Genomic DNA, 63,652 nt, shown 5'->3' with positions numbered 1-63,652 from the left:
CGCTGGTTGATCTGCAGGTGACAGCAGTGAAGTGACAGCAATACGCTGGAAAATGTAGTGCTTTAAGCAACCGGAAAGAGAGGCACCAATTCCAGATTTTAAGGCAATTATGACCAAAAATTTTGGATGGAATGATCTGCCAATACTAGTTGTTGGCAGTAATGAATTTCTATTAAAAAACTATAAATAGTAGCATGCAGAAAACAGAGAACACCTGTTTTTCTTTGAAGAACAGGATTGTCATTATAATATTCATCTTAATATAATTCACTTGAAGTTTTTTTTTTTTTCTCACAAACTGAAATTAACAAGTTAAGACATTTTTAAAATGTGAAACTATCAGAATGCTTCTAATTTATTATTTGTTGTGTTGGTATGTAGGTATGTTGATGCTTTTGTTTATCTATTTAAATACCTAAAACAAGGTCATTGTCATCAAAATCAAACTCATCATTCCTGATCTTGTTCTCTTTTAAATTAAACATTGAAGTCCCATAGTTGTCACACCTGAATGTGTGAAAATTGTTCACCACACTTGACCCATCCCATGGGGGTGAGCTGCACTTAAGAACCATTTTGGTGGTTTCACCCCCCAATCCCCTTAATGCTAGGTGTCAAACAGGGAGGCAATGGGTTCCATTTTTAGAGTCTTCCGTATGACTCAGCTGGGATTTGAACTCGTGATCCTCCAGTCTGAGGGTGGACACTCTTCAACTAGCCCACTGAGTTGGTTTGTTGTTTTTTGACAGGTTATTTTGACTGGTTATTTTCAATAAAATGCATTCATTTGGTGTATTCAGACTGCTCACATTTGGTTTGCCTAAAGTATAGGTCCCCAGCTCTTTAGCTTTTTCAGCTATTAAAATATTCAGCTCTTTTTTTATGCTTTTTCAACTGTTTTGGCAGTTACTAAGAATTTCCAGACTATTTTGGGATTAAGATAATATTTTAACCTCAGGCTAGCTGTTTTGGCTAATTTACACATTTTATCAGTTTTTTTAGGCTAATTTGGCATTTAGCTTATATTTCAGCTACATGCTAGCTGTTTTGGCTCATTTACATTTTTTTTCAGTTTTTCAGGCTAATTTGGTGCTTAGCTAATATTTTTGTTTTATGCTAGCTGTTTTGGCTAAATTACACATTTTTTAGGCTAATTTTGCATTTAGCTAATATTTCAGCTACATGCTTGCTGTTTTGGCTAATTTAGAATTTAGTTCAGTTTTTTTAGGCTATTCTGGCATTTCTAATATTTTAGCTAGCTATCAGCTTCAGCGTGTTCAGGTATTAGCTTCAGCCATTTCAGCTATCAACTTCAGCGTTTTCAGTTATCAGCCTCAGCGTTTTAAGCGATTGTTACACTTTTTCTGTTAGCTTACAAACCGGCCCGGCCCCACATCAGAGAAGAAAGCAGTCATGTGGCCATCATTAGAAAAAGTTTGGGGACCCCTGCCTTAAAGTGAACCAGAGTTAATTTCCCTGATAATCTGGAACAAATTTTCAGTCTCGATGCAAGCATGTGGACCCTGGTCCAGGACCAGGAACCGCTCGTAGACTCATCTTTCGAAATGGTGTTGCTTCATTTCCAATTGGACTGAGCTTCTGTTCACTGTGAGATTCCTCAGTCTGAATACAATCTCGTAGCCCAATAACTGGACCAAAATGGCCACCGTAGCTGGTAGTGGAGTGATGTAGACAAAGTAGGAATGTAGCAACAGGACAAATGTAAAGCAACGATTCTCGTGTTATCAAAAAGGGGAAAAACTGCCCAACTGCTGACTTGTTAAAAAGTGCTTTTTAACACAGCTGAAAATGCTTATCGTACGCTTTTATGTGTGTCATTGCGCAGCATGCGGCTTGTCGCTGCTGTGAAGTCATCCTAAAAGCCTTTTAACAGAATTCTCTTAAAAACAATGCCATAACGCCACAACAATGAGAATCAAAAACTAATTAAAATGTAGTCGGATGGATGCAGGCTTATTAAAACAAAGTTTAACGATATACAGATTGTTTCTCACTGTTTTTCAGACAGAAACACTTATTAGCAGACTTCTTAGTCATCGTCAGTGGTCTTGCAGCATGTCTCCACCGTGCCAAAGTCAAAAGTGTTGTACCTGATTGTTGATATAGATGTTCAAAATTGGCCAGCAAAATATAAAGTTTGGATAAGTGACTGACAAGGGTTCCAAAGCACATGACTCCTGTTATTCTTTCTCTTGTTGCTTCTGAATTCCTGGCCAATGACTAAAGAAATCCTTAGTCATGGAGTTTTGTTTAAAAGCTTTGGATCAAAACAGAAATGCCCAACTGATGTCAGTCTAAATACAGACCAAATGTAAGGTTCAGGACTCGATCCAGACCAAACGATTTTTCCAGTCTGAATAATCCCTCAGATTTACATAATTCTTAAATCAGAATCAGCGAATGGTAACAACCTGCAAAAACGGTTTCAAGAGACTGGACATGGAGTGGCAAACGTCTGACTCCAGCTGAGAGGTTCTGCAGCATGAAGACGATGGAGATTTGTCTCCCTTAAAACTCTCAAAGGATGGCAGGTGTAAAAATGACCCCTCTATAGAGGAATAAGAGTAAAGTCAAAGTTTTCAAAAACAAAGTTGTAGCATTTGCCACTTTTTGTCGTTTCAAACCAAACATTGATTTTAGATCTGAAAAGAGACAGTTTTGGTTGGCAGCTTTATCATTGATGGTTTATTTTAGTTGGTTTTGTCAGAATTTAAGTGACCTCCTCGTCTGTCTTTGTACAACTTTATTTAAACAGAGTACAAACAATTTTTAAAATGGCTCAACACATAGTAATAATTACAAACAATAAGGAAATGTTCAAACTAGAAATGTTTGGACACTAATTACTGGTCTATTGATTGAATAATAAACCCCAAATCTAATTGAAAGCAGAAGCCTAGGGGACAGAAACACTGTCCACTTGGGTTGTAAGCTGCACTTCAAACTCATGAACTTTTTTTGAACTTTAATGGTTTGAGGCACTTCCAGGTGTGGAAACGACAAAAGAAGTAGAATTACCTGTGTGCCAGTGGATGTAAAGTAAATGTGGACAAAAGGCAATTCATAAAATAAGGAAAGTAAAAGAACTAGCAAAAGGAACATTTTTATGACATATTAATCAAGGGACTTTAGGGGTTTAATCAAATGAAATTTTAATAAAATCATTCACGTCAAATCACTGAAGAATATAATGAGGTGGAAACATTAATAATGTTGTTTAATCAGCATCTCTTTTACAGATAATGGCAGTGTTGCTCGAAAAAAAGGCTCCCAAGGACGTCGAGAAAGAAAAAAATGTAAGATTGGGAAATAAAATCTGGTTATTTCCGACTTCCTTCATACACAGCATCACATAAATGACATGAAAAATGATTTGGTTGTGCGCTCAATCATTTTTTGTTCCAATGACAAAGCTGACTCTTCTATAATTCATTTGAATAGAACAGGCTAATGAAGAGGAAAAAATTAAGTAGAAGGACCACCGCTAGCTCAGAGTATCAATTTGTTCCCATGCATAATTGAACTGATTTCCCATGGAGAACACTGAGTGGAAACACAGGCGGGAAGATATGATTGGGAAAAAATATGATCAATTAACTGGAGCAAGGAGAATCAGGATGAGAGACGAGTTCAGGTGTCGAGTCGTGTGTCTCCAAACAAGAAAAGATTACAGCTAAATGGAAATAACTTGATCAGAAAAGGGTCAAAACTGTGTATTAAATGTTAATGTATATAGTAATAGCAGAAAATATAAAAATATTTTGTTGCAAACATTCCAAAATAACTTTATTTATAGATTTTGAGATTGAAAAAAAAACATTAAAAATACTAACACTAAATGTGAGCTTTTTAAATAGACTGAAAATACAAAGTTCGCTAAATCTGGCAAAAATGAATGTTATCATAGCCACAATTAGTGCAGACATGTCAGTTTAAATGCACTAATATGAGCATAAGCAAATGTAACATGTAAATGACAGAAAAATAGCAGCTATGTCATGTTAACATTGCATCCCTGATGTGTGCTATTTGGACAATTTGTTGACTATAAGTTGCCGATGTACCTATTTAACCGTCTAACACCGAAAACACCTTGTGATCCCTCCCATGACGAAGGTGGAGAGGTTTTTATGTCTGCCACAGACAACAATGAAGATAAAAAAAAATCCTTAAAAATAATGTAAATGCACTGTCTTGTGGGGTCCAGATGACCCCACTTTTAATGTCAACACAAGGGTTACACCTAAATGTTCTGCCCCCAAAGTTAGTGTCTTTTCAAAGGTTGCATCAGACTCTTGTGGATTAACGTTAATCAAAGCTGATATTCACACTGGGCTCTGCGACGCGCGTTCAAGCGACCACTTCCACTGAGACATCTATGTAAACGTGCATAAATGTACATTTCGAACTTCTGTGTTCAAAACAAGTTCTTAAGTCAAGTTTTGGGCTCTACGTACAAAATGTGCATCCATTGTACGCCCTTTAAAAGCTAAAACAGTAAAACTTTGACCAATTGGATTTGGTAGTGATGCATGGATGGCGTCCCTTTAAATTCACTGGACAGCTAACAGTTTAAAAATTAATAATGAGGAAGAAATTAACAATTGTGGTTTGTATACGACTGGAATTCTATGACACCAAGTCTTTCAAATATTGGAATAGAGCTGAGAAAGAAAAAATCTGGATGAAGATTCACCAGTTTGGCTTTGACATTTTGTACTAAGCCTCTTCCAACTGTAAGTTCCGTATTTCTCAGACTAACAGCCGCTACTTCTTTCTCGTCCTTTGAACTCTGGGGCTTAAACAATAATTTATAGATTTTTGTAGGTTAAAAACACTGTTCAGAGTTTATATACCCAATTTTATAACATGTGTGGCTTGAGGCAGAAGTGCAGCCAATAATCATGGGTGACCAAAGTGGCCACATTTGGCCCGCCAAAGGTCGCAAAGTCATAGCTGCAGAAGCCGTGGAATCTTTAGTTGAAACCTTACCCATTTCCAATTGTTTCTCTACGATGATCCAAAACTCTACAGCTGTAATATACTTTTGGCCTCCGGGTGGCGCTGTTAGCACTTTCTTTGCCAGTGGCTATGGTTGAAACAACCCCCACTGTAACTTCCGAATATTCTTTATTTTCCCCTTTTGTTTCATGACATGAAAAAAAATACTGTATTTGGCACACGGGATCTCATTTAGATTTTGGTCTTTTTAACGAAAAAGTTTGGGCATCCCTGTAATATATTTACATTTTTTAAATCTATTTAGTGGGTGCAACTTATATTCAGGTGTACTCTATAGTCCAGAAATTACAATACATTGGGTAGCAACAGTCCAGTGTAAACACAGCATGCAAAAACTCTTTTAGAACAAAATAAAACCCATTTTTCCCACATTTCCAGATACCATCTCTGACCATCACCACACCCCTCACACTGATCCAATGTGGTTGTGTTACAGTTTATCCTAATTTTGTGACACATTTCAGGAATGAAAGTCTGCTCCACCCTTCAAATGCCTGATATCCAGCTGTTAGCCTGACAGCGAGAACGTTCAGGCATCAAAGAGTCATTTAAAAACCCGGTGCAGCTGCTCTGCTCATGAGCAGTATCAGCGTTCAGGGCTGTGCAGCAGGACAGCAGTTCATTCACCTCATCCTCCTTCAATCTGGACGCTCACGGAGCTTCAACAATGTGAGCCTGAGTTCAAAAGACCTTTTTTTCTGCTTTATCTACAGCTGACAGTTAAGAAGACGGACACTTCCAAACTTTGACATTCAGCTCTTGACCTTCTTCCAGCTCTTTGTTGGTGAACCCTGTAGCCCCAGACTTCTACTCACAGAGTTTACAAATGGCAGCCAAAGGTCGACCCAGAAGTTCATGCTCATCATCTGCAGGCATGATAAAGGTTAATAAATAAACCGGCAAACTCATGTGGAGGTCCCTCTCTACTTTGCATTCCAATTAATCAATTTGATTTTGAGAGACATTTAGTAGCACGAGCTTCTCATCCCCTTAAAAAAAAGACAAACTGCAGTAAAAACAGAAAATTTTAGGAATAACCTGCATAAATCTGTGATCACTATAAAGAAACGCCGCTGGCGTTATCGATGTTGGGAAATGGGAAGGTCAAAGATGCTAGAAGAAATTGAAGAAGCATCATCATGCCGGAAAGCTTTCTCTACGCACTGACAGCTACTTGGATCTTCACCTGATACAGCCCTCGGGATGAGCTGGACGTGTTTTTGCATCCTTCTCCCTTCTGTCCATCAAACTACTTTAGAAAGCATCAAAGCTTTTTACCCTCGAGGAACATAATGAGGCGTGAACATCCGAATTAGATATCTTGGGTTCTAACTAAAGAAATGGAGAAGTGCAGTTACATGAGCCACTGAAAAGCTGAAGGTGTTCAGGGAGACGAGTCAAACCATACTCTTCTCCAAATGGCACTTTAAAGACGGAGTGAGATGGAGGCTACAATGCATTAGGGGTCACAGGGCTGTCAACTGTCAGGCCGGAAGGCAGAGCAGCCTCACACAGTCATTAACTGACAAAGATGAAGAGAAGCAGGTCTGGAGAAAGACGTCTAATACTGAAGTCCTGACTTACTTCTAATCCAAATTTACAGCAGCTCCTGCCGGCTTTTGTCCACACACTGATAGGCTTATCGCCCGCAGCCAGGAAATGCAGTTAAGACGTTTTTAGTTTTGCACAAAGGTTTTTATAAAGAACCAATCTAAACCCAGTTCTGATCTCTGTTTGTTCTGACTAAAACAAAATGGGTGGAACGAAGAAGTCTTTAGCTTCTCTGTTAAGAAGGAAACTACAGATCGTTCTCTCCCAGATGGTCTTTATGCCGACAATCCTATCCTAAAATCGAATAACAATTTAATCCCAACATATATGTCTCTATCTCCAACAAAATAAGACATTTTCAAAAACTGCACGTCTAAAATCAAAGTACTATATTGTATGGACAAAAATCCTAAAAATCCTTTCACAAAAATCAACTTGTTGTGTTTACTGACCTGAAACTGATTGTCTGTTGTACACAGCACTTAAAATTGCTTTTTAAATTCGAAATGTTTTAGTAAGATTTTAATATACTATGAAACTGCACCACTTGATGGATTATTGCACGGTAAAAAGTGAAACATTGGATCAATTAACAAAAGTTTCGTAGTTTGTTACATTTAAAAATATACTTTATTTTCAAATTACATTTTTGAGTTGCTGGTTTTTGCAACTCAACAATAATTTGATGAGAAATAATCATCAAATTTCAGAGCTTTTGCTAATTTATCCAGTGTTTGACTTTTTTCAATGTAGAGCATTATGGGTATTGTAGTCAGCAGCCTGATAGCTTGATAAACTCTGCACGTTAGCATAATATCATGATGTGGCTATAAGGAATAGCACCAGGGGTTTGAAATGTTTGAAACAGTTGCACGAACTATTCCCAAAAACATGAAATCATTTGTCAAACTAAAGGTGGCAATGATCTACAACTGCTTTGCTCTTATTTTTTAATTTGTTTCTAAATACAGACTTTTAAACGTGTTACTAAGTGCAGATTGAGTCACTTTTGAAAGGATTTACTTTTCCTTTACCATTGCAGAAGCACGTTACCCTTTCAGCCACAGCTTCAGTCTTAACTGTTAACTGTGAAGAAATTAAACAAAAGAGAAAAATAACAGGCAAGTAGAAAAGCGGTAATACCCCCTTGGGTTTAATTGTTACCTACATTAGCCAACTTGCCTGTGCTCTTTTTCTGCAGCTAAAATAGCAACTTTTGTTCATCACAGCTGTTTTAAAAAGCCACTCAGTTGTCAGTTCACTCATTCGTTTAACTGTGCTGCAGTCTGGTAAAGCAAAGCCTGCTGAGAAACAATCGTTGCCTTCGTCATCAACATGGCATGCAGACTTAGCATTACTTCAACTTAGCAGCATTAGCATTTTAAAAATTCTAATGCTAAAAATATTAATACTAAATAAGGTCCTGCATTTTGCCAGGCCACAATTGAAAATAAGATTTTTTTCTTAATCTGTGTTGCCTGGATAAATAAATATTAAAGTAAAAATGTGCCCTGGCCCCTTAAGCCTTAAGGTACTTTCCCTGTTCTCCCAATTGAATTACATAAAGCGATGAAAAGCCAGAAAAGGAAAACTATTGCATATTATTTAAATGTAGTTATTTTCTAAGATAACTTTCATTGTTTTTGGTTTAATAATAATACAATAGTGGCTCAAAGTAAAAAATGCTTAAGAATCTAATAAAAAATTGAGAAATGTATTGAATTTCTGTTTTACTGAACATCATGTCATTGATTCTATCAGCTGACTTAAAGACCCATTCCAATGAATATTGTGTTTTTGGTGTCTTAACATGTTCTTGTAGTATTTTTCTCATGATATAGCACATATATAAACAAAATTAGGAATAAAACTGTGTTTTTGAGTATCTCTTTTTATTCAAATCATGATGGATCAGGAGCAGATGAAAACTGGATTTTGAAAAAGCTCAGGTTTGTGACGCAGCAGCTGCAGTGGGCGGGGCAAAGTCTTTCTTCTCCATTTCAAATCATCCACTTGCAAACAAATACATCCAATAATGTCTTTGTTTTCCTCATCTGAGATGGAATCTGGATCAAAACTGTGCGGCTGGATGGCTGCGATATTTCTTGCCGTTTTTTTTGCAATGCTAATGTTAGCTTGAGCTTGTGAGGTGTTTGTTGGTAGTGGTAGAAAGTGTAAACAAAGGCATGCTGGTAAATTAGCAAGGCTTCTGCGCCGAGGGTCCAGCCCACAACCTAAAAGTATTTCTAATGAGCTTCTGAAATTCTGCAGAAAATATCCTTTAAAAACAACACTGGCTTTTTGATTTTAGCTAAAAGCGGCATAATCATAATTAAACTATACTATATTATACTATACAAAATCTCTATGGGGGCGCTGTATTGATTCATCAACCTCCATCTATCTCTCTTCTCTAAGTCTTTTGGCCAACACATCAAGCTTTCAAATAGTACAATCTTGTTTTTTTTTTTCTTTTTACTTTGAAGTTTTGTCTCATTTTGTCAAGATGAACAGGATGTTTTATGACTTTGTAAAATGTTCACAGCACCAATGATCTGAATTTGCTTGGTTTCTATGGTAACTTTATGCAAGAGGCCAAATTTCAAGAGTTTTATGGAAGTCACTTCCTGAAATCACTACGTTCTTGAAGGTACACAAAAAAGAAAATGAACTTTAATACATTCATAATTTATTGTCCTAATAAACCTTGTTTTTGGGGTGGACTTAGCATCTACCAAGAACCTTGATAGATTCATGTTTTTTGCATCGCCTGATCTCAATCTGAATGTTGAAGACCTGTTTTCTTTTTGAGCATTGACTCAGTCACTTTTCACAGTGAGCTTTTGTGATTGCTCACTGCAGGGCACATGAAGGACTTTGTGTCTTCCTTCCATCCTTTGTCCACATTTAACCAATTTGGCTCAGAGTCTGTAGTAAAAAAAAAAAAAAAAAAAAACTGTCTTCAGACAGTTCCTGCTGGATTGATTCATGCGCCTGTGCTTCTCATTTCTCAACCAGCAGACAGCAGGAGGGAAACAGAAATTACAGACAATGGTGGAAATTAACTTTTTCTACATCATTCAGAGTCTTTAAAGGAGTCATTTTCATTTGGGTAAACCGAACTCTACATTCTCAATTTTTGTAAAATAGTCAGAAAACTGAAAAAAATGGTGCCGAACTGCTGTTATTTTTCATAAAGTATGTTTTTTTTTAAATGTTCTCCATTTTGTTGAGCCGACAGTTAAAGACAGAACTTGCATTAAGAAGTACAAGTGAAAATGTCATAGAAACCATTACATTAATACCAAAGAAACATCAACCAAAAGGGAATTTTATTTTCTCCATCAAATGAACAAAGGTTGTTTTTTTATTGTTTAAAAATGTTAGGACTGGTAGTGATTTAGAGCATCCATCCTTTTAGAGCAAACAGGCAGATAATGGACAGCTTGACACAACATGATTTACATGTTAAGGTTTGTTGTAGGTCAATTTGTGGTCATTAGTGGCCATAAAGTCAAGCCAACGAAAGCGAAAGCTCCTTCACTGTGCTGACCCCTGAAGGGATAAACTGAAAGCTGAACATTTTCTAAATCAATTTACATTTTCCAAAGTGAGCAAAGTTTCTTATTGTAGCACCAACACTGAAAATCTCCTTAAAAATAACAGATAGCTTGTGTCTTGCACGCCAATGAGATTTAGGGGTTTAATTTTTAGCAGCAAAACTGCATTTTAGCAAAAGTTCTATAAATAAAACTGAATAGCAAACATAACTGTATTTTATACATTTAAAAGCTCACATCAGGTATCTCTGTTAATGTAAAATTCGTCTTTTTCAATTCAATGAATCACCAGTGGTTGTGTAAACACATCCACTAGTCTTGTATGGATGTAAATCCAGTATTAGAGCTATCATTCACTAAATAACTCGACAGTGTTTTGGCATTCATCTCTGCAACTGATGCATTAACAGTTCTATTTTTACATCGCGCTCCAAGCTGCATCAACGAGCAGAACATCCGGGCCAGAACAGACACAAAACATCAGGAACGATTAGCTCAGTAAGCATTGGTAGATGCAATTTAACCACAACACCTAAGGATCATTTTATTGGTAAATAATGTTATTGACAAAGACAAATTACAAAACAGTAAAACAAACGTCAAGTTCTTTTGGTTTTCTTTTATTTTATGCGTGAATGTCTTTAATTTATGCCATGTTTTTACCTCAGCCTGGTAACAAGCACACCTCTGCTAAGATTCTCACACAGATGTTGCAGTATTTTACAACAACACTTCGCAGTTGCTAAGCTACTTTCAAATGAATCTGTGTACATCTTTTCTAAGAAGGTCAAGGAGCTCCTCTGCATCTCAAAGCCACTAGAACACTCCAACAAAGATCACTGCGAAGAGCATGTGAGTAAGCTAGCAAAACAAGACCAGTTATTGGCCGTTTTGCTTCCAAGGATTGGGGTCTGAATTGAGTCAACCATTACTTAGAAAATACAATATTGATTCATCCAGCTCTCTGTTTGATACTTCAGACCAAAACAGGATGTTCAGATTCAATAAATACATGAATCTGATAGAAAACTATGATAAACTAAATGATAAACTACTATTCTATGTAATCAAATGGGGAGCTTGTGAAACAAAATTGAAATTATTGAGCAGTTTGGCTTTAAAGACCAGTCTTCAGTTTCAGATTTGCATATATTTTTTTATGTTTTACTTGTTTTGGAACAACTTATTCTCAGCTGATTTTTATTATTTGTTTTTGTAGTAACTGAACACAATGAACTACATTAAGGACTTTCAAAAACAACTGCATCTAAAATCATTTTCAGGCTTTTCACTAATTAGTTTGGCCTCATAGTAGCATGAAGTGATTTATTATTTAATTACTTAAGTTTTTTTGACTTTCTTGCTAATTACATCAAGACTTCCAGCTTGTAATTTAGTTAAAGACCAAAATGTTGCGGCATTACAAACTGTTAGATATTTAAAAAGATCACACATCTTTAAACCTATTAAATTATTTTATATTTGCTAAAAATCATCAGATGAGAAGTTGACTTTACAGCACCTTTTATCTTCATCTTTATGTTCTTAGTTAATATAAGTAGTATGGATGTTTGAACCAGCTTTAAATAAGATGAGATGGAAGAAAAAAAAGACAGAAGTCTGTAAGGAATCAACATATTTTCTATTTCTAATATGCACACAAATATCTTTCCACTGACTTAAATTTTCCGGAGGAAACTGGGAGGGCGAGGATGTGTGGCGAACAAACAGCTGACGCTCGTATGTAAATGTATGCAGTGAGCACGTGTCTGTGGAGACTGTCCATCATTTCCACACATCGACTTCCAGGAGTGATATGCAGAGTGCAAACATAATTACAGTCCTCGTGCTTAAACTCCAGCACTTTCCCAGCGTTTGGAGACTGCAGCTAATCCAATGAGGGGGTCCATTGTCATGCAGCTTATCTTTGCACATTTCTTGTCCTTCTCCTAGTTTTCTGTTGAGACTGTTGCATAACTATGCAAATGGGCGGTGTCACTCCCACTGATGGTTGAGGCTGTGCCGAGAAACAGATTATTATTATTCCACCTCTGTTAGGAGAGGAACCCTTGATGTTAATGCTGAGACCCTCCGTTCTGAATGGTAAGACACAATTTAAAATGTATTTTAGTTTGATCAAATATTAATTAGAGTGGATTTTGTTTTGTTTTACCAAAATAATAATAAAACTATGTACATATAATTTGAATGAATTTAGCATTAGAGAGTTTCCGGTTTTATATTTTATGTCTCTGGGATCAAATCCCAACACAAATTGATTTTTTAAATAAAAAGGATGGAGGTGATATAAATCAATACTGTAGAGTAAATAGACAGGAACCTTCTTAAATTATTGCCTGACATTTAAAAGGTTTGAGTGGCTTTAAATGTTAATACATTCATTCCTGTAAGCTGTAAGGATGGAGGATTTTTTTTCCCTCCCGTCATTTCTGAAATCTTGGAGAGGCCATACTCTACTGTTTTAAAGATGTCTACCATTAACTACGGATTAGGGATGTCACAATTCAAAGATTCTACATCATTGAACCGACTCGTTGGAAATTGAATCGTTGCATCCCTACTGAAAACCAGTATGTTTTCGTTGAAAGTTTCAAAGACATGCTGTGCTAAATTGAAAAAAAATTTTGTTATTTATTGTTTTCTTACATAACAGTGGGCTAGTATAAGACAACTGAGAGTTTTTTCTTTATTGCTACTTGCTAATTAGCGTATCAAAAATATTTTCTCTTTCTTTTTAGTAGTTTGCTGCTGTTTTGTAAATTATATATTGAACCGAAACATCTAAAAATCGAATTTGAACTGAATGGGTAGAGTGTAGAGATAGACCGATATGTTTTTTTTCAAGGCTGATACGATACAGGTATTTCTTAAAATCTGATTGGCCGATAGCCGATATTTACGCTGATAATCATTTGCAATATTCATTTAGAAAAAAATACAAATAAAATGGGCAACATGCTGTCAATGTGCTAAACTTGTGCTATTTTTAGCATTCTGCGAGCCTGTAGTTGATATAATTGTTATTTTTCTAATGACCTCAATCAAGACAACTTCTGCACATGTAATATTTTATTTTTCCAATTCCACTACAGCAGTTTCAAATATTCAATCAATTAAAGGCCAATACCGATAGGTGTCAAAATAGCCAATATCAGCACCAATGCCGATATTGATATTGGCATCGGTCGACCTCTAGTAAAGTGACCCATTTCCTTCCTAATATGTGTGTATTCTGTATGTTCGCAGTGACTCTGAACTTGTCTGTAAGAAGCATTAGCCACGCTAATGTATTCACAATACTCCCAACTTTTCTTGCAAAACATAGAAAAATAGATGGCTATTGCAAAAGTCAAACGTTACTGAGACTGCAGTAACTTCCAACCTTGTTTGTAACAGGTAAAAAAAAAAAAAAAAAACACTGCTGCATGCTAGCCACATCAACGTATTTGCAATAACACCAAGTGCCATAAAACCTCACAAAATCATTTCAACATCAGCCAGAATTATTCCAAATATAAATTTCTTGAGAATAAATTAAGCCTTTTAAATGCTCTAAGGTGGAAGAGTGGTACCTTAGATTACTTTAACCATCGTTTCATGTTTCCTATTCGTTTCTGGAAGAGGTCAAGAACCATCACTAGTCGACATTTGAGCAGCTCTACTGAAGCAAATGGAGGAAAATGCCTTGCTAAAGGGCTCTACAGAGGGTCAGCTGGCCATCTGCCTGAGAGCTTATCATACCCGTGTCCCAAACCACCAGACCTCCAGGGCCCCCAATATTTCTAATCTAAAGTAAATAAAGAACTGCATTAAAACGGAGACCGCTTCTCTCCATCTTAAAGGTCAGCTGCTTTTCAAAAACCAGATTGAATGATTCCTAAAAGGAAAACCTGTTCAGGTTCCTCCAACAGCTGCTTTAGTGTGTGCAGTGATCCTTTTCCTCTTCTTTTTTTTAAACATTTACATATGATTTTCATTTGAGTTTACCACTTCCAACTTTCACTCAGTACGGAATGTTTGTGCCAAACATCAACAGTGATCCAGGTTTCAGTTGGACCTCGTGACGCTCAGGCTGCCCAACTTTTGCAGCAAATTTGAACAGATGTGTTCCGGTTTGATCTCACAGGACAAAGGCAAACACATTTGCATAAGCATTCAAGTGATGAATTATTCACCGTCTGAACATTTGACCTTGCTGTTCTGGACCGTGGAGACCCCCCCTCCAGCCTGCTGCAGTACGTCTGACTGTATTCATACAGTCTTCTGCTGAGGTGAACAACAAAGTCTTCTGAGTCGGCTGGCTTTGTGGGGAATTCTCCGATGACGACACGGACCTTTAAAGCCTGATGAAGGTTTGATGCTTCACAGATCAAACCTGTGCCAGCTCTGTCAGCTACACGGCAGTGCACCCCCTCTCATCTTTCTAAAAAAAACAACTGAGCAGTAATTGAAGCAAAAATAGGTTTCTCTCAGTGTGCTCCACTAGTCTCTTCTTCATTTCACCAGCTACGCAAAGAAAAAAAAAAACTGCAGAGGCGGTCAGAATAATCCAATCAGCTTCTTTCTACGGTTTTCATTTGCTCTTAATTGCCTCGCCAGCTTTTTAGAGGTCACTCACCACATTGCAGATCACGGTAGGCCAGTGGCACTGCTTTCTCCATAATGGGCCCAATTCTCTGCAGGATTACCGGCAGCCGCGCCTCCACGTTCTGTGAGCTGCTGAAGCCATTACCCTGCATCCACCAGCCGAGCCCTGCAGCATGTTGATGATGCTCCTGTGAAGAACCACAGCAGCACTTATGCTTGTTGTCTGGTGCTTAAGCATGGATCTATGTTTGTTAGGTTTGTTTTTTTTTTTCATTTTTAGCCCTTCGCCTCCGAACTACATCAAACCTGAACTGTTTACTTGATTCTAATCGGAGGTGCAAACTGCTTTATCTTTTCTTTGCTTTCTGACAGAATAGTCTTCTTTTCTCTTAATCTAAGAGTCGTCTTTCCATCCTGAACATATATGCAGCGTTCAGCGCTCCAGCTGCTTTTACATCTTGAGCTGAGCAGATGAAAGACGTGACTGAAAGCTGTAGTGTTGTGAGGTCTGCTGCCTGCTCTGAATGTAGATGAAAGAGATTGTGTTTTTTTTTTTTTTTTTGGGAGGATGCATTCATGAGCAAACAATGAATGAAAAGCTATCTAAACAAAGAGAAAGAGATAGGAGCCGCTGCATACATCTACACACAAACAACATTTACTGCAGGACTCCTGCATGAATGCACATCTAACCGTTTCTTTGATGAAAGCTTCCGTTTGTGGGGAAAACATCCTTCTAAATGCAGGTGTCATAGGTTTGATTGTCACAGCACATGTGATGCCATCTTCCACTGTATTGCTGGTATCAGAAATTAGTGGTGTTACAGCCCCAATAGGCACACCAGCCTCAGTCTAGGGGAAAGACCAAAAAGGGGACCATAATATAGGAAATAGGACACCAAGAAGATGAGGAACACCGTTTATTGACAAAAAGAAACTGTGTCCTGTAAAGCAAAAAGACGTTATTGTGCTGGTTAAAAAAATAAAAATGCATAACAAAGGGATTGGAACCTCGGCCAAACAGAAAATAAGTCAGGGAGACTACGGACTCAGCCACGTTGACCGGAGTCATCTGCTTAATTGGATCTAACTAGCAAAAAGGAACAAAGCAAGCCCGCAAATAAAGACTGCCAAGGAACTAAAATAACAAAACCCAACAGCGTAAAACTGCTGAGGACATAAAGAGGAAAAAGAGAACCAAACACACCAGCACAACTCAAACTCAAAGACCTGCTGCTCCTCAGCCTCCTCTGCTCTGCCTCCCTGCCTCCTGGTTGAGGACCACCTCTGTCTAAATTACCTGGCAGGTGCGGATCAAGAACATTAGGCTCACCAGCCAGGTGAGCAGAATGACAGGGCCAGGGATGCAGCACAGCAGCAGCAAGACATAACAATAGATCAGATTCAAACAACATGATTTAATTTTAAAATTTCAATTAAAAAACAGCATTTTTTTAATTAAAATAATACTTTTCATATAACTAGTGGAATAAAGTAAAAATAAGTACCACTTTCATTAGTGAAATGATGGAATAGGACATTAAAAAATAAACAAAAAACATTATTACCAATAAATTAGCAAAGATATTTTAAGGAAAATGCCACTTAAGTGGACAGAATGGATGTGTATTATCTGGACTCCAAACAGCACAAATTCTGCTGTTGCATTGAGTTAAATAATCAGGAGTCAACAGGCTCCACGCTGTGCTTTTATTTTCATGCAACTGGCTCCAGATGCATTACGTAAGACACAAGCCTGATAGATGGTTGATGATAAATACATAAAGAACAAAACGGCTCATTATCACAGACAAAAGACCAAAGGCAGTGAGTTTACACCAGCAAACACACACACAGAGTTAATTATTATATTTCCTCAGAACTGGAACACAGTCTCCTGCACATGTTGCTGTGTTTTTTGCCAAAGCAATATCACACATTCTGAGGATAAGTCTGTTCAACGATGAGGGATCAACTGCAAAGCTTCTGATTTCTCAGGAGACTTCGGCGGAGAGCTGATGGATTGCTTGTTGGGATGTTGTTGAGAACCGTTGCTGATGATGGATTGGACGGGTCCAAATGCACATGTTTATTTACGTGTGCACAGTTTATTTATCACACTGGATGGATAGTAGTTTCCAATGTCGTACTACTGGTAACTGCATCCATTAAAAAAACTGAATGAGGGAAAACTTGAACCCCTGATGACCCAAACAACTGATGATATGTTAACGTAAGAGTTTTTTTTAATTACTAGTAGTCCAGTAAAATAATTACTAAATAGGCTTATCAAAAATGTATGCATGCTAATTATAATGCATTATTAACCTTACTCCTTAGTTTAGATTTTTAACTTGGGGCAGAAACCTGCGACGCCAGATCTGTACCTCCTTTCAGCCAGATCATCTGATCTTTATCCCAAGATTCTGAACAGTATTACACCTTATTCCAAGCGAAGAAGAAAGTATGAGCAAAAAACTATGTTTAGAACCACAACTGGATACTTTAAAAAAATGTTTCCTCAAAAGAGTTTGAGAAATTCATGCCTGAGCGCATATAGAGTTAGCATTAGCCGTGCTATGGGAAATTCCATTAAACGTTAGTTAGCATCAAGCTAGCGGACTCTGTGTTAATCTATTAAGCTTAGATCAATTCAAATTGGTTAATCGATTTCATAAACCCAGCCCTAGGAACTGCAACATTTGACACCGGTTGATTTTCAGAGTCAGGTCAAGGAAAAGCCAAATTCCTGAAAAAAGATCAACATTAATGGTGCCTTCTTTCATTTTCTGTCTTAGAAATGGCTTCATGAATGCCTATTCATGCATATAAATTCATTTCCAGATGTTAAAATTATCTAGACACAAACTCAGAGCAACATAATACAAAAATCACTCTTCCAAGTTATTGTTTATTAAGTCAAAGTCAAGCCGAATCCCTTTTCTGTTCAGACTAAAGGAAACACCTTTAAGTTTTACCCCCATTGATTTAGAGCCCTGCCCATACGCAGCACCGGACCGTATCAGATGGCAAAAGCAGCCTTGAAAAGTTTGTTTGATTTAAAGCCTCCAGTTCGTTATCCGTGTTGGTATAAGGACTCTAATGATTTGGCAGGTTAATAAACAAACCAGCAGCAGTGTAAGCCCTAGAAAGCGGGTCAGATCCTGAAGGAAGCTGGATTCATAAATAAATATCTTTCTGCACCCGTTCTTCATGCCTGCTTTACCACAGGGGAGTTTCTGTCATCTGTTAACGGGACCGTGGATCTGTCTCCACAAGGTTCCTATTTCATGCTCAGAGTCCAGTCTAATCCGTCAGACTGGACTCCTGACAGCTTAGATAAGCAGGGAAGTTTCAACACCCCCCCACCACACGTTTTCTGAGGCTGAAGTCTCTCAGGGGGGTGACTTGACGACAGTAAACATACCAACACAAGTCTGGCTTCCTTTGGGGAATTCTCAGAGCCCCACAGCTTTACCTTCAAGGATGATGGAGATGATGGACCTCTGATGGGGTGGGACGGGTAGTGGTGGTGGGGGGGTGTTACTCTACAAATAAAGAACAGGTGCTCCAACATTTATGTCTCACATGTTCAGGTGAAGCTATGAAAGAACATCTGAACAGTTGTAAAGTTGATGTCTGGCACTAAAACAAACATCTTCAGAGGATCATAAAGATTTACGACAAACTGCTGCTCTGCCTTAAAACCTGTTTTTACATAGAAAGATACATTTACAAAATAAAATAAAAATCCAGGAGCGATGGAGGAGTTGGATTGAGTTTCTATTAGCTGTCAGAACAGAGTTTGTTTAGAACAGATTACATGTGTCTGGTTATAGAATTGAAGTCTCCAATTTAAAAACTTGTTTTTTATTTTTGTAATAATAGATAGAAGGCACACTCCCTTCTACTCCCTAATGAAGCAGATTTTTTTTTTATTTATTGTTTATTTTAAAGAGAATAAATTTATAAGGAAATAATTATTTGAAAAAAGGAACATTTATAAAGACTTTCCAGGGATTAAAGAAAACAAAACATCTAGAATAAATGTGAGAGAGAAAGTCTGTACTTTCTCTACATAAACTGGATCTGTTGGGACTTGAAATAGGTCATTGAAATGGTAAATGGTGTATGATTATTTAGCAATTTACTACTTTCTTAGAAGTACTTTACACTGACTGACTCACCCATGCAAAAACACACTTGCGCTGAAGAAACACGAAAAAATTAAACTAAAACAGTTTTAATTAAGCTGACAAGTTAAAATTTTGAAGAAAAAATTTCAGGCAAATTTTTCTTTTTTTTAATTAAACTTTTATTGTAAAAAATAAAAACAGAAATTTGGACTGTAGTCATTGAGAAATAATTGAATACCAGTTTGGTAAATTAATTTAAAAACTAAAAAATTTTAGTTGATTTTGTAACTGAACATAAAAAGTTAAGAATAAACTCACATGACAAATAAAGTTCATTCTCTTTAAATAAAATTTAGTGTGTTATAATAAAAAATAAAACACATGATTATATTGACATTTTAAGAATGTAGTTAAACATTTTAAGACCAAACACATTTTACATAAATAGTTTCAAAGGGTGAAATCAGCAGATCACATCTGAATCGCCTTTTTCCCAGGAACTCTAATCAACTCCAATCATTTATGCTTTTTTAACTTTTTGTTGTTCACCAAAGAGACCAAGAAAGTATAAAAGCAGATTCCTTAACAAAACTCTGACAGAAGGAACAAACGTTTGCTGTCTAAAACCCTAACCGAGCCACAAAGCAGCTGTTTTCCTCTGACACATGTGCTCTTCACGGCATGGCGCTCCGAGCTGCCAAGTCTTTGTCATCGTGTTTATGTAAATACCACCTTTAGTTAAGCTGCAGGACATGAGACGGCCAGCACAAACACAAAAGCCTGGCATTTCTGCCTCGCCTGTGACATTTGCAGAGGAGCAGCTGAGGCTGGGAGGACCGTCAGCGCTCCAGAAAACGGTTCTGATTTAACTGTCTTCATTCCCTCTGCAGACACTTACTCCAACAAACATCTCCGGGATGGAGAGCCGTGTCTGAGGAGGGGGATGCTACCGCTCACAGCATGATGAAGACATAAATGCGCTAGATTCTGAGTCATTCAGACAAAACTCCACCTTCGAGGAGAAACTTTTTTCACTGATATTTCATCTGTAGATGAAAGTGAACAAAAACTTCCAGAGAGAGGAAGAAGCCAGGATTCTGTCAGTCCATTTAATATGAATAACCTTTTCTTACGGAGCTGCAGGTTTATGAAAAGTGAAATATCAGTGCAAAATTGAATATTGATTGTTTTTCAGTCACGTTCACACTGGACGTGTGTTAAGCCCATGATGTTCTCACTGGATGGTCACTAGCTGATACTAGCACATGTCACCACCTGCAGTTGGAAGAGGCTTCATGGAAAATGTCAAAGCGGTGCAAACATTACAACTCTTGTTCCAGACGTTTTATTTCACAGCTCTATTCCGATGTATGAAAGACTGGGTGTCATACAATTCCAGGCGGGCACAAACCGCATTTATTAATTTCTCCTTTATGATCAATTTTTAAATGGTTGGTACTTCCGGGAATTGAAAGGGACACCATCTATACCTCACTATCAATGTTGAGTCCCTGATTATTCAGGCTTTGACTTGGTTTCACTTTCAATGCGCGTTTAACCACATTTGTTCGTAGAGCCTGAAAATGATCTTAGAAACGTCTCTACCGCCGCATAATCACAAGAGTTTTGAATCCGGAAGCCAAAAACATACATCTTCTCATGTTGCATAAACCTGTGAAAGGTTTCTTATACTAAATGAAGACTTTTTATACAATGTTACTCTTTTGTACTTAGTAATTAACACATTGATGAAGGCATTTTTAAATTAGCCCACATGGAGCTCCAGACCAGTTGAAACCAGTTCAGTTTTTTGGCCAATTTGTTCCTCATGAACAAACAGTATAGCTTAGCGGGTGTGACTCACATTTGTCATTGGAAGTGTTCACTTACATACGTGCTGGTGAAGGTGGTGTCAACATCGCCTGCAAAACTTAAAAAGGACATCCATATAAAAGTTTCTGAAAATTTGACAAGCAAGACGTAAAAAAATAAAAATAAAAAACTATGTGAATGCATAAGTGAGAAGGGAAACATTAAAATAGTTTTCAAGCTTGGTTTGTCTTCAAAAATATATTCTTCTGTAAATGATGTTATGGGGAAAAGAGAATACAGTACGTCTTTTATTTAGAACTGTCCAGTTACTTCACGAGATATTATCAGAGCTTGTTTGATAATTTATTCTAATAGTTTCAACACTTTGTAAAATAAATGTTTGTATTGAAAATCCCCCATGATACACTGTGCGGACATTTATTAACATTTTGCATTATTACAGACAAATTGGTTATATTAACGAATTTAATTTGCTTTTTTTTGTTTAAAAATTTTAAATTAAAATGTAAAAATAAATTTTTTTTTAAGGAAGCAGATTTGGTGCAGATTTTTTGAGTTTCTTGAAAAAAAGTGTTTCTGTTGTTTGCCTGAAAGCATAAATACTGAGTAGCTTTTCAGTATTAAATTAAATCTTTGGGAACATGGCTTAAGTGAGGTTTCAAAGTTGAGTGTTTTCATTGGAAGAGGTTCCTCCCTAATGAGGAAAATGATCCGGCCATTCTGAGATTGCTTTGAGTTCACTACAAAAAAAGAACCCTCTCCTTCAGCATTTGGTGCTTCTGTTGCTGTAAAACAGCTTATGTGAACCTTCCTACCAACCCTAAACATCTAAATCTAACAAACCTAATTTCTATCATTTTATTTAACATGAAAAATCAGAGTGGAAAAGACCTACATGCCTAAAAAATTCAAAACAAGCTCAGAAAGTTTTGCTTGAAGTTGTTAAGAGACTTCTCAACAGTTTTACGGTTGGTAGAGCTGGAATGAATGCCTGATCCAATTAGCATCAGTGTGTGGGTTTCATGCCAGAAGCCCAGATGTTTTTTTTTCTAAATAAGGAAACCTGCAAATGAACTCACGTGGAGAGGTGAGGAGGAGTCTCTTCAGTGTTTTACATGCCAACCCGCAGAGTCGAACAGATCTGGCGCTGCGCGGCTCAACGTCTGCATGAGCACACTTCAAACTTTAACTTTGACTTAAATTTATAGTTTTTTAGAGACTTATAGTCAGAAATCAAATTCTTATCTCTTAAAATTAAACTGTTTTTTTATTTGCAGTCGATTCAGGATCATTTGAAGTAAAAGAGGAAGAAGTTCAGATGAATATTTTTGTTGCTTTATTTTCCCGAAACGTTGCGTTTCAAGCAGGGACGCACTGGGTCGCACGCTGAGATGACTCCATGTTTTTCATTACAGATTCATTCTAGTGAAGGTTAAGTGTGTGGAGCAGAAACACTACAGTAATGAATATATTTTTATTTCAAACCCACATAAATGTAACAGTGAGTTTAATTTAACACCACCCACCTCTGCTCTACACCAACAGCTCAAAATACACAAATTCTGAAACTGCAATCCAATCCTAGATGCTACACAAGGTGGCTGTGGCGAAGAGGTACAGCCATTGACTGTAAAATCACTGGACATATCAACCCCTCCTCTCTCGTGTTCTAAACAGGAAGTACCCGCTGGTTCCAAGAAGTCAAAATCCCATAGACTTCTATTGAGAAAGAGACAGTTATTTCTCAGCCATTTTGCTAAAACTGCATCCAGTTGAAGGAGTGTGGACTTGGACAGTAGTTCCTTTAAAAACGTGACTCAGACCATCTCGGACCAATCGCTGTCGAGGGATTTTAAAATGCCAGCAGCCATATCAAGAAGTCACGGTGACGGCTTTGGCCTGACTTCACGAAGGCCGAGTCCTGAGGGTTTTTTAAAAGTATTTACATGGTTTTAAATTTGTTGCATCTTTCTGAGTGCTCTGGTTCCCTGGGTAAAGTCTCCATGTCCCAGGAATGACTGGACCAAAGGTCAAGTCTCCAGTATCAATATTTTTTTTTCTAGGAATTTTTTGTTCTCAAATTCCTAATTTTTCAGTCATTTCCAAGCATGCTTTTAGTAGTTAATAAAATTGATTTGAATCAATTCAAGCACAACAAATCAATATACGACTCATAAAAATATAAATCCATTTAGTACATAAAGCTAAAGTCTGCTAGCTTGATGCTAAGGTTTAATGGAATTTACCATAGGTAAACTAGAATAAAGATACATTGTTGACTCAATGAACATCTTTATAAACTCACAGGCTTTCCAAACTCTTTTAAGGAAATATTTTTTTAAAGTAACCATATGTGGTCTATAGCACAATTTTTTGCACATACTTTCTTCTTTTGGAATAAGGTGTAATGCTCTAGCTCGATCGCCACCTAGTGGCCAAACTAAAACGCCCTCTGGGAGAAGCAGAACAATGTTTACAATCTTAATGATCTGAACATTTTTGTTAGAACTTCTCCTTTAGAGAATCCATGTAACTCTGTATGATATTAACTATCTCATTATTTCACTAATACATTTTACAGTGTGTGAACTTTATCACATTAATATAATGTATTTCTAAACAAATGTGTATCAGTGTGTAAACTAAAAATTTAATTGAATTAAAGAATCGAAAAAAAAAATCTAAATCGAATTGATCCAGGTTTTGGTGAACCGTTTCTGAAAATTATTATTAACACTTTTTGGGATCCTCCTATATTTTTATTTTCCATTTTGTTACATATGCCACAAATTGAAATACAAGAAAACTACTCTAATTCTATCATGTGTTGTCATAATTTGATCTATTTTTTTTTTTATGAAAAATACTTTATATTGGGAATATTTTATCGGGTAAAATTTACCTGAAAAAAGTGATGGTGTAGCTCTTTATAGCAAAAGTGTTCTAGTGTCTTGCAATCGTGCGTGTGGTGAGTGTATCGTGAAGTACTCAGAAGGATATTGGAAGTTGCATGCACTTATACAGGTGATGTTGTCCTATGGTGTCCTTGCCGTTAGTAAGATGTAAATATTTTCTGTCCTTAAATGTATTTTGTAAAATATTTCAGCTACTATTTATGCACCAATATTAAGAATATTTTCAACCACATTTCTGAAAGTTCTGCTGCTTTTCAGAGCTTGGCCTTGAAAACTTTGCTGTCTGTCTGTCTTTTTTTTTTTTTTTGAGATTGTCATTTTAAAAGACAAATCCTTAAGTCAATTTTTCCTCATATCACCAGCTGCTGTGACTTCCAGTGAATGTGCAGCAGAGCACTAAGAAAACAAGCCAAAGCGTGAACCCACATCCATCATGTGCTCCCAACTCTGATGTAAACTAATGACATTGGTTTCTTAATCATAATGAAACTGGCTTGAATTCACAAGTTTCCTGACACAGCGATGGATCATGCTTTGGGAGCTTAGTTCCACTTGACAGGTTCATTCTCTTTCATTTACTCTCCTCAAGCAGAATAATATTCTTAAGCAGAAGCATCTCCTGAAGTGTTCTCCTCCTCAGAGGGCTTCTTTCATCTGGACATCCATCCACCTGCTGCTGCTTTAAACTCTAAAACTCATTTCCATTAGTTTATTTGCATATTTTCAAATTTTTGTTCAAATGTTCATCCATGAAAGCTTCAAAAGCTACAGAAATGATCTGCTTTGCAGCTGGGTTAGTTTCAAATCAGGTGAAAACAGTTTTCTTGAGTTGCCTTCACCTAAAACTGAAAACATCCTGTCTCATATTAACGCAGACAGACTTGTGACTTTTTATTTTCAGACTGTTCCAAAGCTTATCTGCAAAATTTCCAGCTGATCCAAAACGCTGCTGCCAGAGCTCTGAGCAGAATGAGATGAAGACACATTTCTATAATTCAGCTTCTCTTCATGTGCTGCTTGTTAAGCCAAGAATTGGATTTTTAAATTGTGTTCTTGCATGTTAAATTTCCATAAAATCTTCAATGAGGTCCCTATTTTTCAGACAAAATACTTTCATCTACCAGACTGTTTTTGCAGCTTTGGTTTTAGAGCTGGGTTTGTTTTAGTCTTTCATTTATAAACCTCTTTTAAACGAGTGTCTTCGCCGTCTCTCTCACACTTGACTGGGAGACCTCAGCCAGGCCTTTAACTGCTACAGAGTCTCCGCCTGATGTTGCTGGATGTTGAACTTAAGCATCTTTCCTTCGTCTCTAAGTAAACCTGTGATTGCTGTGGTCACTAACCTGTTTCAGTCTCTGCTTTATGTTCTAGTGTATTTATGTCTCTTTTCTGTTTGTGCTGACAGTAAAAGCAGAGAAATCCATACCGAGTCTGTTTCTGCAAGAGCTTCTAACTACATTTAAGGTACAACAGTCTAAGTAGTTTCTACTTTCTGTATTTTCATCTGTGCCTGACCTGAAAAATACCTCGCCTGTGAATCGTTGCAACATTAAAATGTATGTTAAATGATATTTAACATACATTTGACATGGTTTTCTAAGCTCTGTGTGGTCCAACTGGGATGTCTATAAAAATGCAACACGTTTCCTAAGAAACAAACATGTTTATCATTTAAAACTAGGGATGTGTATCGTTACTTGGGTGCTGATCTGATTTGATTCAAGAATCAAGCTCAGCAATTCACAGATGGAACCACAATTCTTACTTTTTATTATGTTTGTTGCTACACATTTCCTTTTTTACTGAAAGTTAAAATTATTTGTATTAAATCCCCAGCATTTGTACCTTTACTTAAAAGAGTAGATCAGAAGAACAAAACTGATAAAAGCACAAAGATTTAGAGAAAAAGAAATGAAGTTTGTCACTTTTATTGACAACCATCTGGTTAAGTTTAACAATAACATAAACAACAGAAAATCCTAAACATGACTGTTGTTTTGGAGCATTTAACAACAAATCCGAAAAGTATTTTCCAAAGTATTTCCATTTACTGCATGTCGGAGCAAAGCCGGAATAAAAAGTCGCTTTTTTCTGCAGCAGAATCAGCTGATTAACGTCGATTACATACTTCACTAATGTGCAGTGCTGCATATCTGTGCAAGGCTGCCTCTCTCCACTTTAGAATCTGCTGGAATTACGTTATTTCATTCAACGGTTGAAAAGTTACCATCACCAGAAGAATGTTAACACTTGAGCTAAAGCTCAGGTATTAAAGCAAATTCGATTTTTCAGAACTTATGTCCGTAATCTAAACTTCAATCTCATTTTTTTTACAGAAAAAAAAAACAATAATAAATACTAACACTTTATTTGAAAAATGTGTTAATTTCCGGTACACATTCGGGTTTTTTTGGTTTAAAATTTAGTATTTTTCTGCATTTCAGGGCAATAAATATATCGTTAAAAATTGTATTTTTATTACACTCTATTTATAAAGATGGCGAATCAGTGATCTTGGGCGTCCCAAATATTTATACTCTCAAATTTTTGGGAGCAGATCGTGAGTCTCCGAGCTCTATTCAAAACTAATATTAGAAATGTCTCAGAAATAAAATAAAACTTGCATGTTTTTACCCTTTAAAAGTGAATTCTCGTGTGCTCCAACATCCTATTGGGACATCATTAGGCAGTGATAACAACAGTAACCGCGGAAACGGAGGGGGCGTCAGTGAATATGACCTTCACACATGTTTTTATTCCTTTTTTAATAATGATGGTAACAGACTCACATGCAGACAAAAACTAAAGGTGGAGGATTTCACCTGTAAGGGCAAACTTGTGACAAACAGGTTGGCAGCTCAGTGGGGTGGGGTGGGGTGGGGTGGGGGGCTTCTGATTGCCTCCATTATTTCCTCTCAAATCCAAATATCAACCAGCATGAGGGAAACTTTGCCCACTAGGTCCTCACATAATTGGAGCATCATTTTCTTGTTTTTTGCATGACTGGAGTTTTATCAAAGCACAAAACATTGTTTCTCACTTTGTGTGTTTTTTTCATTCATCATTCTAGAAAAGGCTGTAATGAGACTAACTCTGTGGTATTTGGCAGTTGAACATTTTTGTTGGCCGTTCTTTAGGTTTTTGTCAGGAACTCTTGTGGCTCCAACGACGTGGGCAAAGATGGGATTTTTCCAACTGATTTTGTTTAAACGTTATTTTTACATCCACACGGAAACTTTAAAACTCAGAGTTTGAGTCTCTTTTTCTTCTTTTTTCACTGTTTGTTAGATGTTTGTGCACAATCCTGTTTGTGTCGACTGTAAAGTGACATTTAGCAAACATGGAATTTATGAATTTAGTACAGGTCTTTATTCAGAAACAACTTTATAGTTTTATTAACCAATAAAGAAGGTTATAAAATACTAAATAATAATTTTTTACTCTTCAGAAATCTGTCAGACAGCAAAGCAAAAAAGCTTTTGGTCACAGAAATGATACAATAAAAGGAGACTTCTTTCACCTTATGTATTTATAAAGGATTATTAAAAACATTTTTTGGTTTAAAACATCAACAAAAAATGTCAACAGTTACAGCTTATATAATACCGATTTAAAATTAAAAATTGCACTATTAGTTTAAGCCAATGACCTGAATGAAAAAGGATCAGCAGCACACAGATGAAAATTATACTATTACATTAATCATGGAAATAGTTAAAAGTATTATTTAGGAAAGGGATCTAGTAATACAACAAAAAATGGTGACAGATAAAAACAGCAGACAAACAAAAATAAAAACATTTCAAATAAAAGTAATTCCAGGACAAAAACATGGTCATCAACTGTGAGCTAAACTGTTGGTACGGGCCTGTGGTTGCAGAATAAATGCAGATTGGGATTATTTTTCTTAAATCAATGGTAGTTCATGATTCTTGTGAGATAAATTAACATGACGCTTTAATCTGGCTTCTCCTATTTTTTGAAGTGGTCAGATTAAGTAGACAAATCAAGTTAGTTTTAACATGAAGACGACATAAATTCATTTTACTTTTATCTTTGCACAGTTCTACACAATAACTGAACAAATAACAAAAATATCCGATTTCCTTCTCCGTTTTTGGTGCAGAAGAGTGGCAACTTTGAGAAAAACAGGTGAAATACGTTTGAATTTTAAAAATGACCAAGACACGTCAAGGTGTAAGGATTTTAAATACCTTTCATGTCATAAAGGACAGTTAACATTTTTCTCTTACTGTTTTGGACCAATCAGAATGGCGTTTTGGCAGTCAAATAATTTCAAATGTTTATGTTTTTTAATGTCTTACGTTTTTGAGGCAGAAGTTTCATCTTTGGTTCTAAAAATAATTTAAAACCTCAAACTTTACAACCTAAAAGTTGTATTTAGAGTGTAATACTGAATAATTGACCGACTACAGACGGCTAACAAGAACCAAAAGGATTTACTAATAAACTCTGGTTAAAACAGCAGCGGTTTGAAGGAGCTTTAAAACTTTTAAGCTTGTAACAAAGAAGAACAGAGAATTAAGAAAGAAAAAAAGAATCAGAATAGAAAGTGAATAGTTGAAACTATAGTCTTAAAATTTGAGAAAAATATATTTAAAAAGAAAAATGCAATAGTGAAAGTAGGTCAACAGGTGAAAACAATTAAGCCTGCATTACCGCACCTGCACATGCGTGGTGACTGGGGTGTCATGTGAAAGCTGAGCGCTGGTCTGACACGCCAGCAGACAGAAACAGACGTTGGACCAAAAAAACCTTCAGAGGCATCTGTAAATGTGAAGAGGCAGCCAGTAAGAGGCAAAAGTAAATGGGGAGTTGATCACTTTTGGATTTGAATTGTTTGTAAATCTACACTTGAATTTTCTATTTCTAATTTATTCAGTGATAGTAACTGATCATGGTGCATTATTGTTATGTGAAATTTAATCATTTATTATTTGAAATGTAATTATTTATAGTTAAGTTCATGAGTGAAGTTCAATGTGGCCCCTTCCCCTTCAAGTGGGACAAGAAAACTTGACAATGCTCGTAGAAAAAATGCACATGAACATTTTCGCTCTATGGACTCGCACAGCGGTCTACGACCTTGATATTTCCTGTGAGTACTGCTTTGCTCAGCACCCGTAAGGGCAGTTGTGACTAAGCCTTAAGGGTTCAGTGTCTCACACAATGTGACTCAGAAAAGGTGACAGAAGAAGATAACTAACATCCAATACTCGAAGGGCGATATGTGAATGTAGGTCAAGTAAAGATTAAAAAGAAACGAGAGAATCAAAAGTCTTTCATAGTTCATCTTCAGGGCAAAGCCGGGAGCACAGTGAGACTTTAGAGTCAACAGAAGCAGAAGAAGAAGTCCTTCAATTCACTGAAAATGAGGTGAAAAGCTTCTAACAGCAGGTTTCAGGAAATCCAAGAATTCAGGGAAAGAGGTCAAAGACAAAAATAGAGGGTCAAAATACTAGAACAAGTTCTAACAGGCTTGAGGACAACAAACTATCAAGACAAAAGTTCAGACAATGCTTGGAGAATTCAGGTATCATGACTCACATCTTGCCACATGTATAAGAAGTGATGAAAAATGGTACAAAGCAGCATGGTCTCTGGCTCTTATTCTGAAAACTCCAGCTATGCCATCTCTTTTTGCCTTAAAGTTCTAGTCTTAAAGGATTCAGCAGCGAGAATTCCTCCACAGGTGATGTAGAAATCAGGAGCTCCCCTGTTTGTTCAGACACACGGCGATAATAAAAGGACTAATATTTTTCCTGTGAGAGAAAACCAATTTGGCTTCTCTCCCTGAATCATAAACATGCAGTGAGAACTTGATTATGACAGCACATTAGAGCTCTAGGGGCTGTGCCCAAAACCCATTATATTCAATTAGTGAGGTGTGTTGGAACTGATCAACAAGTGAATGTGTCGAGTAGTTTGTTTTGAAGCAGATGTCTTTAACACCGATCATGAGGTTCATGCATTTGTTCCAATGAAGCTGCCGGATCCAGAGTCTGCAGCAGACAGACGCCAGGGGACTTCATTTGTGCTGCTATAACTGTAGGTGTGTTTTATTCTGATGGAGAGCCTAAAAATAATGAGGGTTTCACAAATATATCATCCTGACAGTCTGCAAAGTTTGATTAATTACATTTTTGGTGTTATTGTTTGCTAAAAAATATCAAGGAAATGTACATTTTTGAAAGAAATTATTTTTATAAATGTTCACAATCATTTATTATAATCATATGTAAAGATTATTATTTGTAGGAGTTCTGGTAGTGAAATAATTAATTCCTGGAGATGTTTTTAATCAAGGTTGGAATACTCTATCCTTGCTTTTTTGTTTTGTTTTGTTTTGTAGATTTATTCCTGATGCTATTTTAGAGCTATAACTGAATCAAGTATTAAGACAAAATATTTATGACTTATTTGTTTAATTCTTCAGGGTTTAGAGCTGAGAAACAAATAAAGAATGATCTTTGGCTACAGCTATTAACGTCACTGTCTTAAGCTACTACAACAAATTAAAAACACAACATGGCAAAAAAAGTCTCACTAAAATGGATGCATGATGTCACAACACAAGAACAAATGTAACAAGTGACTGTAATGACATATATATGCTATTAATGTAGGTTTGAGAGACTGTTAAGAAATTTAACATTTTTCTGCTTATCTAAAGAGATTTTATTAGAATTTAGTTGGTAGAATGACAAAGAAAGTCTTTTGTTTGCCAAAACATGAACCTGAGAAGAAATAAACTCTAAACTAAAAGTTTATTAAAAAATGTGTCTGATATTTGGTTGTTGATGACTTGAGCATAAAAGAAGATAAACAGGTCAACAGAAAACATTTATAGATTTAAGAAAAATGTTAAAAAAGCAAAGAAAAACAGAAACTAAGGAGAACAAACATAAAAGGGAACAAAAGGCGGTGGTGATTCCAGCTGTGGACAAAAGACACACACAAAAAAAAAAAATAAGGAATAAAAAAGACCAAACAAAAAATTGAACTAAATGCAGAAAGTTGGAGATCCAGGGAGATCAAATAAAATATAGATAAAACAGAACTTAAATATCAGATTCATACATAGATCATCAAATGGCCTCAACAATTCTGTATTTATTTAGAATCAATAAAAAATAATGTTTCTCAAATTAATTTTATTTTTCACATTTCTTTTTTAGGGAGAAATAAAATGACGGCTAATTAGAAGTAAATGAAATCACTGAATGCAATAACTGTCCCAAAGCTCAGTGTTTTTGGCTTTGTATTTAGTAGGGATGTATCAAAAAACAATCTAGTACTAAGAATAACAACAGAGTTAGTAGGAAACTACAATATAAACAAGATCATGATGGTAAAATGGTATAAAAACAGGAAAGAAATCATCCGTTTCTGAATAACTTTTTCTCTTCCTTTTATGTTTCTGCTGTCTTTGTCTTTTCATGTGCATTTGATGCAAACAAAAAGACGTAAAATCACAAACTTGTTTCTAACAAGTCAGGCAAATTAAAATGAGCTCAATGTGTGCTGCGTTCTCAAAACATGATCACAGGACTTCAAACAATACCTGAATAAATCAAAATGACACTTTATTTAACCACAAAGAACAAAACAGTCTAAAAGACCCAAAATTCAGGTTTTTGTTTGTTTTTGTTGCTTAAGATAAAAAGTGACAGTAAAAAAGAAAGTTCCTCTGTTAAAAAGTATTTTCATTGATGGTTTTAAATGCTAAAATAATAATATTTAGCTTATATCCATGTACGTAAAAGTATTTGACTGTTGCGCATCGCTACAAAGTCTCGATTAGTGGACAATGTACAGTATATCTTTAAAGTGTGTTTTCTGCTCTTCTTTCTGGAACAGAAGCTTCAGGTTTACATTTTCCATGCATGCAGCTGAATTTCTGTCACAATCCTCTTTGTAATAAAGTCATTTTTTATGCTGGATGGGTTTTTTTTTTTGTCTATTTTTTAAGTTCTCTCTTTTTTGCTTCTTTGTGTCCTTCACCTTCATCCCCAACCGTCCAATTTTTTTTCAAATCAAATCAAATCACACTTTATAAAATAAGATGTAAAAAAAGTTATTTTCATACTTTGAAGCCCATTTTACCGTGGTGTCAAAAGTACTAATACTAAGTGTGTACTCAGACTGGAAAAAGTCAGTTGGACTGGACCAAGTCCGATCAATTTGGTCCCAATCGAGTCCAGAACCTTGCTTTTGGTCTGTATTCAGACGCCAAACTTGTTTCAAACCAAAGCTTATAAACAAAACCACATGACTAAAGATCTCTTCACTCATTGGCCAGGAGTTACAAGGGAGAAGCGATGTGGATCACGTTTAAAGTCGTTTTAATGAGTCTGGATTCATCTGACCATATTTTTATGAGTTCCTGCGTCTCGAAAGATGGGTCCAATAGCGGTTCCTGGTCCGCTCGGGTGTATTCAGACCGAACACTTGTTTCAGATTATCAGGGGAAATTAATTCTGGTTCACTTGAAGGGAACCAAGTGTGTCCAGTCTGAATACACCCTAAATCAACTTTTTATTTATGTAGTTGATATTTTCTTGTTGTAAAATCTCTCTTAATTGTGATATTTTTGTCATTTTTTTTTTAGTTATTTGTATGAAACATTCCAGCATGAGTGCTCATTTGGGAAAATACAGGTTGACAGGTTTAAAACTTCTGCATGAAGGCTCAGTCTTTGACATAATCTGCATTCATAAACAAACGTGTTTCTGTTTAAATCATACAGTGGACTGGTAGAATGAAGTGATCAATAGGAGACAGTCCAATCAAACTGCCTTTAGCTATAAAGTTTCATTATCAAAACTTGTTACTGCCTCTAAAAATTCACAGTGTGGCCGAAATCCCGTTCTCTGTTGGAGTTTAGATGTCTGCAATATCCAGGATATTCTTGCAATGTATTGATTTTTAGAGTGGACAGACAAAAAAATGACTCTCTTTGTTGGCTTCTCATGCAGTCAGCCTTTTGTGGTCAGATATATAATTTTCCAGCTCAGTTTGAAAGGAGATGAATCACCACTTCAACAGGAACGCTGCATGCTTTCTGTTTTAGACCCAGCAGAACAAGTTTTTCTGCTTAATTCAGCTTTAACAGTCTGGGTCTTTCTTTTGGGGGTAAAATTGCTTTTTTAAAAGAATTTGTTTTGTTTTTTTTGGAAGAAGCACAAAAACGTACCTGCAGTTTTACCGATAAAAGCCAAAACCATCAGCTTTACAGACAATAATAGACTGTCAGGAAAAGAACATTTAAGAAAAAAGGTCCACAAAGAAACAGAATCCATGAAAACAAGAAAACAAAGGATTGAAACGGTGTATTGACTGTTGGAAAGCATTATTGCAGTTTTAGTGTAGAAACCGGATGCAAAGCGGGCACAAAAAGCTTTTAAAAAAACAAGTTTTTGATTAAATAATCAAAATTTAAGCAGGCAAACTGTGAGGAACCTGCACAAAAATGCAGATGCACTGATGACCGTCTGCTCCTTATTTCTCTGCGAGGAAGCAATTATGCTGTGAGCCACTTTGGCTGTGACTTCACTCGCATTTGGCATCTGGCTCTTAAACATAATAATTTGTTGTTTCCAAAAGCATCCGCTTCTTTTTCCATCCTCCCGTCCAGCTGTAGACTGCGGATCCAAAATTGTCTTAATGAAAGACAATTAACACGTGTCACACGTAATTATGTTTAGCATCCTCGTCTCTAATTGTATTCTGCCCAGCAACACAGATATGCTTCCCCTTGTTCCTCCAGATCAAAGGGATGCAGAGTCACAGTTACACTTCTTTGCACTTGTGCTGAAGCTTGTTTAATCCAATTTAATGATACACTTTGGAAAACTTCAGTTGAGCAGGAACTGCAGGAATGATGTGAAAGTCCTGATTTAAAATGGTTATTGGTCCATAGAACTCAAAAGATTATTCTTACGTTTGGGGCTCATATAAAACATTTTACGGCACCTTCCTCGGAGGGAAATTCCTTTAACAAGGTTTTGTGTTCAAACCACTAGAGAATGATATTGTGTTTTTATGAATCACTATTCAACAATGAACAAGACAGAAGAAGTTCAGTCTCCAGACATATAAGTGACAAAATAAGATAAAGTCCCACTTCTATAGTTTTTTTTTTTATTATTATTATTACTTGTAAAAGCATATTTGGGCAAAATCAGTACATCTAGTACATAGTTTCTGCAGAGAGGCAGAAGTTTATTAAAAATTCACCATGAGTCATGGGTGTGACGGTTGGCAGGAAGCAAGCTTGTGCCTATTTCCCACCATCCCTTTTTTACATTCTCTTCTGTTAGCTTACAGATCCTCACAATCCCATTATCAGTGCTGTAAAAATAGCGTGCAATATCAGAGCTATCCAGACGTACAGTTTAGATCCAGATTCCAGTTCGGACAAGGAACACAAAGACGTTTATGGATCTATTTCTCTGCGAGTGGATGCATCAGAATGAGTGGAGCATGGAGCTTGTGGCCTCCCTACTGTAGTTTGTACATAACAACCACAAGCTTTTTCAAACAGTATGTTTTCATCTTCTCCTGATTCACCAAAATTTGAACACAGAAATACTCAGAAACACAATTTTAGTCACTTTAAACAAGTTTTTTTTGGTCAACCTACTGATTAAATTCAGCAGTATCATGAACAACATACAAACATGAACATCACTGTTGTTTTTGATCATTTATCAACAAATTCTGAAAATGTTCTCCAGAGTTTTTTCATCCTCAAAGATCTACAAAACTTTACATTCTTAAGCACATGGGGCCAGATCCGGCCCTCTGGGTTAATTCTATCCGGCCCTTCAAATCATTTTATTTTATTGTTATTAATGACCCGATGTTATCTTGCGCTCATTTCTAACTTGTATAATTTTGACAAAATATATTTTTATGGAGAGTAAAATATTTAAAGTTATTTAAGGTTTAAGTTTATTTATTCTGGAATAATATTCCTGTTTTTTATTATTCATAATTATGTTCAAATGTTACAGTTTTAAAGTTTTAAAAATTGGAATTCTGCTACCTTTTTGGACTATTTTGGCATTTGAGATTTAAGATTGTTTAGGCTAATTTGGAGTTTAGCTAATATTTCAGTTACATGTTAGCTGTTTTGGCTAATTTAGGGGATTTTTAAAAGTTTTTTAGGCTGTTTTGGAGTTAGGCTAATATTTACACACTCGCTGTTTTGGCTAATTTTGGCTTTTTTCTGTTTTTTAGGCTATTTTGAAGTTTAGCTATTTTTTCAGCTACATGCTAGCTTTTTTTGTTTGTTTTTTAGGGTATTTTACCATTTAGCTAATATTTTAGCTGGCTGTCAGCTTCAGCATTTTCAGCTATCAGCTTCAGCATTTTCAGCTATCAGCTTCAGCATTTTTAGCTATCAATTTCAGCATCTTCAGCTATCAGCACTAGCATCTTCAGCGGCCAAATTCAGCTTACAGCATTCACACTAGCATCATTGCAGGCAATGCTATATATCTAGTTCATAATTATGTTAAAAAATTACAGTTTTAAAGTTTTTACATTTTAGTTTTAGTGTGTTCAATAAATGTTTATCCTAATCTATCTTAATGTTCATCCTGTTCGGCCCGCAACCTAAAGTGTGTTTTGGATTTTGGCCCCCTGAGCAATTGAGTTTGACACCCCTGTTCTAAAGCATTGTATATTGATATAAAAAGCTACTTTTTTCAGTAAAAGGCATACATATCGCAACAAATGTTAAAAAGAAAGAATTGTGGATCGATCTGTGAATCATTGAGCTTGATTAATGAAAGTAATCAGATCGCCACCAAAGTAAAGATTCACCGTCATCAATGGATAGTTTCTTTCACGTAAATCAGACTTCAAGGGCTTTTTTACACGTGCTGCAAATCTGGTTTCAATTCCTATCAAAGTGGTTTTGAAGCAAAAGGTGCGAACGAAACAGAAGAACAGTTGATGGTAACAGCCATGTTGAACTGTTGTCAATAAAGGGAATCCTGACGTCTCAAAGTATGAGAGGGACATAGGGCTGCGGCCATATCATCTGAGGTGGACTGGTGGGGGTACTGCAGGGGTCCGGAAGGCTGTTCTAAATGTGGGTCAGCACCCCTCTTTCAAAGCACTTCATAATGATTGGAGTGAGTGCTACACGTCTGTAGTCATTCAGTCAGGTGGGAGGGGGACAATGGTAGTGGTAAGAAACCGTGAATGTGAAATTATTCAATATTTTATTTATCAAAGCCTCATTTGCTGCTTCAGTATATTTAGCTATGGCTTATTAGTTTCCTTCAACCTTTAAAGCCGGTTGGTGAACTCAGAAAGAGTCTAACCTCAGCTTCAAATAGCCTCCAATCCTCCGGGGACCCCCACAGGCTCCCCACCACATGCAGCTCTACACACACCGGTGGCAAACATGCACGCTACAGCAGAGAGGGTGGAGGTTAATTATGAAACCCTCACTTAAAAGCAGCGAGAATTATCTGTCTTATATGCTGAAATATCTGTGCAGCTTTTTTGAGTGTTTTAAAGCAGAACTGGAGGAGAGAACAGCACATTTTGCTTCTGGCAGTCATTGTCTTGCAGTGTGAGTGAAGCTGTAAAGACGACCACATGGACACGCAGATGTGTTTCACTGCAGCACCAAGCTGGACAGCTGGTGAAGGCCAGCCTCGCCGTTTCCAGTCCGGCTCGTCCTCCATCTTTCTGTCTAATTTTAAGGACAACCGCAGACAGATGGAGCAGACGAGGCACCCTTGTTTCATCCCCCTGGAGACTGGACAAGGAGCCAAATCCTTCACAAAGTTACACTGAGGCTTCATACCGCCTGGATGTCAGGATACTTTCTGATGTGATAGGCCATGTTTTTGTCCAATTATGCAGTTCTCCTCAGAGTCTGGTCTCTGAATTGAGTTTTGTATAAGACTGAAAAGCTTCACTCTGCCCTGGTTTCAAATTTCCTCACAAATTATCATCATTATCTGGCAAAGAGAAGCACTCCATCCATTCATTTTTCGTACTTTTGAAAGTGCAAACTGCAGGAACATTTGCTGATAAAAGAGATTATTTTTTTTAAAACATTCAGCAAAATAAGGACAGGGCGCCATGACTGTATTCAACCAGGTACTGGTTAAAATCAGGGAAGAAAAATAAAAGGTGATATGTTTGTTTCCCAAAACCAATCAAATTTCTTGTTAAAATTTCCAAGAAATATAAAATGGTTATGCGGTTTTTACATTTGCTTCTATAGTCTGGTTATTTCAAACTGTCTGACTTTACTTTAAAAACAAAAGTAGACATTTGTCTGCAAAAGCCTCTTCTATTTAGTTTACCTTTATGAAAATAATGAGTCCTAATCCATGATTTAAAAAACTAAAAAGATCATGTGAGCTTTGCGTGTCCCCTTTTATGAAATATAAGACTATGATATTTACAGCTTGCTGCACATGTCAAAGTGTGTGAAAATTAAAACAAGAAATGCAATCTTGTGAACCTCTAAGCCATAGCCCATTACAAGAGCCTTGACCCATACGGGTTTAGGCAGCTGCATCTTTAACCCTTCCACTCTCTTTGGGGTCCAGATGACTCTAACCATATATTGATGTGTGATTCCTTCCATGACCAAGGTGGACAGGATTTTATGTCTGCCATGGACATTGTCTTTGCTGTTCTTTTATTAACACCTATAAAACTATTTCCTCACTTTTTATCATTCTGTCTTTTACAATTTAGTTTCCACGTGCACTGTTTAGGACTTGTTAATTACAGCTTCAGCTCATGCAGGTGTTGCATATCTCACAGCAAAGGTCACAGCTGCTTCACACAAGTGTATATTTATCTTGTCATGTTACATTGTCCGCCGCAAAGCACTGATGTAAATGTGAACGTCTGTTTGCCTGGTGACCTCAGGGATCAGAACGTGCAGCACAAACCAGCAGAGAATAATTTCACGTTCACCTTGTCCACCTGTTGTCGTCTGCGTCATGCTAATTACAGCTTTGGTATGAAGCTACGTTAGCCGAGGACTGGTCAGAGTTCCGCGCAACTCTGGAAAATGAATGTGCATATTAAGTAACACATGCTGATTAAAATTGTTTTAGAAAAAGCAGATACATTATCAAGGGACGACAGCAAAAAAACTCAATTAGCTCTAGGAAGCTAATGAAGAAGGTGTTTATAAACCCATGTCAGATCCCACCCACACATTGGGACTGGAAATGTAATTTGGCTCAAAATGTGTGAAAAAAAAACTTCCAAAACTTCCATGTGCGTCCTCCTTCATCAATCAAGGAAAACCAGCACTTCTCATGAAAATCATGTTTGCATGTCGTTGTCTAAATGTAGAGGTCAAGCCCCCTCCACTGGCTCAGTTTCCCTGAATCTTTTTTTAACACCAGATCCTATGCTGCCCAAGGTGCAAAAAAATGAAAACAAAAGCTGTATTTTTATTTCACATGTGCGCAAAACTTTATCAAAATTCTAGAAATGTTGAAAAAACACAATTTTGCAATCACGTTGTTACCATCAAATCATAACTATGCGAATAAACGCAAACAAACTGCAGTGATGAGTCAGTCAAAAACAGATGTGAACAATACTTCATTTTCAGCAGATACATTCACATTTCTGCCACGGCACTAACGTTCATCATCATCTATCAAAGGAGACGACGGTGTCTTATTCAGGCCGTGGAGTGGTGAGCTACTGAGAGCGGCTACGGATGAAGAGATTCTGGGAAATGGTGGTTGGTGATTTTACAGAGAAACTGTGGATCCAACAGTTTAACATGACACGTCCAGCTTTTGATGAGCTGTGAGACCTCTTGTGACACCCGCTATAGGTGCATTCACACCGAATGCAATTCATTTCAATGTTAAGTCAATGGAACAGATAGGTCATGAGGCGACCTGAAGTTCCGTGGCATAAATTAAGCGACGGGCACGACGCAAAGGCCTGCCAGCAGCTTGATATGATTGACAAGGCATGAATCGGGCGGTTCAGCCAAAATTTAAAGATCTGAAGATTGACAGGTCATCGCATCGCATCTGCCAATCAGGAACTCAGATTTGGGATCGCATCTGCCAATCAGGAACTCAGATTTGGGAACGTGAGGCTTTTAACGGCTTTCTCTCCCGCGGCGGAGCTCACTCGCTCAATATGATGGCAGACAGAAACCCGCTGCAGGGTGGTGAGGCTGCCGGCTCGGGCCCCATCCATACATTAAGAGAAAAAAAAAAAAAAGGAAAAAAGGTCTCCTTATTTTATTTTTCTCCCTTGTGTTAATGCGAGGCAGTCAGCCTTCAAGCTCAGCCTCAGAGACACGGAAATATAGCGGAAGTGGCTGTCATACAGACACAGCCCCTTGTAACGGGAAAATCTTACAATAATAATCATGTAAACCCAAACATGGAGACATAATTACTGATGTTTTTGTAGAATTCTTCACAATAAATAAACCTGATTTCTCGATTTCATCTGTGTCTTCAAAATTCAGCTAGTAGCTCCTCCCACATGCGGCCACGGCGTCAAGCTCAGGAACACATTTTTTGACAGGTGACGACCCGGCGAATTGGTCGCGCGATAAAAGAGAGGCGGGGCATGCAGATTTGTTGCAAATTTGTTGCAAGAATCTCAACGTGTGGATGCACCCTAACTGTGGTATCCATTTGTCAATAATGGGACTCATTTAATTTGAAAAAAGTGTTTCTATTGCAGTTTTGCAAAGTATGTCAATTTTGATGCACCTGAAAAACCCCCTCCTCCAAGCACAAAATCTTCTCTTTAGTAAATGAGTTTTTTCTAAATTGGCATGTTTCACTAATCAAATTCATTATAGCAAATCCAATTTGCACAATTTCAAGGGTTCATAGGCTTTATTTCATTTATTTAACTCCCTGAGCACCAACAATGAAAGACATTAAGACACAAATCCAAATAGTTAGTCAACTAGACGTCGACTAATCGGCTATAAAAAAATCATCAAAGCTTTTTTAAATTATTTGTTTTTGACATTTTAAAATATTAGGATAACCACCAGTCACAAAGTCATTTGAATCGCAAAGCACAACAGGAAGTTTTGGATGCAGGATAGCCCTTCCTCAACCATAGAAGAAGACCGATACAAACTTCTGATTACAGCAGCACTGCAGCCATGCACTAGCACCTGAAACGAAAGCATCACCATCCTCGACATCTTCGTCAAGGTCATATTTACTTACGTTTGATGATGAGTGAATGGGTGTAATGCAATAATCGTGCTATTATTAGGGCTGTAACAAGTATTCGAGTACTCAGATACTCACAATTTAGTATAAACTTGTTTAAAGTGGCAAACACCATTTCTGCTTAAATCTTTGTTTTTATCATTTTTGTTGATTCTGAACTCCTGTTGTAAATCAAAGTATAAATGATGGTAATTTATTACATATCATTTTAATTTAATACATCCAATTATGGCTTTTAGAAAATGAAATTGAAATTCATGTACTGTACATGTAAAACTTCATTAAAAATTTCTGTGAAGGCACCATACGCCAAGAATAAGCAGTACCATACATGACACGGACATCCATGGACTAAGTACCAACACTATCACCTTTTGTGAAAAAAAATTGCACATCACCTTAAGACAACAATAATCCTCGAGTAATTGGAAAATAATCTGTGACTAATCGACTACTAAAATAATCGTTTTGACAGCCCTACTTAACAGTTTTCATTTCCTTCCTTTAATCCACTTGAAGAAATATTTCCTCTTATGGCAGTACAATATCTCTGATAGTGATGCATGAAAACACCATCCTGTCTCACGAGGAGACTGAAAACCTCTTTTTCTGCTCCAGTAGGGTCATGCACCTTTACCCTCTTTCTGTCAAATTAGCAAGACTGATCATAGCTGTACACAAACGCCACATTTTGACTGAGCACCACACGTTATCCCCAAAGCATTATTTGGAACAATGGGAAATATTCCATTACTTTCCATCACAAGAATGTGTATAAATAAATCAGACAGTCATAAGGCGTTTCAGCTGGAAACAGAACTATCTAATAGAAAATTGTGCTATTTGTCAAATTTCTTGGAAACTTCTAGATTTTATTAAGCTATATTAGCAAAAACATTCACAGAAACACTGACGTCATTCAGAACAGAAATGCCATTCATTCATCCGAGGTAGAAAACAGATTTTGGTACCAAAATAACAAGCCAGGCTTTACTTAATAACTGGCAACTAAAATCCCCAATGGCTTACACTTTGAAAAGCAGCATCTAATGGTTTTTCTGCAAAATTTTCATTGCAAGGAAACAGACTCGGCGCGAGTCTCCGTGCTCTGTCTTCTGTCAAAAAGAAAACATTAAGAGGATTTAGGGATTATCTCCACTACATGTGGTGATACTGGTGCTTTAAATTGGGGAAATGCATCACGTTCGGGCATAATTGCCAGCAAATGGAATGCAGCACATGCAGGTCCCCTTCCAAGAAAAACATTTTATTTACAATGCTTTCTCCCACAGGACTTCACTGTGAGACGCTGAGTGAGACGTATCGAGATGATCTCAAACTAGTTCAGTTTCTTTGTTTGTGGCACTGATTTAAGATTTAGGATTTTAAATTTTAAGGAGTTTTTCCTGCATGTTTTCACATGCTGTAGTTCCTTATCTGAGCCTTTGGAAGTCAGTAGAATAAGATTCTTTTTTTCATTGGACTTGTTTTCTGTAAGCTGCAGCTCATGCGGTTTTCTCATTTGCATTTTAATGCAAAGAAATGAAAGAGCAGCAGTGTGTTTGGCTTTCTAGCTTACTTTAATTCCATCTGTGCCTTTCGGCCTTGATTTAATGGGGGAAAAAGGAGGTACGGTGAAAAGAAATGCATGCTTAAAAAACAAATATAAATAATCAATTCAAGACCATAAAACATCTTAAACAACGGTCAGTTACACACAGATGTTTAAACAGAGAACAGGTAAAATCCAACTCAATCCTTTCTTGTGTTGCTAAAAGGCTCAACATTTAAGTTTTATACAAATTGGTGAAGTTAAAAGTACTAAATTGTGGGGTTATTTGGGCTTTAAATATGAATGAGGAGAGTGTAAATTAACTCACTGTTTATTATGATGGGTAATTGATGATTAAAATACCTGTAAAGTTTAGGTGAAAGCACAAAACATCATCTCTGCGGGAGTACCCCAGGGTTTAGTGTTAGAGCCCCTTGTTGTAGCTCAAAGCTAATCAATGCATATGTTCTAATTAGGGCCGGGAATTGATAAAAAAAAATTAACTAACCACAAACCTGGGAAAAAAATGAATCCCAATTAATTGTAATTGATTTTTTTAATACAGTATTTGCCGACCACTTATTATCTGCGAATAATCACAAAATTAAATTTACATACAAAACTGTACATTTAAAACATTTATTTTTAATCAAGGCGGTCAATTGATTAAAAACCTCATCAGATTAATCACACTTTTGTGTTTTGATTAAACACTATTAATCACAATGTTTTACAAGGTAAATTTGATGACAATACGCGGCTTTTGAACAGAGAGAAATTTTTCATTAATTTTATTGTTTGAAATGTCTAAATTTATCAAATGCTAACCCAGAAGCGTAATGTGTGAGCACAAAACACATCAACAGTAAGATCAGCAGAACTCTAAAGACTTTCATGTCTGCAGTATTACAGAGATGCTGACATACAGCCAGAAGAAACAAACCTGTGAACCCAAAAAAAAAAGTCTTTCCGTTCACTGTTTTATATCACTGCGCAGCTGCTTTAAAAACAATGATTTCTTTCATTTTCTGGACAAAAACAAGCAGTAAGAGGTGAACGTTGTCTCTGAACTAACGCTTTATTTTCCCTATCATGATTATCAGCATTTATATCGCTTTCTTTTGCTGCTGCAGTCAAGGCTCAAAGACACTTGTGTTACCGTGACAACACGCCAGACCACGGATCACATAGTCTGCTTTTTGTGATCAAAACTAAAAAAAAAAAAATTAAAGTACTAGAAACAGATTGTATATTCACATGCGTCAACGCATTAACGCTCACAGCCCTAGTTCTAATATTTCCTCTATGCAGATGATGCTCTTCTTAGTTTCACTTGAATGATTCAATACTATATTTTCTTCAACCAGACTTTGTGCGATATAATTATACTGAACTTTAATTTACTTTAAAAGTCTATCAAAAGACAGTTTTTAGATTTGTCAGTTTTCATAAGCAAGAAAAATCTTGCTGAAATGTAATTAAATGGGTGTTTCTTGGAGAAGTTAGAAAACACAAGTAAAAAGGCAAAAGCTGTAAACACTTTTATCACAAATGTTAGAATAATTAAGTGTCCCTGCCTGGTACTCACTCTTTGAGTCATTTTTGTAGCCAGGTTTACTATCAGCCATAGAAGTACCCATAATTATTTCAACACAAACAGATGCATTGTGGGATGGTGATTCCTTTATGTGCCTATTTATCATCTTGTTCTCTTATTTAAGCATAAAAACTACATAATGTTGTATATTTGAAAGCGCTGAAAAGCAGAAAAAGCCTTTTACTTCAGTTTGCAGATTCTTGCGCCTTCACTGTGGCCAGAGGCTGAACACCACAACAAGAAGGATGCATTCATTTTTTATGATCCAGCATCTGCCATAGATGCACTGATTCCATGTTGTAGGGCGTGCAGATGATCTCATTAAGGTTTAGATCCCTGCAAATGAAAGTATACTTTTTCTAACTACACCCTCAGTTTAGTTTTACTTTGAAAACATAAAAAGCAAGAACATATATTAAAACAAATCTATGCTGTGTTTGAAAATAACCTTTTAGGCTCAATAAAAAAAGAAATAATCCACCAAAAAGTCATGCTTTACTGTATGTGTTCACTTGTCAACAAAGCCCCCACCAGCAAGTCTAAGGCAAAAGCCATATCAAACCATGTAAGGATGACTGCTGTGTTGAAACCCCATCGAGCTAGAAGCCAGAAGTTTTATGACCTAACTGCGTATTTTAAACACAAATAACATTTCTACTTGATCAATGTATGTACAGGTCTTCGTTTCCAATTCTAAATAATGATTTTTTTAAGCAAGTTTGACTCCTGACAAGCATTTGAAAATATTATCCAATTTTTTTATAATACCAACATTAAGCAACATTTCCAGAGAGAATTGACGTCAGAGAATCAGATCTCTGGGTGTTTAGAAATAACTCATTTTAACAGCTTTAAAAGTAGCTTTAAGAGTACAAGTCACACCGGGGTATAAGTCGCAAGAGCAAAAAATGTCTAATCAAGAAGAAGGAAACCATACATAAGTCACTCTGGAGTATAAATCACACCTTTGGGAGAAAAGTCTGACGTTTCACAACAAATCCGCCAAGCCCAGAGTAACTAAAAAATAAACAAATAAAAACAAGAATAATAATCTTTTGATGTGTGTAAGAATCAGACTCTCTTCCATGTTTGTTTTGGACGACTCTTCTTCCACTGTCAGTAGCAAATACTTATACTCAGTTGCAGCGCCCCCTAGTGGTTCTTAGAGGAAACAACTGCTAAAGGACAACCGATGTTTACTGGGAAAATAACAAATATATCAGCCTATTTATGTCTAAAAAAAAAACCACACAAATAAGTTTCTCCAGAGTATAAATCATACTCCTGGCTAACCTATGAAAAAAACTGCAACTTATACTCCAGAAAATACAGTACTTGAAAAGAATGATCACGTTATGGAAAAAATAATTTAAAAATAAATAAAATGGGGTAGAAAAAGAAGCTATTCCAATAGCTTCTTGTACCTAATGTTTATACGTGTTTTTTTAAAGAATCTAAAATTTTATCTTCTAGGAAAACTTTTTTTTTTGTCTGTCAATTCACTTTTTTTCATTAAAACATCAAGCTTTCTTTTTGCAGAAGCATTCACGTTGAAGGAATGGTTGAGAGATTTATATAAGAAGTCCAAATCACAATCAGGACATGAGGATCCCAAATCCAAAACAGTAAGATCCTAAACTAGAATAGAAATCTCTTTATAACCAGATTAAAAGAGAACAGTGCAGGAAAAAGACTGTTAAATACTGAAATCAGAGAACAGCCTTGTAGATCATCATCAGGGAGACTGTCCAGATTTTAGCTGCATTAAACGCTGCTTTATGTGGTTTATATTGAACAAATAGACTGGTGCTAAAACATGGAAAAACACGAACACAAGCAGAGTGGTTTTAAAGTCTATTTTCTGAACAACAGGAATGCTCTATATTCAGTAAACGTGCTTCACAGCATATTTGCAGCTATTTACCTTCTGGAGATCTCTCTCTGTTTTAAGACGGTAAAATGCTGATGAAGTTATAGATTCATTGTGGCTGCTCAGGGAGTCAGGGAGGTCTGTCTAATCTACTTCAGTGGACCGGTTCTGGTTCTGACAGGAATACATCTGAGGGAAGGAGTAGTGAGGTTGGTTCAGCATTGGTTAATTTCCCAGGAAGCATCTGTAATTCAATGCTTTATTTGTAACAACACTATTTTTCTATCCTGCATCACTGGAGCAGAAATTAGGCTCAACAGAGGCATGAATGGAAAAAAAACCTTTATATAAATGAAGAAGAAAGCAGAAAGACAGCAGAGCCAGCGACTTTTTAGATTCACTCTGACATTTGTTTCTGTTTTTTAATGTTTTCCAAAGACAAACTGATCTGAACCAGTCATGTTTTAGGATTGAAAGAGATTTTTAAATCACGACAATGTTATGGATAAACATCAGAGTAGATTCAGTTCACTTCAACACAAAAACAGCTCAGTTTGTGACACTGAAAGCAAGTCCTGCCAAAGCTGGAAGTAATCATAAAAATGAATCAATTTCACACAAATAATGACTTAATGACTGAGAACACCATTACTGCCATTTATCCACACACATTTGCGATCAGAAGGGACAGTGAAGAGCCTCTCTGTCTAAGTGATGCTCAAATCGTTCGTGATATTAAGGAGCTTTAAGGACCAAACTGAAACTGATCAACCGGCATTAAATAAAACAGGAATGGTAACTCCAGGCCAGAATGTTTCCCAGAAACCTATTGGACGGCTTTTTGTTTGCATCACATGTACATAAAAAGGCAAAGACAGTAGAGACACAACAAGAAAAGAAACTGACAAAGTTTGCCAGAAACTAGTATGTCAGTTTTAACCATCACAATCTTGTTTGCATCTGTGGTTTTCAAGCACTTTCAATACTAGATTGATTTTTTGATATCTCTATCCTTTACCTCCCTAGGGTCCAACCAATCAGAGCATAGCACAGCAGAGTATTTTGGAAACAAGAATGGACAAATTAGCTAATTTTTCAAACATTTAGATAAGAGTTAGATTTAAACATTAATTTCCAACATTTAGATGTATTTAGCCCTGCAATAATCTGGTAATTTTCCCGGTTGTACCCTGCCTTCACCACTGAGTCGCTGGGTAGAATCCAGCAACCAACCAATGACCCCAAATGGGAATAAAACAGTTTTAGAAAATGAATAAATTGAATTACATTTAACAGCTCAATGTATATTGATATTATATTAACAATTTCTATAGAGATATTTATATTTTTAACATTTATGTTTATTTTTATATCAGCATTTAAATCGCAGTGATTTTAAACGGCATAAATAGCTTGTTTGTTTGTAGTAAATTCTGACATAAAAGTTATGAAAAAGAAAACAAATTTTAGAAAAAAAAATGACTAAACTGATGGAGATGGGGGGGAAAGAACAAAAGGCTCTGGGTTGCTCATAATTAAAAAAAAATCTTGTCAGGTCAACAAACAATATCTGGTGAAAAAGCAACAGCAGTGGGTACACTTCTTATGCAAGAAGATCACACCTAGCCTCTAACTTTCTGATTACTTTCTATGGGATCACCAAGAGACGCATTCTAACAAACATCACCAGAACTTCACCCCCATGGATTTAAGATCTGGGATGCAAACGCAGCCTGTCCTGGACCACAAACTCATTGAGAGATGTTTGTCATATAAACACTCCAACTCTGAGACACTGAGGACATGAAGAAATGAAGCAGAAAATCAATTTTTTAATTTAGCTTTAAATTAAACTAAATACATATCTGGTGTATCCATGTACTCACTTAAAAAGTTGTATATATTTATAATATTACGGCAGCCACAAACGATTATTTTAATAGTCGACTAATCACAGATTATTTGTGTAAAGCACATATTTTAACCATTATTTGTTTCAAACAAACTAAAAATAAAGTCAATTAAGATGATAGTTTATTAAACTTTTAATGAATCATCTAGCCACTGTCCTTGATTCGTTTCTAGTATTAAAATAAGACGTCTACATCTGAAACAAAGGAACTATTTTTCAAAAAAGAATCAAGTTTTGCTCTCACTGACTCAAATATAACAAAAGTGCATTTTGTGGTGCTGAACACTCACAACTTTATTCGACTTTACTACATTCTGACTCCATATAATATAAAGTAACGACTAATCGACTAATAAATTAGTCGTCGATTATTTAATAGTCGATTAGCAGTCGGTTAGTCGACTAATCGTGGCAGCCCTATATGATTAATACATATTTTCATTAAAAGTTTATATTTCAGTTTTTTTATAAAACAGTCTAAGCTTCAGTTTAGCTTAGCATTTAAAAAAGTTTACCTCGTAGTACTTAAAAATATATTTAAAAAGTATGAGTTCATGTAGAATTCAGTTCAACTCTTTTCAAGAACTACTGTATATGTGTCCATTCATAAGAGGGATTTGTTTTTACAGCAGACAGGATTAAATATAAAACAGGTTTCTCATTACGGGCTGCACTTTAGAAAGCACATCATTAAATATGCATACTTGGGGAAATGTTCTCATAACAATATAGGACTTTCCTAGGTTCACTAGTAGATTCACTTAACCTCATTAAGTTTAATTTATTATAACATAAAAATGTAGGACTTTTAGGTGAAATAAATTTTGTCTTTCAAATCAAAATGAAAAAAATCCTTCAAGAAGACATTTTTTTAATCCATTGAAGACAATAGTAGCTGCTTTTAAAGCAGCAAACCAAATAAGTTCAATTTGTTTGCAATCCAATTGTTTATTTCATGAGATTCTGAACACTTTTAATATATTTTCACATAATTTACCTAGTAAGTGAATGACTTTTCAAATTTATGAAATATTTGCACTTACACGGTTTTACTTCTTGAGGATTCCTTTGCACCAAACACCTGATGGCTCCAACCTCCCTTTAAAATGGAAAAACAAACATACTTAACCTTCTACTGTTTAACTACTCAGACACTAAATGTAAATTTATTCTAAGTAATCAGGTTTCTCTGTCTAATCATAGCAAAAAGTGTTTATATACTTTCTATATAGTAAACATGAAATGCTCCAAATTAGTGTGAAGACTTTCAGTTAGCATACTTCCTACACTACATGTACATGTTTGCACACATTAGCTACACTTACACTCAAATATACTTTAAATAAACTAAAGGTAGACAACATACATTTGTTTTAGGAAGGTTAGGTTTGTATTAAAACAAACAAAAAAAAACATTTTTGTACTTTAATAAAGTGATAAAAGTACCAACACTTTACAGAAGAAAAGCTAGCTTCTTTTCTAAAATGAATAGATTCATTCTATTCTATTCTAAAATGTTCGCCCACCTAAACTACACACATTGTTTTATAACAATAACGTTTTTACTTACAGGTTTTTGCATCAGTATCTTTAGTTTTAAATAAATAGACCTTAAAACCTGGACTTCCATCAGGAACCGCTTTTCTTTTTCTTTTTTTTTTTTCCGAAACAGAAATGGCGCTTCTCGCACGCGCTTCCCGCTCCGCCCACTCAAGGAGTTTTGGCGGTCTTTGCTGCTCTTAAAGGGGCAGTGTCCCATTTAAATATGTATGATGATACACCTAAAACAAACGCTTTAAGTCTGAATTCCTTTACTACAACACTGGCTTTTTGCAGAGACTTCTGGGAAATCTCTTAGACACACCAACAATGTTATACCTGTGGATGTAAATACCAGCCTAATTACGCAAATTCCATTTTTATTTTATAACAGAAATTATGGTATGGAGGTGATCAGACTTTGGCTCTACTAAGAATATATTTTTCCTCTGAGACGTTAGGCTATATGTTTTCTACTATTGTTTTTGCAAAACCCCAAATGATTCTTTATGAGGCTAATGTCAGATATGTTTGATTTAAATTCCTTACAATGGGATTTCCTAAATTCTATTTCACATTCTGCCTTTCACAGTTGAAGTGTTAAACATTACAGATCAAACTTATCATTTTTACATAGAAAAACTTTCAGAATCTGTGATTGACAAATACTTTTCGCTTCTCTGGAGACACAAAACCCTGCAATTTATGGAGTTTTAAACCTTCAGTTTTAACAGGATTACCATAGAATAAAATGAGATGGTAATTTTATATTTACAGCAACTCTTTTCAAATGTATAATTGTATTATTTTATGTATGCATCATTAGCTAAATACTAGAATACATAAAAGTACTTTTAATTGATTGTAGTCAAATCAAAGTATTTTATGACACATAATAAAGAAAACATAGTGAGTAAATGAGATATCATACAAGAATCATCAAAACATTTTTTGTTTTCAGGAACTGACTGCATCCATATCATTCAATCAGAAATGTTTAATTTATTTCAGATTTTGCTCGGTTAACGCAGAACCAATGAGGTGTATCCGGAGTCATTTCCAGCACCAAGAGCGAACTTCTCCCATCTAATAATCAACGTTTCATTTAATCTAAATTCATTCTATCATTTCTAATGTTCATTTCAGTCGAAGTTTCGTTTCCAGTTTTTATAGAATTTGGGACAGTAAATTTCCACTTTGTTGTTTACTTAGTAAAGTTAATGATTGATTGAATGAGAGAGTTCCATTTAAAAACAGAAATTAGTTTGTACCGATGTTAAAAAGGTGAAAGTGTGAGATCTCTGAGCCACCTCTGATGCTGGTAATACCTGAACCTGAGGGGGCTAATTAGTCCAGAGTTAGAATGAGTGGCAGGGGGTGTCTTTAATCTCATGCACCTTCCGCTGGAGTCACACGGTGACATTGTCACTGTTGGCTGGCACTCATTATAACCTGAGATGTGCTCCAGGACAAGATCTGTGACACCACTCCAGAGGCATCGGGACGGCGGGGTTAAGATATTGGTGACAACTGTTCCTGAGAACCTTAAACCTCTGAAAAACAGACTTTTTAAGTTCTGAGGCAGCAAACAAGCAAAAATAATGAACAAAGTTTCAAATGTGAGGCTTGATAATTTCTCGTTAACTTTGTGATCAGCTGTACTGATGTTTTCCCATCACATATCTGCCTTCTTCATCATTAGATTAGACTCTGCTCCTGTAATTACTCCGAGTTCAGCCTGCAGGTGAGAAGTATACACGCGCATATCTTTGCATAATTAAGATGGACTATTTAAATGTAGATTATTTTAATCAGCCACTATTTTCAAGCTGCCTTGATGTTGATAATGAACTGCAGCGTTGGTGTTAGTTCCTCAGAGGAGGTAAACGAAGGAAAATGTTTCATATAAATCGCAGGAGACCCCACGTGCACGCGCGCACATGCACACGGAAAGGTCTGCCGGTTAAAGAATGATATTCACTTGTTGATTAAAATGTAATTTATGGTAATTGTGTATGAAGAGGGCTTCATCATGATCACGCTTTGACCTTTCATGAAAAGGTTAAATTAGGTCAATTTATCTTTGCGACTGGCATTAAATTTCAAACTTAGAGGAGAATATTTGCATAAAAACTGTGATAAATCTAAGAAGAGATTAAGATGATTAGTGATGTTTTAATTAACATTTTGGGTGCTTGCACCTTTGACTTCCATAACTTAAAAATTATCACTGAAAGGCAGAAAAATTTAAATTTTAAAACTTTATGAAATTCACTTATACAATATTTTAAATGTGTAAAGTTTAAAAAATGTGTTTTTATATCTTATATATTTAATTAATTTTTATGCCAGAGTTATAACTCCATTTAGGACATCCTCTAAAACTACTTAATGTTTTTTTTAAATAAGAATTTCCCTACCTTTCCATTTTATTTGGTTTAATTGTTTTTGTTTATTTCTTATTTATTTATTTTTATTATTATTTTAAGTCAAAGTTCTGGTGTTTATTGAGACTATCAGTATTTCCAAGACTAAGTTTTATTTGTTCTGTTTCGAACCTTCTTGAACATCCCACGTCTGTTTCGTATGTTTGTTTGTTTGTGTTTTGAATTGTTTACTTTCAGAATGGCAAACTCTTGTGGAGCTTTTGGTGCCATTAAGTTTAAATAAAAAGTCCTTTAAAAATATTAATCGATTCAGCCGTCGTTTGTGATCTGATTTTGCTTTTGATGTTTAGTTACCAAGACTGACACTATGACAAGACTTTTTTTTTTTTTTCAGATGTTGATCTAAACAAATCAGTTTGTCATGGGATACAGTAACAATTTTGTGCTGTTTGTTTTTTTTTTTTACTTGAACTAATGACATTTTAAAATTAAATAAACTAATTATATTTTCTTTATAAATACCAACTAAGATCCAAAACATAGGAAAGCGAGTAAAGCGTGGAGACATTTTCAAGTCTATCATAATGGTTGCAGTTTGCTCCGCCCCATTAACCCTTAGTAGTCTCTGAACTCACTAGTCTGTTAAAATCACATTTGCTCACATTAACTTAATTGTGAGACTGTTTGTTCTAAATGTGTGTGATATTTCTAGTAAAAAAACAGCAAAATGTACAACTTGGAGTTAGATATTTTTTTGTGCAGTTCATTGTGAAAAATAAGGGGAAAAAATAAAACCACATAACATCAAGCATTACCACAAAAGGCAGATTTAAAGTAGTTAAAAAAAACAGCCATAAAGGCTCTGACTACTACGGGTTAGCAACTTTTTAAAAGTAGGACAAAAGTACATAAAAACTGCCCGTAGTAATACAGACATGGTATCTGCTTAAATGTGGACCAATCATAACCTTCATATAAATGCAAAGTTCTCATGAAAATTTAATAAAAATCATGATTTTTTGTCTCCAAGCTGTGCATACATTACGATGGAGTATTAGTGCCACCATAAAAAATACATAAATACATTTAGAAGAATTAATTTGTAAAATTAAGAGAAGGAACTTGTAATTTTACAAGAAAAAAATCTAAATTTATGAGATAAAAACTGTAATCCTACTAGAATAAACTCGTAAATTATGAGTAAAATAGTCATAATTTTCAGTCAAAAAATAAGGATTTCATTTTTGTAATTTTCTTTATGTATAACTTATGAAATTGTAACTTTAACATGACTCTTATTCATAATTCTACATGCTTATTCTGGTAAAATTTTGTCTTGTTTCCCCTCATAACCACTTTATTCTCATAAAATTACAAGTTTTTCGTCAGAATTTTAGAGCTTTATTTTGATACATTTTTTTTCTCATCTTGACTTTGTTCTTGTAAATTGTGGACTTTTTCTCAATCTAATCGTACCACTTTATTGCCATTAATATATTTAATATTTTGTCGTAATACAGTTATTCTTTTAAGCAAATTCTGACTTCATATGTGAATTTGTGGCAACCTGCCTCTGGTGGCCGTTTGAAGGACTGCAGGCTTTAGAACTGCCTCAGCCTCTAAATTCACTGCATGGGAGGTTATGTAGATTGCACATCAGTGAGGAGCTGACTAATTTCTGGAGCTGTGATGACTGAGACTCTCTGGAGGCATCGATGCACAGATCCACAAGCTGCTGCTCGGCTCTGCCAGAGGAAAGTCCTCCTGAACGCTGGCTCAGCTTTGTGCTTGACCTCCAACTCGTGTCTGACAAAACAAACACAAAAAGTGCACAAGAAGCAGGAATGAGTCAACTATTTTTGGACGTTACGCTGACTGTAAATATCCTCTTTGATCCTGCGCAGGTTGACTCAGATCCAAGCAAGCATTAGGCGACGAAGCGATCTGCAGGAGGACGAGAACGTTCACGCTGGGCTCCAGCTGATTGCTCCATCTGGCCTTCCTCAACAGGCATGTGCTCCTTGAAAAGACACTCGACTGATCTGCGGGTGAGAGGGGAGATGGGCTGCATGACACTCCCTGCTGCTCTGATGTGAATAAAGGATGAGACCTGCAGACCGGTTTTGGCAGCGCTTCAGTCATTTCCACCACAACCCATGTTGTAACCTTCTCACAGTCGTTTCACCATAAACAGCGGATGCCGATAAATGGCCCAACAGTAAACCAGCAAAGGAAACAATGTTGTAAGATGCAGAAATACTGGATCGTCTGCAGAGATGGCTGTTATGTAAGTGTAAACATCCAAAAAGCAGTTTGGTTGAAGGATGCACATACGGCAGACACGACTGTAGACAGAAGGATCAATGGAAGCTGAGATCTGATGAGATCAAGTTTTTGTGCATTTTGTGTTTAGTTTTTACTGGTTAAATGACTATGCCTTTAATTTGAAAGAACACACTTTATTTTGAAAGAGCTGGAGTGACACCAGAAGAGATTCCCCTACGTCGTTTGGATGCTGACAAGCTCCATCCTTCTGTTGCAGGTCTATTAATGACCACCGCAAAGAAATGTATCACTAACACTTTGAGAGACTGTTTAAAAGTTTATATCAAAATTCTCACTTTGGGTTCGGGTTGCGTAAGCACATGTTTACCACATAGTGTAACAAATGGGTTTCATCCAGATGGAGCTGGGGGGCAGCTGAGGGTGCGAGATGAGCCAGAGGCGAGGTCCACCGCCAAGGACAGGAACACAGATGAGCCAGAGGCGAGGTCCACAGCCAAGGACAGGAGAACAGACGAGCCAGAGGCGAGGTCCACAGCCAAGGACAGGAGCACAGATGAGCCACCTGGAATCTTTCCCGCTCCCCTGGAGGGGAAGGAGGAACAACACACGAATCACACTGCACCAAAGAGAAGCATGAAAAAATAAATAAAAAATACATGATTCCCAAAGATTTGAACTAAGAAATACACAATTTTATTTGTAATTTTCTTTATACACATCCTCCATTATGAGAAAAATGCCACCTGAAGATGTTAAACACACCATTTTTATTGGAGTGGGTCCTTAAGGGGGTATAAAAAATGAATCGATTGTGGTGCAATATGCTAGTAAATATAAGTACATGAATTTCAATAATCATTTTCTGCTGGAAACCACAGGAACATCCATGTACAGGTCCAAGATCCTACAATCAGGATGGCCCAAAGTGGAGGACCACAACTCCACCGGGATTCTCTGAACCCATCAAAACAAGACAGACGCTGCAATTCTGAGTGACGACAACACCAGAAAGATTCTAAAGAAATATCAAGCTTTGATAAAAAGGCGGGAAAAAGCAAGGAAGGCAAACAGGGTGCCTGTGGAAAATCATCATCTATGCGGATGTTTCACGGGAAACTTTGCAGGTGGAGGATGTCAACAAGAACTAGACCTTTAGCTATGAAAAGAAGGGATTCTGAAAAACTAATGACACAAACTGTTAAAACATTTAAAGGAATAAAACAGTATATAGGAAACTAAAGGAGAATGTTGTTGCTGTCAGACTTTATGCTTTTTGGCTCATGAGAACCAGTTTATGCTTATTTTATAAAAGAGCCACAAACCAGCAGGACACTATTTACTCCAGAACTTTAGTCACAATCTGAGTCCACCATGTTTAGCATGTGGACCAGCTGCTTGTGATTTTTATGTCAAACAGGATCACTGTGAGATAAAAAGGTCTCAGATGTTTATTTTCATTTTACATCAACTGAAAGAGTAAACGGCAGATTTCTGCAAAAGACAAACTGGATGCTTTTTTGGTTCTTGAAGCTGTTTCTTCTGTTAGAGCATAAATGTAGTTGAGATGATGACAAATGAAGTTTTAATTTGTCTTGTGTTACTGAGATATTTGCTCCCACGTATTAATTTACACCAGTGGGAGATGTGGGATTTGGCTTCACAAAAATCTCAGAAACTGAATTTTAAAAGTTCCCATCATGAAAATCCTCAGAGACCGCCTCTACAGGAAGCTAAAACCAAACTCGATCAGTGATTAAATCATGCAGCCCCGACCAGAAGTCCTGGAAGAACTAACTGTCTAACTACTGTCTAACCTTCTCCTAGTCTCTCCTTTTTTCTTCTAAACCCTGATGTTTTTTTTTTCTTTGTTGCATTTTTTAAGGACTTTTAAATCAAAGATCCGCATGAATTTTGTGTTTTACGTTGTTGTTTAGTCAGGAATATTTCCATACAAATGAACAATATGCCTTTTCTTTCACAGAAATCACAAACCATCACTCTTTAGAAGGAAAAAAAAAAGTGTTTGTGCCATCATTTTCACATTTGTATTAAGGCTGCAGCTAAAAACAGTTTGTTTTTTACTAATTGTACTTATTCAAAGAGCTTGTTGGATGTTTAGTATAGATCCCATATGTTGGATTCCTTAAATTGATCATCAAAGAGTTGAGTTCCATCCTGGAAGTCAAAGTGAGGACAAATATAAAGATTGTTTCAGGGTGAAAGAGCAGATGTAGACAATAACAACACAAACTGCTGTTATGGGAGAGGGTTTCTGTGATCATACCACGCTGACCTTATTCCCAGGATGAAGACTTTCTCATAAGAAATGATGGAAAAGTTGATATTTTCTGTGGACCTCGGGAGTAATAAAGGAGTATGGATTTTTTCCGGTGTGCAGACTCCAGGTCAGTTTCATTTAGATAGGAGCTTGTTTTACGTGCAGACCAGACTCCTGCGGATCGACCTTCATGCTGAAGCTGACGGCGCCTTCCTGCTCCGATGACCTTATTGGACTCTGTTCAACACCAGACATTGGAGCTGCTCTTAAAACCTCATAAAGCCGAGGGTTCGGTTGGTTTGTTGTTTAGAGAAACCGAGGTTTGAGCATCTTAATCTTCACCGGACGGAGATCGCACCTTCAGATAAGAAGATCCTGCCTGAGGCGCGGATCAGCTCTAAACTAAATCCTCCCAGATCCTAACCATGTTTTTGAGGCTGTTTTCACAACTATTAAATCCTCACACCTTGTAAAGATTCCTGATGAAAACCTTCACCAGGAGATTAGGTTTTCATCTCTTCATGTGAGAAAAGTAAATTAGCAGGGAAACATGAAAAAGATGAGATACTAGTTATTAATAATCCTTAAGCCTCCTTTGGTTTTGGTCCTTTCCATGTGAGCGCTGTTTGATGAACTGCAGCTCCTTTGTTTTTCACGCCGAGGCCTTCCAAGCGTGGGCGTTCGCTGGAGGCGGAGTAATCCTCCTTGGTCTCAGAATCCAAACAGACCCAACATGAAAGGAAAGTGCAATTACCCAGCTTTATTTCAGATCAATCCAACGCCACTTCCAATAAGTGTAGGAGCGGAGCGGACCCAGCCTTCTCTTTGGTGTGAGGGCTGTCTGCTCAGCTGCTTCTGTGAGGAGACAGAAATCAGTGTCGAGTCAGCGTGTCACTCACAGGGACGTGACTGAGGAAAAACACAACTCATGTCCTGATAAGTCTGTTCACCAATCCCATCAAGATCACAGTTTTCATTTAAGAAAGGCTGGCTCCTGCTCGCCAAGGTTTTCATAAGTTTTGGAAGGTTTATCACATGCTTTCATAAATTGTAGAATCATTCTTTAAAAAATATTAAAAGTATTTGATAGAAACAACTGTCATTTCTATCTTTGATAAACAACAAATCATTGAATTGTGAGAATTTTAAACGCTATAAGTGGAATTTATGACGTTTGCACCACATCCTAGCTATTAGTCAGGTGTGAGGACTGACTCATGCCAATGCTGCGCATACAGGCTGTGCACATGATAAGTGAACAGCAATAAAAGGCTCCTTGCACAATCTACAGGATCTGGGGGGCTTAAAAAAATAAAAAAAATCCATATGAGACGCCTGCATCTCACCTACTTTCCTTTTACTTACCCTTACCTGTTCTATAAGTGTTGACTATGACCTGTGCAGCATACCCGTAGAAAAAACGTCCACTCTCTCTATGCTGATTTAGCGGTCTACGATCTTGACATTTCATGCAAATCACCTGTGATTACCGAACAGATTTGACCATTTTTCCTATTATCATCTGTAAGGACGGCTGTGACTAAGTGTTTGAAAAAAGAGTTCAGTTTGAGGGCCAGGACCTCCTCTGGAGGAGACTGTGAAGCCCCACCCAGAAAAAACAGGCTTTGGATAAAATGGTCTTTCTGTAAAGACCAGGACCATCTGGGACAGTCTACCACTCTCTGTAAGGGAATATCCTTCATTACAAACCTTCAAACCTCACCTCAAACATTGGTTTTTGACCTTCTAGTGTTCTACTATCTTGTTTATTATATGTTTTTATTTATTTATCCAAAGTATCATGTTCTTGTGTTGTCCTGTCTAGGGACTTGATTGGTGGGTGGGTGGGTTAACATACTCATATACTATACTAGTATACTGTACTATACTCAACGCTTTTCCTCTATTCAAATCCAGACTCAAAACTCACCTGTTTAAATCCGCCTTTTCACTTTGACCTAGTACCCAATCTTCAGTCTGTAATTATTGTGTCTTGCTTTTATGTGTATTATTTTACTATTTTATTGCTATTTTACTGTCAAGTGTCCTTGGGTGTTTTGAAAGGCGCTATAAATAAAATTTATTATTATTTATTATTATTATTATTTCCAACTCGTCATATGTGGACATATCATTTGGGCCCCCTCTGAGTCTCTTTTGACATTTTGGGTGTCCCTAACTCGTCGTTGGTGTTATGGTAGTTGGTTGGTGTTATGTTGGTCAGTTGTGTTGGTTGGTGTTATGTTGGTTAGTTTTTTGTTATTTTGGTTGGTTGGCGTTTTGTTGGTTCGTTTTGTTGGTTGGTATTATGTTGGTTGGTTGTTGTTTTTTGGTTGGTTGGTTGATTGGTGTTATGTTGGTTGTTTGATGTTATATTGGTTGGTTGGTGCAAATTTATATAATCCCACCACCATAATAATTTCCATTATTGCTGTATTCAGCATATTGAAATCAAACATTTATCAATTTTTGAATAATGTCCACCAAAGGAATATATTTAAAAGATTACAACTTGAAAAACAATTAAAGGATATTTTTTTTCTACCTTTCTGGGAGGAGTTTCATCTTCTATTACAGGTTTTTTTCTATCCATCCATCAGAATCCACTGAATCATTTTTGGGGTCACAGGGCTGTCTGGCCCATCTCTGCTTGGTTGGGCTGAAGACTTGGTACTCTGAACAGTTCATCAGTCTGTTGCAGAGCCACACTGGATCATGTGAAGTATGTTTTTGGACTGTGGGAGGAAACTGGAGACAACCCACGCATGCACACAGAGAACCTGCAAACTCCACATAGAAAGAATCATGTGGAGATTTGAAATATCTTAACATGTTACAATAATCACATAAAATGCACATATATTAGAAAGTATGTTTATAGACACTTAGAGATTTTACAGAATTTCAATTGTTTCATTTAATAGCTTTAAGTGAAGTTTGACATAAAAAATCCACATTTCTCTGTATATTGAGAGATTCTACCATTTGTTTTTATCCATTCAGAACTCAGACTGTTTGGAAACGTTTTCGTGGATTCAGCTGTGAAACGCAGAATCTCAGTAAACTAAGTAAATGTCTTAAAAGACGGGTGCAGAGCTTCCTCGTGTTATCTCCTGTCATTTTTCTTAGTGTTAAATTACCATTTTAAATTGGAAACCTGCGCGCTCCCCTGACAGCGGCGGCTCATTCATTCTGGGCTGTCACCTTTTAGCTAAACATAGAACGGATGCGGGCCCTGAAGTGCTGGTCTGACAGCTGATGGAGGCGTTTTCTGCTCCGCTCAAACACAGAGCAGCCCCTCCTATCACATCAGCGTCCATATTACACATTGATTTGGGTTCTTTTTACTATAAACACAAATGTATTCAGAGTCTTTGTGCACGATCAAACTCTTCTGCAGGTGGATGCTGGAAGTGAATCCGCCTACATCCCCGTGAATTCTGCCACCCCGAGAGGGCGGCGTGATCTGCCGGGGAAATGTCCCGGTTTAGCTCTCACTGAACTGTGAGCATTTTCATTAGACATTTGCATCTGTTTTCCATTTGACTCAAGGGTTAAAACAGGATTTAATGGCATCACAAGTGAATTCGGTGTTGTGAGGAAAAGGCAGCGCTTGGCCTCACTACAGTGACTGCCAGAATAATACATTTCAAATAGTGGAGAGATTTGCCGCTCAGTGCAAGGCTGTGTCATTCATTTTACACTGGAAGAGGAAAAATTCTGCTTTCTTTTGTAGTATAAATAAAGTTTTTTCAGCTTGATTTAACCAAAAATTTAAAAGTCAAGTATCAGATGCTGCCTCGCTGCCGAATATTTGACATGCTAAGATTTAAAGTCAAACTCCAACTATATATTTTTTTCTATTGCAAAAGTGTCCTCAGTGCTCTTTCAATTATGATTATGTTGTTTTTCGCCAAAATCAAAAACTCTGTTGTTTTTTCCAAACATATTTTGAGTAGGAGCTCATTAGAAATTCGGTTTTTGGTCAAAGCATGAGTTTCTATCGGCTTCTGATCCATCACAATTTGCATACAGAAAAACTCAGAAACATAGTTTTAATTTTAAATTATTCCGTCTATCATGAGAAAAATGCTATAAAATCATGTCAGCACATGATTTTTTTTGGAGTGGGTCTTTAAAACCTTAATTTTTAGATATTCCAGATATTTATAGTTGTTTTAACTTCTCTTTCCAAATGTTTGTTCTGTCAATAATTTTATGGCTCATTAAAAGCTACAATCTACAAATAGGGAAATTGTTAATAAAATAAGTCCACATCTTTATGGTCCAATATCTTGACTATAGAAAAACTAGATTTAAGACTAAATGAACCTAAAATTTAGCTCTATTGATGTTATTTTAAAGTTCAATAAATTATTATGAAAACATATTTTTTTTAGATTTATGTCCTCAGAACAAGTTCTAGTTTTAGATTCAATGTGGATTCATTAAAATGGACCAACTTTTACTAAGATTTTATTTTTATTTTGTTCTCATTTTGTTCTAAATTAGTCATTTCCACTTGTTTTTTTTATCACTGCAGTTATAATTAACTCAAAAATAACTAACTATTTGATTGTCAAACTAGTAAAGAAAATACTTATCAGCAATTTGAAGTTATTCTATCTAATAATTAACATTTTTTTTAGCTTATTTCCCTTTTTATGCTTGTGTGGGACTCCTTGTTTCTCGTATTATCAATTTAAAAAAAAATAAAAGTTCTCTCTGCATAAACAAACCATTTTACTACTTTCTAGGGATTTTCTACTTAAGATTAATGTTCCTTTTCTAATTTTATTCCATTTCTATTTTTCTATACAAATCATCATGTAGCAGAAATTAAGCAAAATGTGACAATTTACTAAATCCATAGGGAAGAAAACTAAGAAATATTGTTATATTACTATTAAGAAATGTTATACAGAAAAAATAATTTTAAAAAGTTATCATTTCTCAACAAAATTAGCTCTGTTTGTGAAAACTGAAAGATTTTTTTGAGAATATCTTACTTTGATCCATATTAAATGATAAATTATACATGATTACTTAATAAAAGCAAAAATATTTACATTTTTATACCGTTAATTCAGGATTTTCAATGAGCACATATAGGGGAACCAAATTAACAAAACAAAAAAATTTAAACCTTTGAAGGTAATCACAAAGATGATATTTTTAAAACCTGTTTTAAACACAAAATACAAAAAAATGCTTTAAAACTCTAAATCAATAGTAAATAATATTTCTACAAATATTGATTATGTGTCTGTATATTGGGCTACGACAGCAAAAATGTTTTATTAATTTGACTTTAGGACCTTTCAACCTACAATAAACTGCTAAAAGTCTAAATTTAACCAACATATTTGTACTAAACTTTAAACCTTGATTTAAAAGACGAGACCTAACAGGGATATTTGACTAATGCAGAAATTATTAGTTTTATTTGCAGATTGTGGCGAAGATGTTTTTGCTAAAAACAAGTCATTTTAAATGTAACATTTTAATAATGTAAATTGATTAGAATTTAAATACGCTTTACAGAGCAGAAGTTTCTGGTTCCACTGTGGCACAGGTTTGAATTTAGGAATAAATCTCCAAAATTTTGGGAGAAAGTGTTTGAAGCTGCTGGTTCGCCCACATTGTGTGGACAGGAAAACAGCAAAGAAATTCCTCCTACTGGTGTCAACATGTCACGCCTAAATTAGGAGCCAGAAAACCTGGAAACTGCAGGTTCAACCTTCACTGCTGGAGCAGGAAAGTCCAAGAACCTCCATCAGGAATGAAGAGTCGAGTGGATGAAGAAACAAAGATCCAAAGCATCGATCAGAAAAGACGAAAATATACCAGGTTAGGAGATTAAACAGGAATTGTTCTTAAGTTAGAAGAATTAAAGTCAGAACTTGATGTGCGACATTCTGGAAAAAAGGAGGAATATATTTCACCTCACAAATTCAACATTTATATTGAAAAGATTTTTAATAAAACAAAAACATATCAAGAGAAGGATCAAAGAACTGCTATAAAACACAATAAAACCTGAAACCAACCAGGAGAAAACATTGAGCGGCTAAAACCACGGACTCAAGTCGAGCAGAAACGACCTTAAGAGTAAAATAAGAAGCAGATCCTCACAAAATGAAATTCTGCCTGAAAATTCCACCCACACCGCCTCAGCCTCAGGACTCCACAGTGAGGGAGGGGAGACATTCAATATTTAAAAGCTCAGGATTTTGTTCGACAAAAGCAATAAAATAAACTGTGAAGTTTTTTCCTATCAAACTGCTGACAGCCGAGGGACACTTGAAACTCCCAGAACATGAATCCATCTGGCTGACTATATGCTGAACAGAATGAGTGCAGACACGAACCGAGGTTTGTTTATGTGTCTTCTCGGATGAAGAAGGAGGAACGTTGGGACAGACATGGAACATGTGAGCACTAGAACGCAGGAAAGTCAATCACTGAGGACAAAAACATCAAATAAACATCTTTGTCTGATGGAAAAACAAACAAAAACAGGATTCTTGCTCCTTCCTGCTGTTGATGGTTTTGCAGTTTTACTCAGAAATAATAAATGATATAATGAAAGCCTCATTTAGGTGTTTTTATCGCAACAGGACTTTAATAACCCGGGTTTGGGTTTGAGTTGTGGTGGGAACCTAAATCAGGCATGAAAAGAATTTTTCTTTTTTTTCATTTTTCAATTTTTTTCATGCTAACTTCTGTGCGCTTTTGTGCCATTGTTCTCCCTTGCTTTTCTGCTTATTATATTCTATTATTTTTCTACTATTTTTTGTGTTTTTGTGCTAATTTGTTTGCATGCTACCTTTTTTTGACACATTTTTTTGAGTATTTCATGCTTAATTGTGTTTTTTGTTCTGATTTCTTTTTGTTACTTGTGCTAAATTTTTTCTAGTTTTTGTGCATATTTTTTGCTAATTTTTTTTCTTGTTTTTTCACATTGTTTTGTTTTTTTAATGCTAATTTGTGTGTTTTTGTGGAAATATATTTTTGTGTTCTTGTGCAAATATATTGTTTTAATTTTTTGTGCTAATTTTCTCACATTTTCTTCTCTAATTTTTTGTGCTAACATTTCTCTTGTTTTGTCTTTTTTGTCTTTTTCATGTTAATTTGTGTGTTTTTTGTGCAAATGTTTTTACATGTTCTTTTTGCCACTTTTTCCTTTCTTTTGTTTTTATTTATTTTGGACCTACAAAAGCTCCTCGGCGGATGGACGGGAGACGGTTCTCCGGCGGGTGGCCCCTTAACCTCCCCATGCAAAACACAAAAAGACACTCAAAATCAGAATGAAAACCTACTGTTTTACAACACATACAACGTTTTGATTTGTATTTGTTTCTGAATTTTAAGAAAAACTTTATTCAACTGTGAGGAAAGTATTTTCTCAGTTTGATCAGTGTTGATGAAGCTGAGCTGTGATCTGCTCTCAGAGGAGACATGAAGGAGATAATTACAATAACACCTCACCTGTTGTTTCACTCACCTCTGATTCAGCGGATGGAACCATCCAGGCTGATCTGAATTACAGGAGGGAGATAAAGAAATGCAGAAGACAGCTTTGTTGTGCTGAAAAAAAATAGTCCAAACAAGGAAACAGTTTTTTTTAACATCCACTCCAATAAAAATCATGATATTTGTGTTTTTAACATTACATTTTCTGATGATGGAGGACATTTAGGAAGAAAATTCAGCATAAAATGTATTTATGTATTCAAATTGCGGTGATCAAGGAGCAGACAAAAATGCTGTTTGAGAAAAGATTGTATTTGTGATGTAGAAAAATATATTAAAATGGAGCGGAGCAGTTATTCTAATAAATCCACTTGTAGACAAATACATCCATGAACGTCTTTGTTTTCCTCGCATGAGCCGGGTTGCTGTTGTGAGGGGCTGTAAGCTAGCAGCTTAATCATTTTAGAAAAATTACATCAATAAAGTAATTTTTTTAGCAGGTTTTCCTAATAAATATTACACTTCTTCTGAGTGAATAGTTTTTCCAAGTTGGTTTCTAAGCGAAATTCAATAAAATAAATTAATATCTAATCAAAATAAACAATGAATTCAATTGAATGGCAAAATTCTGATTAAAATTGTAATAATTTTTGTTAAGATACCAAAGTCTGGTGGAAATAACAGAGGAAAAGCCCCTAAATGCATCCTATTGGTCCATTCTTTACTATTAGTGCTGTCAATGCTACAAATCCATGTTTTTTATGTTCATAACAGCATATTTTAATATTAAACTTATTTTTCCTGCACATTTAAATAAACGTTTTACTGTAGTGGTTTCACTGTAAAAGTAATCAAATAA

General features: G+C 36.2%; 1 long non-coding RNA gene across 1 annotated transcript; it reads right to left on the bottom strand.

Annotated features, from left to right (window-relative positions):
• Positions 1-12,915: 12,915 nt before the first annotated feature.
• Positions 12,916-48,545, bottom strand: LOC112137834. The gene is made up of 3 exons (XR_002917629.2): positions 48,398-48,545; positions 47,871-47,926; positions 12,916-14,950 (listed from the first exon to the last, which is right to left on the bottom strand). It is a non-coding gene; the product is annotated as an uncharacterized LOC112137834 (long non-coding RNA).
• Between the last annotated feature and the right edge of the window lie 15,107 nt (positions 48,546-63,652).

The sequence above is a fragment of the Oryzias melastigma genome, linkage group LG10, assembly GCF_002922805.2.
Source record: "Oryzias melastigma strain HK-1 linkage group LG10, ASM292280v2, whole genome shotgun sequence".
NCBI lineage: Eukaryota > Metazoa > Chordata > Actinopteri > Beloniformes > Adrianichthyidae > Oryzias > Oryzias melastigma.
Note: the sequence above shows the minus strand (reverse complement) of the source record. Positions and strands in the feature narration are given on the sequence as shown.